The 72,089-nt window shown below is 40.1% G+C and overlaps 3 protein-coding genes across 8 annotated transcripts; all 3 read left to right on the top strand.

Moving 5' to 3' along the window:
• Positions 1–1,930: 1,930 nt before the first annotated feature.
• LOC311267843 (uncharacterized protein) lies at positions 1,931–6,639 on the top strand. Its single transcript, XM_084371086.1, has 3 exons — positions 1,931–5,039; positions 5,155–5,274; positions 6,078–6,639. The coding sequence occupies exons 1-3, from the start codon at positions 3,681–3,683 to the stop codon at positions 6,345–6,347; spliced, it is 1,749 nt and encodes a 582-aa protein (XP_084227212.1). The 5' UTR covers positions 1,931–3,680; the 3' UTR covers positions 6,348–6,639.
• A 4,722-nt stretch (positions 6,640–11,361) lies between these two features.
• Positions 11,362–40,758, top strand: LOC311268796 (uncharacterized protein). Of its 6 annotated transcripts, XR_014624012.1 has the most exons (12): positions 11,362–11,416; positions 12,612–12,988; positions 13,119–13,217; positions 13,418–13,481; positions 13,667–13,770; positions 13,904–14,022; positions 14,198–14,291; positions 14,415–14,482; positions 14,617–15,067; positions 15,162–15,239; positions 15,323–15,683; positions 15,988–16,897. XR_014624012.1 is itself a non-coding variant. In XM_084372655.1 (11 exons), the coding sequence occupies exons 6-10, from the start codon at positions 13,987–13,989 to the stop codon at positions 15,194–15,196; spliced, it is 684 nt and encodes a 227-aa protein (XP_084228781.1). In that variant the 5' UTR covers positions 11,362–11,416; positions 12,612–12,988; positions 13,119–13,217; positions 13,418–13,481; positions 13,667–13,770; positions 13,904–13,986; the 3' UTR covers positions 15,197–15,239; positions 15,323–16,897. The 6 variants fall into 6 exon arrangements, 3 of the variants coding, with proteins under 3 accessions (XP_084228781.1, XP_084228783.1, XP_084228782.1); XM_084372655.1 differs by having other exon boundaries at positions 15,323–16,897; XM_084372657.1 differs by lacking the exons at positions 15,323–15,683; positions 15,988–16,897 and having other exon boundaries at positions 14,617–14,838; positions 14,961–15,067; positions 15,162–15,241.
• A 6,706-nt stretch (positions 40,759–47,464) lies between these two features.
• LOC311267524 (uncharacterized protein) lies at positions 47,465–49,736 on the top strand. Its single transcript, XM_084370618.1, has 2 exons — positions 47,465–48,673; positions 49,677–49,736. Exon 1 carries the CDS (start codon positions 47,468–47,470, stop codon positions 48,662–48,664), a length of 1,197 nt encoding a protein of 398 aa, XP_084226744.1. The 5' UTR covers positions 47,465–47,467; the 3' UTR covers positions 48,665–48,673; positions 49,677–49,736.
• Positions 49,737–72,089: the final 22,353 nt, after the last annotated feature.

Genomic DNA, 72,089 nt, shown 5'->3' with positions numbered 1-72,089 from the left:
ATGTACAATTTCAAAACAATGCAGCAGCCAGTAGCAATCCCTCCCTCTCTGTGGTTGTACAGCGGGACTATCAGGACACCTAGGGAGTTGTGACACGGGAGGACAGTCGAGAACAGGCGCTTGGTTGTGGGTCCCACCGATATCCCTCCCCCTCTTGTTGTCCAGCAGAGGAACAGGGCCACAAATATCTATCATAACTGATATGTTATTTCCTAACTGTACGTTCAGTGGTTGTCCGGTGTAAATGGGTTGACATTGTGTTATTCTTGCTGTTGGTTTGTAAAAACATGCAGCCAGCGGCTGAACTGATGCAGCAGACTGTGAGCTGTAGTTTCCCTGCCGGCAAACACACCATCACTTTGGCTGCCGCGGCTGTAGTGTCTCTGGGCTTGTTAGGTGAAACCGGCAGGTCGGTGGCGGAGCAATGGTAGGGCAGCCCTCCCTGTGGACAGCTAGCCTCTTTAAGCCACCTAATGAGCCTAGAGAAACCTGCAGCAAGGAGAGGCTCCAGAGGATGAGTGACCGCAACAGGAGCAGCAGAAGACCAGAAGAAGTCAGTGTGAGGAATTGTGTTACTGTAGCTCAAACACCACCGTAACCAGACATTACCAGAGCTACTGTGTGAGCTAGCAGTTTGGGTGAGGCCTACAGAACCAAAGAAACAAAGCCAACCAATCAGAGGCGTAGTAGGTTGGGGCTTATTAGAACTCACGCGTCCTTCTACAATATCGTGTGATTTTTTTTTCTATAACTATATTGTGAAATTCAGTATCATTTCATCCCAAGTAAACAATAATACAGTACTGTTCATTACTGTAAAATATATTTAAGTACTGCATAATGTGGTCTTTACTGTAAAACACTGCTAGAAGCTAATGATTTTTAAAAAAATGACATTTTTGTAAAATCAAATCCAAAAAACTTGACCTAGTCCATGTATCCCCAATTCAGTTTCCTTTTTTCTTGAACTATGACAAGAGGTGACCATGATATAACATTACATTTATTAAAGCCACATCAAACACATTCAGTAACTAATACATTTCAAGCAATGATATAAGTCAAACAGGTACGCAAGATGTGTACGCTGTCTTCAATATCAGTGTTTAATGAGTTGTGATCTTGCAGTAGAGAGCGAGTGAAAGAACAAACCTGGAACGGCACATTTGAGACAACTGGAATGAAATACACTGAACATAACACAATGCTGAGGCTTGTTAAATTAAAATGACAACATGATCATCTAGTTGCAGTGTGGACTGTTCCTCTGTGAAAGTGAGGCCCTGTGATGTATTTTGGCCCCCACATAGAACCCCACTCAAAGTCTGTGAGGTTTTCTATCAGGGTAGCCACGTGGAGATTCACAGTCCCTTGTGTATTTTTTTTTAAATAAATCAATGGTGGATTACATCTTGCCTCAGACAGATTGCAAATTAACATCAGTTAGCAAACCTAACTTTGCTGATTTGATTGCTTAGAAATGTAATCCTGTGGCCATGAAATCAAATAAATTGGCACAAGTGGTTTAACGGAAAGATATAAAATTGTGTCGACTCAGCAGCTACAAGCGAGTATGTTACTCAACTATTACTTGCATGCATGCCTGCAACATGCAGCTAACACCAAGTAACATCAAGCAGTAATTTTACATTTGTCAATGCTGACACAGCATTCACACTATTGTTCTTCTGGAATTTATTATTATTATTATTATTAGTGTGAATGCTGACACAGCATTCACACTATTGTTCTTCTGGAATTTATTAGTGTGAATGCTCCAAAGCATTCACACTATTGTTCTTCTGGAATTTATTATTAGTGTGAATGCTTCAAAGCATGCTTCAAAGCATTCACACTATTGTTCTTCTGGAATTTATTATTATTATTAGTGTGAATGCTTCAAAGCATTCACACTATTGTTCTTCCGGAATTTATTATTATTATTATTAGTGTGAATGCTTCAAAGCATTCACACTATTGTTCTTCTGGAATTTCTTTTTAGTGGGCTGTGCTCGCAAGCCCACTATGGACACCTCTATTGTTCTTCCCCGGGCCTCTTTTTAGTGGGCTGTGCTCGCAAGCCCACTATGGACACCTCTATATTGTTCTTCCCCGGGCCTCTTTTTAGTGGGCTGTGCTCGCAAGCCCACTATGGACACCTCTATAGCAAAGCTATAGGTGTCCATAGTTCAGATTTCCAGAATATTAATTTTTCGCGTCGTAAGACGCGAAAAACTGCGAAAAATTTCCCATAAGAATGAATGGGACGAGGAAAAAAAACCTCGCAAATCTTCAACGTTTTTCAAACATCTCCTGCTCTGGCCTACGTTCACCTAGAAACACCATTCAAACTTTAAAACGTAGGCACGGGTCTTGTCTAACTGAGTTGTATTTGAACATTTTTCGTACGATGTTCCGTTTTTGACCTCTGACCCCTTAACGACGGTGAGTGATTTTGGAAAAATTCAGGATTTATAATGGGTGTGTATTGCGGAATGTTCGTGCAGAGCCAACTGACAGAGTGGGATAGACTCAAAAAAAACTCTCAGACATTTTGTCTTTCCACGACGACCCCAGCCACAAATTACACAATAGAAGAGTGATTTTTTCACCAAGTTGTAGCCACACTTGTCCTCTTTCTCCCAATGTGTCTACTTTACTGGTAGGATTTACGGTGTTGTAGCCACACTTGTCCTCTTTCTCCCAATGTGTCTACTTTACTGGTAGGATTTACGGTTTTTGATTTATCTGCCTCCAACCGACAAGAGTAGCTCTCAACTGCCCCATTTACTCCAATGTTAATCAGGAGGAGGATTTCTCGAGGATTTTCCAAACTGCCCCTGTTTTTAACTCGCTCCTATGACCACATTTCAGAAGCTAGGACCACAAAAAGTAATGTCTGTGTTCTTTAAAAGGAACCCCGGCTATGAAGACTTGTAGGCCCTAATACGCCACAATTGTTCTCTTGTACTAAAATATGTTGTTAGAAGCACATAAAATATTGCCATTGCTTTAAAAATATATAATATTTAGTACATATTTTGACCTACGTAGGACGCCATGCTTTCCGCGCGCAATGCACTCTGGGGGCGATGACGTAGAATGGTTGCACTTGGTAGAATAGCTATTGACGCTAGTGTTTGTTTACGTGCCCAAAGTTAAAATTTCAAGTAAAATGCCACATTGTGCTGCCTTTGGATGCGATTACCAGTCAAAAGGCCACAAGGGGAGTGATGTGAGTTTACACTGCTTTCCTACTGACAAGAAGAGGAGAAAGGAGTGGGAAGATGCCTGTGGACGGACACAACTTCCCAAAGATCCGCGGCTGTGTTCTCGACATTTTTCTCCAGATGCATTTGAGGCTTTTAGTCGACCACAACTGCTGAAAGAGCTCACCGGAGCGGCTGGGTATAAACGGAGACTAAAATCAAATGCTTGTCCGACAATTTTCCCACATAAGGAGCCCAAACGCCCTCGGGGAGCGAGTGAAATGCGCGTTAAAAAGCGCCAAAGACAAGAGACGCTGGATGCTCTCCTGAGCAGACAACCCGCTACTGCAGTTGCCGCTTCTGTAACATTAGGCGAACCATTGGACACGCCACTGGTCACAGAGGAAGCTGATAATTCACCTCTTCAGTCAGTTAAGCAATCAGTAAGTGTAACGTTAGTGTTCTCCAAATATGACCGATGCTGCCACTCAGACAGATTCAGACACGTCAGATGCAGCGGTACAGTGGCCAGCTGATGTGCACCAAGTTGTTACCATGGACCACGCTTACACAGATGAACGTGAGTTGGATAAACAAGAAGAGGAGGACACTCGGTCCCTGGATCTGTTCCCGTCAGACGATGAATTTAGCGAGGACAGTCAGCCACGGCACAAAAATCCTGATCCTGAATACAATGTAAGTTCATCTGAGTCCTCTCAAAGCACCCAGGGATCACATGCTTCAACTGCTACTCATAAAGAAGACAGAGTTTTTCTAGTTTTTGAGGAACAGTTAAAACAACTACTTCAGCATTGTTTAAAGTGTGGTTCCCTGATTGCTCAGGAAGATGTGAAAGAGCTGCAAAATGAAGGATCACAGTTGACATTAGAGCTCACATGTGCAAATGGCTGTAGCTACAGATGGCAGTCTCAGCCTACTCTGAGCGGGACCAAGGGGAAAGGAAACCTGCTTTTGGCAGCATCAGTTTTCTTCAGTGGCATCCATTTTGCTAAGTTTAAACATTTTTGTAATAACATGAACCTCCAAACAATATGTGAAGACACATACACAAGACTGAGGAAGACATTTGTGTTTCCTGTTGTTGAAAAAACATGGGCAAAAGAGCAGAGTGCAGTCTTAACTAACATGAAATCACGAGAAGAAGAAGTTGTACTCTGTGGAGATGGCCGCTGCGACTCACCTGGCCACTCAGCCAAGTACTGCACATACACTTTTTTAGATGTGCAGAGTCAAAAGGTTGTGGACTTCAAGGTAGTAAGCTGCACCCAGGTTTCAAGCTCCAATACCATGGAGATTAGAGGCTTTAAGGAAGCTCTTACAACCATCGAAGGAAATGGAGTGAAGGTGTCAACAATCTCCACTGACAGACATCCACAAATTGTGAAGGAAATGAGGGTCTCCAATCCAGAAAAATGCCACGAATTTGATCCCTGGCATGTAGCAAAGGGAGTGTCAAAAAAGTTGGCTGCTGCAGCTAAAAGAAGCGAATGTGAAGGCCTAGGAGAGTGGATCCCATCCATCATAAACCATTTCTGGTGGAGTGCACAAACCTGTGGGGGTGATGCCGAGGTCTTGAAAGAGAAGTGGGTGTCAGTGATACACCATGTTACCAACAGACACGACTGGCCAGGGAACAGACACTATCACCGCTGTGCTCACGAGCCCCTTGATGAGACAAGCCAGAGAAGCAAGCTATGGTTACAGCCAGGATCTGAAGGCCACCAAGCACTTGTGAAGACTGTTAAAGACAAGCGGCTTTTGAAAGATCTGGGTCATCTGACAAAGTGCATCCACACAACATCACTAGAGGTATGTTCAAATACAGAAATGTTGCAAAAGGTTTCACCTTAATGTAATGTAATGTATTTTTAAGGCAGGATGTGACTCACTTTTATCTACTTTTGTTTATTCAAATTTGTTTCAGGTATACCACTCCATGTACCTCAAATACCTTCCAAAGAGAACACATTTCGGATATGACGTGATGATCCATGCCTCCATGCTTGCTGCTCTGGATCATAACAACAATGCAAACAGGGAACAGGTGGGTGAACTATCATTATTTCTCTCCTTTGTGTCCCTGGATATTATGTAAAATATTGGATCTCACTACCTGATCACTTGAAACTTATTGCAATCTTTACCACATCTAAGAAAGCAACTAAATCCTGGTTAATTCAGCAACAAACCAGGGTGGTATTCTAGAAAGTAGGTTGAACACACTCTTGAGTCTAAATAAAGCAACAGGTAAATAAAAGGCAGAGCCACCATTTTAATCCAGTGGAGTAATTTATGTGCGCAGACGGTGCACGGGCTGAGTCAGAGCAGAGAAACACATCACTAAGTTAACAATTGTTATTCAGTGTTGTCCATTAATTCATTTACCAGACTAACATTATTTAGGCTAATAGATTATAAAGTGGTGGAATCGGACTGTGATTGCATTACATTTTAAATATATTTGTTAAGCTTTAATCTGATGGGGACACATCCCTGTAGTCACGTTTAATTTTCTGTGGTTATGTTACAATATGTGTGTTTTATTGTAGTGTATCTTTTTGCCAAGTTCATCCTTCTTTTTATCTCTCACTTTTTAATCTTTTATTATTATTATTATTTTACAAAAGCCCCTCTAGGGACAGGTGTTGCAATTTAGCATAAATACAATGATACTTGTATGGGATAGCTGTTTTCAGTTTGTCTGTGTTTTGTATCTGTCCCTGTCAAATAAACCATACAACTAAAACCAATCTCAGTGTCAGAAATCAAGGGCAAAATGCCACAAGAAATCTCATAATGCTCCTATATACATTTTTAACCTATTTCCATGTTTCTGTTTTTGAACAGGCTGTTTACCAAGATGGGGAGAGTGTCGGTGAACCCAAGTTCAAAATCTCATGGAGCAAAGTCCACAAGAGATTCAGAGCAAGACCAGTGGCTGTTCAGAAGGACTATGGATACATGAAGGCTATGGTGGCAGATGTTCTCTCCTCAGTGTCAGATTCAAACCAGGGCATGGACATGAGAGAGACTCAAACTCATATCATGGCTCCACAAGACAGACTGCCCAGATCACAGATCATTGTTCAAACACAGCAGTTCTCACGTTTCAAGTAGTTCAAGCATCATTACAAACATATGATGTGCACACCAGCATTTTTTACATCCACATTGACTTTAATTTTACATTCTAGTCAAGGGGTCTGTATTCAACGACATATGTCAAACAGCATAAAACAGATTGACTGTCAAAAAAATTCACAGTAGTGTAGGCTACATATTGTCAAAACATTTTCTTTTAAACCATTAACATGTTTGTATTATACCCGATTTTGCTGAACCCTGCATAACTGAAACAGAAAAGTTGTTTAAACATTGCAAGATATTAAAGTGCTCCTGATGAAATGCATTCAAATGTTCAACTGTTTAAAAGTTATTGAAATCTCTCCATGATTCATCTACTTCTGTATCATCAATATCTACATCCTTAAACCCTGTATAGATTCCACTTGGTTCTGGGTAGACATTTCTTATTTTGTTAACTGCACATGCAGGAATGACTCTGCGGATTCTTCTCCCCAGTCTGCCATGCATCCACCATGTAAACTGACGGTATGAGGCATATCTGTAAGACCTGCAACCAGAGCATTCATTTAAAAAATGTTACTATTAATTTATGAAATAATGCTACAAGCTGTTTGCCTTAAACTGTAAAAATGTCATTGTGCAGTATAGCCTACTGTGTGCACAGGTAAACTAACACAACCCTCAGTCCACTGTATTAAATTACAAACATGGCCTGAAGTAGGACAGTAAAGTTCCAAATTCAGATTCATTCTAACAGTAACTTTTATGTGTTTTCATCTGAGGACTTTACTGATTGAAGCTAATAGATAGATAGATAGATAGATAGATAGATAGATAGATAGATAGATAGATTGATTGATAGATAGATAAACAACAAACATACTATTGATATAAAAAAAATAACATGGTCCTCCTATAGATATGTCAATCAGATGTATGTGCAAAATAAGGGCGTTATTTGGTCTAATTTCATACATTATAATCTGTTGGGCAGAAAAGGATACAAATGGCCAGCAATCAAACTCAGTTTAATACATGATACTGTTTATTCAACACATCTTTAATATAAGGCGGGACCACTAAGCACTCTGGACAGCTCCGTAGCTGCTCCTAGCTGACCGGCAGGAGGATCAGCAACCTGGACAGCGCCGCGGCAGAGTCCCGACAGTTTTACATTACAGTGATGTTTAGAGGCTACCTATTGGTGACCCGGTTCCGATTGGGTAGGGCAGCACTCTCCCGGTCGTGGAGGCTGACGAGGGCAGCCCATAAGACGTCTCGGTTGAGGCAAACTGCATCAAAGTTTTCGTGTGCTGTGATGCACGGGATATCTGCAAAAATGACCAAAGTCGTGCGTTTCACCTGTATATCCTAATTATCTATGAAGCACACGACAGCTCTGGATACAGCTCTCTCAATCTCCAAAATTATTGATATTGGAATAAGTTTGATCAACAATAGCTTACCGTGAACATCTGCTAACAAAAACTGGAGCTCTTGACAACAAACACTCTCCCTCTCAGTTACCATGGAGACGCAGTTGCCGCACATACACCACCGGTTTTGTCCCACTCTCGCCTCATCCCGTCTTTCTTGCTCTTCATTTTGATGCTCGTTTTGTGAAACATTGTCAGTGCTGTCCTCCTCATTAATGTTTCGCTCGGGTTCAAATTGAAAAGGCTGAACTGATGACATGTTTATGTCGCTGAACAGTCACAACAGGGTCCCAAAGCCGGTCAGTGCAACCATATGACGTCACTACCCAGAGTGCATTGCGACGTTAACAACAATGGCGACCTACGAGTTAAACTATTTTTACAAATTTTATAAAAACGAAGTAATCAAGAAGGTTTTTTCTATCACTTTATTATAACTGATACTAACATTTATCTTTTAAGAACTACAAGTCTTCATAGCCGGGGTTCCTTTTAAGGCCTCCCTGGCTTGATGGTGAAGAAAATTTTCCAATATCATGTTTGGTTTTGAAGATATAGCACTAGTTTGAGGTCCTAAATGTGAGGCAGAAGTCACTCTCAAATCAGCTGTCCCAGGTGGTTGCTAGGGGTTAACGACAACCATCAAGGACAGAGACAGACAGACACACACATCGCGTCGTAAGACGCGAAAAGCTTTCCATAATTCACAGACACACAGAGACACACACACACAGACACACACACACACACACACACACACACACACACACACACACAGACACACACTTCCCAAACTTCCCATAATTTACACACACACACACACACACACACACACACACACAGACAGACAGACAGACAGACAGACAGACACACACAGTATATTTCTCAACATTTCAACTATATTTAACGATTATCTTTTCATTCATTCAAGCCAGGAACTCCATTCCTGGGATGCCCTCTTGACCCAGTGCAGGTGGTGGGAGAGAGCAGGATGATGGACAAACTGTCATCGCTGCTGGTGAAGGAGTCCCACCCCCTGCAGGTCACTATCACCACACTGGTCAGCTTCTTCAGCGACAGACTGATACACCCCAAGTCTGTAAAGGAGAGGTATCGCAGGTCCTTCCTTCCTGCTGCTGTCAGTCTACAATCAGCACTGCTCCCAGTAGACCTCACATGTGCACTGTGCAATACAAAACTCTACACATACCCACACACTTTTTGGTTTGCACTAGTTGGACAATTTTTAATACTCATATTTGTTATTTATTGTTTGTAAATAAAAAATAGCAAACTGTTCATACTTACACTGTTCATATTATAAATACTAAGTTATATTGTAAATACTAAGTTCATATTGTAAATACTATGTATATATGAGTTAATTCTATTTCTTATCTTCTTATTATATTGTTTATTTTTTTACTTTGTATTATTGTTTAGTGTGACACTGTCCTTTGGCTGCTGTGACTAAGAAATTTCCCCATTTGCTGGACAAATAAAGGAATTCTGATTCTGATTCAAATATTTAAATGTTTTCAATCATCAATATATTGAGATTTATTGAATTTCTCAGTCTGATTCAGAGTATTTGACTCATTCTCACTGTTATATCTCTTCATACTCCATCAGCTGATATAATATAAATTGTTTTATGTTCTGTATTTAATGATATATAATATAATAATTCAATATTAATCAATCAATATTACTATTAATTAAGTTTTCTAATTAACATTGATGTTTTTTTAATGTATTACATACATAAAAATAAATATTAATCATGAACTGCAGCAGAGTCTGGAGTCTGTCTCAAGTGCTCAGATATCAGCCATCTCATTTGACAAATCACCTCGGATACAGATGACAGATAACACGGGAGGACTCTGATTGGACAGTTGTGTGGCGTGATTTTGGCCTTGATATAACCCTGGTCCGGCTCTGCTCGTCCCCTTTGACCTACTTGTAGGTAAGTACCAGTCATGTTTGACATGAGCACACTGAAATCGTTCATAAAAGTGGATTTTATTGAAGCTAGACATTACTATCTCTCCTATGATCACGATAACTCATGATTTCGGAAAAATGAATGTAATTGTTTATGGTCTGTCTGTTTCATCAATATTAATCCGCTGTTGGCCCGGAGCTACTGGGCTGTTATAGCAATAACGCTAGCTCGAGCGGCCGAGCTCTCGGCTAGTCGGAGCCCAGTAGCTCTGGGCCAACAGCGGTTAGCAAAGCTACAGGGGTCCATAAGTACAGAATGTGTCTGTGTAGCTAACAGTAATGGGCCTCCGTCAGTCTGTTTCAATACAACACTATTAAGACGAGCTAACGGCGCTACTAGGCTCTGGTACATAAACCAGTAGGCCGCAGTCGAAGCCAACAGCGGTGATTTGCTTTTTCTATGAAGAAAAGCTAACCGGAGCGAAAAGCTAACTGTGTGAATGTGTCTGTGTAGCTAACAGTAATGGGCCTCCGTCAGTCTGTTTCAATACAACACTATTAAGACGAGCTAACGGCGCTACTAGGCTCTGGTACATAAACCAGTAGGCCGCAGTCGAAGCCAACAGCGGTGATTTGCTTTTTCTATGAAGAAAAGCTAACTGTGCTAACATCCGTACATGTTTAACAAAAGGGAGCTTATTGAAGCTAGACATTACTGTCTCGTGATTTTGGTTAGACTGATGTTTATAGCCGACCTGTTTCTATATAAGAACACTGAGCTAAAAGCTAAAACATAAGGCCGAGCTAGATGCTAACAGCGTGAACTCTGGCCTTTGGTCTCTGGTGGCGCGAGCGGCCATCTTTCTCTGTCGGTGTGAACTGTACTGTCTCATGCATAGACCCTTAACACAGGTCAGATTTTTAATAGATGTTACTCATAACATCCGTACATGTTTAACAAACGTGAGCTTATTGAAGCTAGACATTACTGTCTCGTGATTTTGGTTAGACTGATGTTTATGGCCGATCTGTTTCTATATAAGAACACTGAGCTAAAAGCTAAAGCATAAGGCCGAGCTAGATGCTAAGGGCGTGAACTCTGGCCTTTGTTCTCTGGTGGCGCGAACGGCCATCTTCTCTTCCGGTGTGAACTGGACTGTCATGCATAGATCATTAGCACAGGTCAGATATTACACTCATGATTTTGGGATTTTAATAAAAAAGGGTTTTATTTAGGTATTCTGTTTTTATACAAGAACACTAAAGGTTGAATATGTAGAATTTTTATTAAAAGCAATATTTTAAAAAAAATAATACATCCACGGGGCGTTTTGAGGGGTACAGAATGAAAGTATTGCTTTTCCATAAAACATTTTTTTTTAGTCTAAATTAATATTTTTAAAATTTTTGACGGGCTCGACAATGACTTTCTGTCACGTTCTGTTTACATTTTACCAGCCAATAGTGGCTGTAAATTGCGGGTTGCCAGTTGCTCCGGCGCAGCTACTGTAGGCTGGCACTGGGTGAGATGGAGTTTGCTAATGTAGCTGTTTGGGAGCCTCAGAGAAGACGGGGTTATTTATCTCAGCAGCTGAGTGACCAGAGAAGGACAAAGTCGAGGGTCAACATAGGCCAAGCATGGAGTCAATGGACTGCAATGAAGGAGTTTAACGGCTTCAAAACCCACTCCGAAATGGCTACGTTTCTCCTCGACCGGTAAGCTAACTTTCATGTTTACTTAGCTGTAACGGCCAACGCTAACGGCTAACGCTAACGGTACCTGTCAGTCAAACTGTCAGTCAAACAGGCTCGAACAGACTCCGGTCTCCTGTAGGCTACTGGGCCGGGTCTGTTCGAGCCTGTTTGAACTCATCCCCTCCGGCAAATCGCACCATATTGCAGAGCAGTTTGACTGACAGTTACCGTTAGCGTTAGCCGTTACAGCTAAGTAAACATGAAAGTTAGCTTACCGGTCGAGGAGAAACGTAGCCATTTCGGCGTGCGTTTTGAAGCCGTTAAACTCCTTCATTGCATCCCACGATCGCCCGTTTAAACAGTTTCCAAGCTGCTTCATTGGTGTCAGAGTAAAGACCCGACCCGGTCCGATCCGCGTATTAAACTTGTAAATGAATGTTGCTCTGTTCTGGCTGCAGAGGTGGGTAGTAACGAGCTACATTTACTCCATTTGTTTATGTTTTGATGGAGACCCTTCCAACACAGGCTCTGTCACATGACTGTGTTTCACCAATCACGAACCTGGCAACCCGACTGCTGGAATTATTTTTTGTTGTTGCGACTACGACCTCGAGACACTAGATGGCGGTGTTCTGCTCATTCTCCATATTACACCTTTAATACAAGCTGAAAGCTGTATTTTTTTTTTTTATCTACTTGTTTAGTTTGACTAGTATTTAATACTCCCTTCTGTCCACCGAAAAACACATTTTCTCCATGTTTGTTTGATTGTCTGTGATATAATGTGATTAAATGTTTTTTGATGTAGTTAGAAAAGTATCATACTTAAATGTATTATACACTTTTACAACCTGCCTTGATTAAATAGAATAGGAAGCATTTTCATACGTGACTATTTTTGCTTTTGGGAATAAATGTGCATTCAGATGTTGATAAAATCTTGTACAGTTGATGAAGTTAATGTTGTTTTTACTTGTGTAGTATATTCATTGTCTCATAGTAATTCTTTATTTTGAGAATACTGTGTAGTATAAAATCATTTATATCATTGATAGTAATTATAATATAGAATTATTAAAAAAAAATACGGTGCCCAAAAACACACACATTATGACAAGTACAGATGTCTAATGTGTGTCTGTTATGCTATTAGCTTGTTGCTAATACTGACTCGTAACATTTGAGACACTTCTTTTTATTGCATTTTCTCTTTAAGATTAAAGGGTTCCTGTGCTACAGCTGAGAGTGACCATCATCTTGGATTCGTTGCCCTCAACCTGCAGAGCAGTATCACCGCATCACCCACCCACCCACACACACACACACACACACAATCACCATCTTCATCCACTAAAATTTAATTTTATATATATAAGAAATATTAGCTTGTCTTGAATTACACTGCTTTACATTAGGTTGTTTAGGTTTAGGTCAGTGAACCTACTAACATTTTGAGAAGCATTTCTCTTGTTTTTTTTCGTCTTTGACTCCTGTCAGCAGGATGCCCAGGAAGTCCAGACGGTCCGTGGCGGCGAAGCAGCGCTGGAGTAGGCTCGACCTGGAGGAGCCGAGGTCTCCCCCTCCCCCCTGGAGGTACTTACACAGTAGATAAGCTTCTGTGTCGCAGTGACAACTGTCTGCATGAAAATGGAAATGTTACACCTATTGCTTTCTCCTTTTTAATGCTGAGTTCTGTATCTCTTCGATGTTAATGTTTCATCAGACGGTGTCCCCCCCGGCCGGAGAGGAGCCTTCCAGAGGGTCAAGGACCAAGAGGACCAGGAAGACCCACCCCCTCTGCTCCCGCGCTCCAGTTGGCAACGTATGCTCCCACCTCTCCCTCACACACACACACACACACACACACACATGCACAGACATTGTCTGAGGTTAAATGTGTTTGTAATGTTTGTATTGCTTTAAATGTTTTATTATATTTTGTTTTAACTTGTTTGTCTTTATCTTATGCTTGTTGTTGTTATGATTTATTATTATTATGTTTATTTTTTTATCTGTCATCAGGTGGTTGGCTCTTCACCCCCAGCCAAGCCTTTCTGGAGCCCCGGTCGTGCCGAAGTTCGTGCACGTAAGTATCCACCTGTTTTATCCCTAAATGAACAATAAATTAATTACTCATCAATATTACACTTTTTAAACTGGTTTTCATGTACTTGTTTTACTGGTATAAACAAGTGATTGTTGATGTTTCCTGGTAGGCTTTCCTTCATTAGTTTTTTTTTTTTTTTATCTGTTTTGTCCTTTACTAAACAGGCCGCGGTACTGGTTACCGCCATCGGGTGCTGAGGTGGCCAACTTCCGAGTTCACTGGACGGAGCCACAAGTTGGTCATCCCACCGGAGTGTCCTGACAAGAAGGTGCTATTATTGTCCAGTTTATGAAGGAAGTAATTGATCTTGAGAGGGATTAATGATTTTCATGCTAAAGAAATTGTCTTTGTTGTTGTTTTTTTGGAATAGACACCTTTTTTTTAAAATTTTTTTTATTTAGACAAACTGCATTTTGAAATGGGAAAGAGAGGGGGTGTGACATGCAGCAAAGGGATTTGAAACAGAGTCCGCTGCGTATGTGGCATGAGCTCTAACCACTCGACTACCTCCACGCCCATGGTAAGCTTTTATTTCATGTCTCCCTTGTCCTGCATTCTTAGTATTTTAACAACAATAGAAGTACATTGACTACTCTAATTGTATGAGCTTTTAAATAATAATGTGTACTTAATGTGGTGTGTGCTTTTTGAATGAAACTGTCAGTTGGTGTTTTCTAAAATTTTGTTCTCTACAGGTCTTTGTGCTGGACTTTCCCCCCCGCCTGACTGAGGATGAGGAGCACCAGCGGGCCCTCCGCCAAGAGTTCCACCGCGTGGCAGCTCGTATGGGTATGTAAAACGATATCTTGTCAAGAAAAAATCTACTTTAAAATGTCTGTGATGAACATAAAGTCATGATACTACATGTGTGGATGTTGTAATGACTCACTTTTTTTCTTTTTTACATTTTAGGTGTGAGGTACTTCTCTGCCGAGGAGTACTTCCCCCGTACGCGCCTGGAGCTGTGGAGCAGAGACGGCGTAAGTAGAATATCTGATAGATAGAAAAAGTCTAATTGTCTATAATTTCTTGTGTGTTAATATGAAACGGTCAACACGAGCTACGTTTTTTTAGAGTTGAACTTTGTCTGTAAATGGATTTGTCATGTCTGCAGGTTCACCTGAGCGACCGTGAGGGGATGGGCATCCTCGCCGAGCTGCTGTGGACCTCCACGGAGCAGTTCCTCGAGACACCACCACCTCCTCCTCCCCCGGTGTCTCCTGCCCCTTCACAGCCGCTTAGGAAGGTTTCTCCTAAGCTGGTTGTGAAGGGCGAGGTACGTGCTCCTCTGTCTCCTGACCCCTTCCAATGGAAGGTCGTTGGTCAGAGCCCAAAGGTTAGTACACTTTTTTATTATTACTATATTATCATTTGTGTTTATGTACATTATGGTGAACAGGTTCACAGTCGTAACTTAAGAAGCACCTATTTAATCAAATATGTGTTGTGCTTTCCCAGTCGCAGGTTCCCGGTCAGGCCAGCGTGGCTGGACGACGCCCCCTCCAGCCCCCCCCCCCTCGGTCCAGGACCATGGACAGACCAGCACCCAAACTTCAGTGACCAACGTATGTTACTCTCTGACACAACAGATACAATCTCACACAGAACATACACTTGAGATGTGTGAAGTTCAACATGTTTGTTCTCGTGTCTCAATAGCTGGTTGGATCCCCTCCAGTCAGGTTGTCCTGTAGTTTGGGTGATCCGGCGACCCCCTGCTCTTCACCGGCTGCCAAGGTAAATATTATTCCTATTGAATAAAGTTCATAATGTCATTAAAGTCTTCATTTTACTGAATTATTATTATTATTTGTTCTCAGGTGGCCAGGATGAAGACCCCTTCACCGGCTGGACCGTCCCAGACCATTAAAGCTGCGGCCTGTCACTCTCCTTGCCCAGCTAAGGTATTTACTCCACAACTGACACACACATTTACTGTAAAATCAGCTGTAACTACATTACACTGGTTCATTTAACATGTCTGATACCATATCTTTCTCTGCAGTTCACAAATGTCAGTGAGTAAATACATTTGGAAACTTGCTGCGTTGTGTTGCCTCATGTCTAAATATTAACTGGTGTTATGACTTTTCACAGACCGTCTGGTCACCCTCATCGACCTGCTGGCCCTGGATCATCATCGACGACGGACTCTCCACCTCTCAGTCCCCTTCCAAAAAGGTAAGGACATTTACATTTGGGTTTATCGTGGGCTTATAAAGTGTTTGTTTGAGGGGAAAGTATGGTTTACTTTCAACTGAAATGCCAAAACTGTTAAGGAAATGAAGGAGAGAATTAATATATTTATACAATTATTGTTAACAATAATAAAAGTAACTAGAAAAATTGTATTTCCTGCGAAAATACAGTGTGAATGCTGATTGCTGAAGTGATTTTGCAAAATCTGCTGAATGTGCTGGAAAACACTTGCCTAATCCACAAAACATGCATAAAACTATGAGAATGAATAGTCAAGAATTTGCAGGAACAATCTGTGCCCGACATGGCCTCATCCAGTTTAAGGTACTGCATCGCCTTCACTTTTCCAAGGTTAGACTCTCGAGAATGTTCCCAAATGTGGACCCATTGTGTGATAGATGTGGGCTCTCACCAGGCTCTCTGGCACACTCTTTCTGGCTCTGTCCTCATTTACACACCTATTGGAGCTCGATTTTCAACACCCTATCAGAAGTTTTCAAAATGGTGGTTCAACCAGATCCTGTATTAGCCATTTTTGGAGTAGTGAGAGAGAACAATAAAAATCTTTCTGGAACCAAATTGAAAATTACAAAATTTGTCACGTTGTTGGCGCGGAAACTGATCCTTCTTAATTGGAAAAATCCTCAGCCACCGAGCTGGACTCAGTGGCTGAGGGAAATCATACAGCTCCTTAAACTTGAAAAGTTGAGGTACACAGTAAGTGGCTCCTCGGATAACTTTGAGAACATTTGGAAGCCATTCATGGACTACATTAGAAATAAGCTTTAATTCTCCTCTTTTCTTAATGCACCCTAGATGTAATGGACCTCTACTACTTAACATCATGTATACATTTGCCACATGGCCCATCATAATGTACTAATCTTTTTCATTTTACGCAACTGCAATATGTAAATGTTTGTCCGTTTTCTTTTTGTTTTGTTTGTTTTTGTTTTGTTGTTGTTTCTTTTATTGTTACCATGTCTATTTTTTTTTCTCTTTGTGCTGTTAAACTTTTTTTGAAAAAACCAATAAAAAATATTATAAAAAAAAAAAAGAATTTGCAGGAAAAGCTGATTTTTTCAAAAGCTGAAAAGGCAGAAAAGCTGAACATTTTGATAGCTGAACAGTTTCTCTAGCTGAACATGAAGCTGAATACTTGAAAAAGCTGAAAAGGCAGAAAGCTGAATATTTGAAAAGGATGAAAAAGTTGAAAAGCTGAACAGTTTGACAGCCAAACAGTTTCTGTAGCTGCACAGATGCTGGAGCAGTAGCAGAACCAAAGTTGAAAATGTCCCCATAAGAATGAATGGGAAAACACCTCCCGAACAGCTACAGGTTTAGGAAAAAGTGTAATGGTTATGGCCAAAATATGTATACAGTGAGTAACAGGAGACATTGCTGAACCATGTGATGTGTTTTTTATTTCAGTAGAGTGAAAAATGAGGGCACAAGAGCGAGAGACAAAACCGGTACCGTCTGCTCCACTCCAGAAATTTAGGCTCAAAATTAACATTGCGCCTTATGGGGGAGTTGCTGGAGTGCTTGTCGCTCGAGGGCTTCTACAGCCAAAAGTTTAAGTCGCACATCTGAAATAAGATGATCATATGAAAGCCAACAAGATTTCCTACATTTCTATGTATATATTGTCTATGTGAAGTAAAAGCTGTGGGACCCAAATCAAGCTGAAGAGAGTTTTTTCTAAAGTTTTTGCAGCTGCTCTGCACTCTAGCGATGATGTCACCCACTCTAGCTCACGCAATACACACCCATTATAAACCCAGAAGAGGAGCTAAAACTCCTTCAAACTAAAACTGTGATAATTTCAAAACCATAAAAGATTTTAAAATTTTGAAAAACAAGTTCAATAGTTCAAGGTCTTGTGACTATTTTAAAGTTGGAATGGTGTCTCTAGCTCAAAGTATGAGGGAGCAGAAGAGGTTGAAAGTCCATGAGTTTTGAGGAGGATTTGAAGATTTTCCCATTTGCTTCCATATTAAATTTTTTTTTGAAAAAGCTGAATATTTGAAAAGGTTGAAAAGTTAAAAAGCTGAAAAGTACAAGGCTGAAAGAGCTTAAAAAGCTGAACATTTTGATAGTTGAACGGTTTCTATAGCTGAACGTATGCTGAAGCAGTAGCAGAATGAAATGTGAGAAAATCCCCATAAGGATGAATGGGAAAAAATTTTGGTTTTAGTTTTGAAAAAGCTGAATATTTGAAAAAGTTGAAAAGCTAAAAAGCTGAAAAGCACAAGGCTGAAAGAGCATAAATAGCTGAACATTTTGATAGTTGAACGGTTTCTATAGCTGAAAGTATGCTGAAGTAGTAGCAGAGCGAAATTTGAGAAATTCCCCATAAGGATGAATAGGGAGAATTTTGCAGAAAAAGCTGAATATTTCCAAAAGTATAAAATATAGAGAAAAGAAAAATACACGCCATCATGTCCTTAACGAGCTGCACATTTTGATAGTTGAATGGTTTGTGTAGCTCAAAATTTGTAGGAGGAGAAGCGAGCCAAAAAACGTACGGAATCAGGAATAATAATAATTATAATAACTTTAATAAATTCCAGAAGAACAATAGTGTGAATGCTGTGTCAGCATTCACACTAATAATGGTAATAATAAAATTATGAACAATAACTGAACAACTAGTTTGACACGATTTTATCAATTGTTTAAAGATACACAAGTAACGGAACAGAGGTTTTCTGAATTATTATCTTGGTCAGTTAACATCTTGAAGGGTCAATCTGGTGAGTTTAAAATTTCTGTCCTGTTTTTTTTTAACCATTTTAATGGTTAAAAAAAAAAGACCCATCCCAAAACCAACCTTTTTGTGCAATTGACTCCCATGTAAGCGATATGTTTTAATACACTGCCATTGTAGTATAAATTTAAATATTTATCAATGTTTTCATGTGTAATAGGTGTGACACAAGTACTAGGGATGTATGAGAGTTGATAGTTATTAATTTAATTAAAGCTGCAGTAGGTAAAATGTTTTTAGTCACATTTCCTTAACCTGTCACTATGCTATGACTGTAGTATATGAAACGGTTAATTACTACAACTAATATTAATATTAAACTAGGCTTATGATTATGCTAATAAGTAATACTTTATGATAATGACTATAATTTATCTTATATTTCAGGTGCTTATAAGATGCCGCGTTCCGCACTAGACAAAAGAAATGCATTACAGATCGTTACAAGTTAGATACAGCGTTTCGGAGCAGACACAAATTTGGCATGTCTCAGAGATACAACACAGATCAAAGCTATAGCCACAGGCAAAAGCAAAATTTCCATATTCGATATCACAATGATCCGGAATTTCGACGTCGTAATCAACGAAGCGAGCAGCATAGAAAAAACAAATTTGCCACAAATGCTGCCTTTAGTATATTTTACAAGATGCAGAGAGCGCTTAAAATTAAGAGAAAATACAGGCAAATTGTGCACCAGCGCCCCCAGCCCCTGATTGATCCGGTGATGGCAGTAGCCATAGCCGTCTTTCGCGAGTCCATTAGCCATGGACCCACATACATTTGTACTGTGTGTCACAGAGCAATGTTTCCTAATCAGGTCAAACAATGCAAAAGACAAAAATATAGTGAGCACGCAAAAGTGGCGGCAGCATGCTTGACGCGAAAGTATGTTCACTTTTGTGACCGCGAGTGCTCTACCCCTTGCTCTGTGCCACAAGAGACTCCATGAGTGGATATGCGACACCTGCGACGGCCACCTTTACAGAGGACGCATTCCACCCATGGCAGTCGAAAATAATTTGGAGTTAGCGCCAATCCCCGCAGAATTGGCTACGCTAAATATGCTCGAGAGGCAGCTGATTGCAAACATCCTTCCGTTTGCCAAAATTGTTGCTCTGCCAAAAGGCCAACAGAGGGCAGTTCACGGAGCTGTTGTGTGCGTTCCATCAGAGGTGCAATCGGTCGTCAACAGTCTCCCAAGGCCCAGAGCAGAAGCGCAGCTGCTTCAAGTTAAATTGAAGAGACACGTTAAATACAAAGGTTACCAGCACTTCTACACCATTAGTATGAAGAATGTGCTGGCTGGCCTCGCGAAATTGAGAGACGCATTCGGAGTATAAAGATGTGTTTATCGACGAGACTGCCACTTTTGAAGGTCTGCTCGACGACTCGGACGCCATCCCAGAAGAGGAGCTCATCCCGGAGGAAGATATGGACATAGATTTTTTCGAGCCAAAATGAACCGGGACATTTAGAGGCCGCTGAGGAAGAAGAGGAGGAGCTGAGACCAGGCCTCTCCCTGGACACTTGCATGCAGCCCCCCGACATTGCACAGGAAATCCTTTCATATGGCGACGGCGTATTTAGTGTTGCCCCCGCGCAAGGCAACAAACCGGTTGGTTTTTTCAGCGTACCCAAGTTAGAGGCCATGGCTTTTCCTGTGCAATTTCCGACATGAGAGAACACGTTGGACGAAGATAGAAGCGTCTCCCTGTCCCCGAGCCTTTACTTTAATTGTAGGCTCTTTGCTGCAGATACGCGTTTTGCAAGTGACCAGAGTTATCTTTTCTTTGCGCAGTTTGTTACAGAGACTCACCTCGCGACCAATACCGTGTCTATACAAATGCGCAAAGGAAAGTCCAAAACCAGAGACGGCCGTAGGATCAACAACGTCATGCTCCAGGATAAGGACGATGAGGACGGCTCATTATGAACCAAGACGCGACCAGGTTCATGCAGCCTCTTAGAGGCACCCCAGCCTATTGGAATAAAACCCTTAAAGACGTGCACGCGATGGTTCGTCAAATTGGAAAACCGACATTTTTTGCGACGTTCTCTGCTGCTGAGATGAGATGGCCTGAGTTCATAGAGGCCATCAAAGCTCAGCAGGGTGAACAAAAACAACCGTTTTCAGATTTGGATTGGAAAACAAAATGCGACATTCTGAGAAGTAACCCCGTCACAGTAATGCGCATGTTTGAAAAGAGAGTGGAAGCTCTCATGACAAACCTCATCCTCTCTCCCGCGCAACCGCTCGGCGAAGTAGATGATTATTTTTATCGCGTCGAGTTCCAAGCCAGGGGAAGCCCGCACCTCCACATGCTGATTTGGATAAAAGATTCGCCTAAATTCGAAGACGCCTCCGATAGAGAAATCAGGGAATTTATAGATTGTTACATTAGTTGCAAAATGCCCGACCCTGACGCAGATCCGGAACTCCACAAAACAGTGTCAGAGGTTCAGGTGCACAGCAGGAAACATTCAAAGTCCTGTAAGAAGGGTAATGTAGCCTGCAGGTTTGGCTTTCCAAAACTACCGATGGATAAAACGTTCATCACCAGGCCCCCCACTATTAATTGCCACCAAAAAGAAGATCAAGACGATGCAGACTTCGAAGCGCAAATAGCGGAGCAGAAAAAGGCCCTCGCCGACGAGCAAAAATTGGCTAAACAAACGCTCCAACCACTTAGAGATCTGCTTATGGATCCGGGCGCTTCGTTCAGCAGTTTGACAGACTTGCTTTGCCGGTGCAACTTGACTCACGAAGAATACGTCAACGCCGCAGAGTGCCTGGCAAACAGTCACGTCGTGATGCTGAGGCGCCATCCAAATGATTGTTGGGTTAATGCCTACAATCCCGATTTGCTTAGGGCGTGGAACGCAAATATGGACGTCCAGTACGTCATAGACGATTATAGCTGCATCATGTACATGATGTCGTACGTAACAAAACCGGAGCACGAGATGACGGAATTCCTTAAGAACGTCATCAAAGACGTCAAGCAATCCGACGTTAACATAGCGACGAAATGAAACAAATTATGCAGGCCTACTCTAAACACAGAGAGGTCAGCGCTCAAGAGACCGTAGCCCGTACCTGCAGCTTACGCCTCAAGAAGTGCTCCCGATCGGTGGCCTTCATTCGGACCAACGAGGACCGCGTTAGAATGAGTCACCCCATGGGTAGACTGGAGAAAATGGACCCGGAATCGGAGGACGTATGGATGTCGGGGTTGCCTGAGAAATACATCAACAGACCTCGCGATCGAGAATTTGAAGGCATGTGCCTGGCCGAGTTTGTGTCGGAGTACAGGGTAGTACTCTACGGCCATCAAAAGGAAAGCCCGAACGCCATTTTACTGTTAAACGATCAGGGATATATCCAAAAGAGAACTGTGGGAAAACCGGCGATCATTAGATTCACGCGCTTCTCTGAGGAAAAAAATCCAGAAAAGTTTTACAGACGACTGCTGAAACTTTATCTGCCACATCGATCCGACGCCGATCTGACAGATAACGCGTACCCCACTTACGAACAGTTTTACAAGTGTGGCGAGAAGTGGGGTATGACAGTAGAGCAAATTGTGGGGCGCAACAAAAAACGCTACGAGGGCCAGGGAAAAAGCATGGACGCTGCGTTTGAACAGCTTGAGGTGTGCGGTCCTCTCGTGAATGCGTGGAACTCTTTTGCGCCCGAAGTCGAAGTAGACAGGCTGGAGTGCATGGCGGAACTTGAACCTCGCGATCAGGACGAAAACGGCGAAGACGTCCCGGAATTCGGCACTAGAAAGGATAAGGGGAGCTCTATGCCTAGAATAGATGCTCCAGAGTTGAGTCCAGACTTTGTTAGGAAAATGTACCAAAGTCTGAACGAAACTCAGGCTTCTGTTTTCTACAGCGTTCGACAGTGGTGCTTTGACCTAGTCTGGGGCCACAATCCAGAACCGTTTTATTACTTCCTATCGGGAGGGGCTGGATGTGGCAAATCGCATGCGATCAAGTGCATTCACCACGAGGCAACGAGAGTTCTGCGTGAGCTCCCGAGATTTCGGGACGACGCAGACATGTCCCAACCGGCAGTGCTGCTGACCGCATTTACGGGTACAGCGGCATTTAACATATCAGGCAACACGTTGCACTCGATTCTCAAATTGCCGAGGTCCTTGAAGCCACCTTATCAAGGTCTTGGAAATGCACTGGACGAGGTCAGAGCAACGCTGGCGAACGCTGAGATTCTCATCATCGACGAGATATCCATGGTCTCTAAAGAGCTATTTGCCTACGTGCATTGGCGATTTCAGCAGATCAGGGGTAATCGGAAGCCGTTCGGAGGCATGTCTGTCCTGGCCGTATGTGACTTTTATCAACTGCCGCCCCTTGGTAAAGCCAAGCCGCTGTGTGTGTGTACGAGGAGACCGAGTTTGATCTCTGGAAGGATCACTTCAAAATGGTCACCCTGACAGAGATCATGCGACAGAAAGACGATCAAGCTTTTGCTGAACTCTTGAACCGTCTCAGGGTGAAGCAAAAGCAAGATCCTTTGTTAGATGAAGACAGGCTCTTGCTTACACAGGCGGTGGCTGATAGTCAGCATTGCACAGCACAGGGTCTACACATCTACGCCACAAACAAAGAAGTAGACCGTCACAACGCCGACATTGTAAACGCCTCCTACGAGAACGCGACTGCCATTGCAGCTCGTGATTTTCGAAAAGACCCCAGAACTGGCTGCATGACGTTTGTGTCTGGGCAAATTAAAGGACACAGGCGAGACTTGCCCGACAACATAATGGCTGCTCAAGGAGTACGCGTTATGTTGATCCGAAATTTAGTGGAGGACGGCCTCGTGAACGGTACATTTGGAACCATTTCGAACATTGTATTCGAAGAACCACAAGGCGTGAAGATGATTGGACTCCTGCTGGACAATCCTACAGCAGGACAGAGATTCCGCAAAAAAATGTTAGGTCCCTCAGATAACTCGGTGTACATAGAAAGATCTGAGGAGCACCTAAGTAATAGAAAGGGGGTTGTTCATCGCCAGTTCCCCCTCAAATTAGCTTTTGCGTGTACGGCCCACAAAGTTCAAGGAATGACCATGCCGGCGGCGGTTGTGTGTCTGAAGCGCGTTTTTGAGCCTGGTATGGCATACGTCGCGCTCAGCCGCACAACCTCGCTGCAAGGTCTCACCATCCTTGACTTTAATGAGAAAAAAATTTACGCTGACCCCAAGATCAAGTCAGCTCTGGAAAGCATGCCTCAAGCATCTTTCCAAAGCTGTCGACCATTGTTGACGCTGTACAAATCTGTAAAACAAACTCCAAAGGTTTTGACAATCGTCCACCACAACACGCAGGGTCTGCCATGTCACATGGTGGACCTGAAATCGCATCACGAGCTCCGACAAGCAGATGTGCTTTGCCTAACAGAGACACACTTGTCGGGCTCCTCTGTCGCTGAAATTTTTCATTTGGAGGGGCACACCATGTTCACACGTAGCAGACAGCTGTCTCACAACAGCTGTGTGAACATGGCCAAAAAAGAGGGAGGTGGAGTTGGGATGTACTGTAGAGACACTGTTCAAGCAGAGCCTCGCAGGTACATGCAAAACGTCACTGATTTGGAGTTTGTCGTCGTCAAAATTGAGGCTCCAGTCAAAGCGCTAATAGCGACTGTGTACAAACCGCCAAGTTTTCAACTGGGAATCTTTCTCCAAAACTTGAAAAACCTCTTGGACTCATTGGACATGTCAAATCAACATCCCATCATTGTTTGTGGCGATTTTAATGAGGACCTCCTTTCAAAAGGGAAAAAAAGTATCAAAGATTTGTTTCAGTCCAGAGGTTACACTCAATTAGTAGCAAATTCGACAACCGAAAAGAACACACTGATTGACCACATTTATATTTCACATCCCGATAAATGTCTTCAATCAGGTGTTCTCCAAACGTATTACAGTTACCACAGTCCAGTTTATTGTGTTTTGACTGACTAATAGCCTCTCCAGCTGTTCTGTCCAAGACCTGTCGTGCCACGTTTTACGATGTAAAAATCTGTCTGTGCTCACGAGTGATTTATTGAGCTAATTATCATTGTTAAATCATGCTGTAATTTAGTCTTTAGTCTTTCAGTGCATTTTGTCTCATGTAATTGTTTTTCATATGTATGTTGTTACAGTGGCATGTCTTGGCTGGAAATAGTTTAATCTTATTGTGTAAATGTATTTATATCTATTTATATATTTGTGTATTTATTCATTTTAGAATGGGGTCAGCAAATTCTTCTCATGAGGTCACAAAAGTTATCATGTAATTATGTATTTTTAATCATGCATGTATCATGTAATGTAATTGTGTTTTTATTGTTTTTTTTTAACTGTATTTTATTTTTTTTAAATTTCTCTGCTGGGTTGTTGTCACTATTCATCGTTGCAGGGAGGAAGCCGAACATCCAGCTGAGATGCAGACCAAGCTGCATGTCAAACCAGGTCCATCACAAGGCAAGTGTCTCTTTTTTTTTTTTTTTTTTTGAGTGATTCACTTGCATTGAGTGATTTAACTCAATGATGATGTCATTGTCTTTCTAGGATGAGCCAGTGAGAAAGACCCCCAGAGGACTTCAGCAGATCTCTCTCCAGCGACGACAACAACCCAGGAGAAAATAAGGGAAGTAAGATTTAGTTAAATTCTCATCTTTCACTTTAGTCTTTGAAATTTGTAACCAATTTATGTCTTTTAAATCTGACAACATTTATACAGACAGCAGGAAGAAGACCTTCAGAAGACTGCAGCACCAATAAGGGAAGTAAGATTTCGTTAAATTCTCAACTTTCACTTCAGTTTTTTGAAATCTGTAAGTAATTTGTCTTTTAAATCTGACATTTATACAGACAGCAGGAAGAAGACCTCCAGAAGACTGCAGCAACAATAAGGGAAGTAAGATTTCATTAAATTCTCAACTTTCACGTCACTCTTTTGAAACCTGTAACTAATTTATGTTTTTAAATCTGGCAACATTTATACAGACAGCAGGAAGAAGACCTCCAGAGGACTGCAGCACCAATAAGGGAAGTAAGATTTCATTAAATTCTCAACTTTCACGTCACTCTTTAGAAACCTGTAACTAATTTATGTCTTTTTAAATCTGACATGTATACAGACAGCAGGAAGAAGACCTCTAGAAGACTGCAGCAACAATAAGGGAAGTAAGATTTCATTAAATTCTCAACTTTCACGTCACTCTTTAGAAACCTGCAACTAATTTATGTCTTTTAAATCTGACAACATTCATACAGACTGCAGGAAGACCTCCAGAAGACTGCAGCAACAATAAGGGAAGTAAGATTTCATTAAATTCTCAACTTTCACTTCACTCTTTTGAAACCTGTAACTAATTTGTTTTTTAAATCTGGCAACATTTATACAGACTGCAGATTGAAGAGCTCCAGAGGACTGCAGCCAGGGCTCGAAATTAACTTTTTTCCTCAGTGTCCCACAACTGTCCCGAATTCTACTTTGTAGTGTCCCGGATATAACCAACAGTGTCCCAAATTTAAATTATTGTCGTCGCCCCCCCAATTATGCAGAATACATATAATTTGATCCTTTTTTGTCACTTAACCATCACACTTAACCATCACACCACCATTTATGTGGTCCACCATATAAGTTTAAAATACTTATTTTATTAAACATATGAATATCAGTCTGATCTGTTGCCTCTCCTAGACTAGAAGGGAAAGGAGTTGTTTTAAGACATGTTTTCTATTGTTTCTCAATATCCAGACTAATTTATCATTATGTCAACATTAAAGAATTCTGATAGTTGTTTTTTTTTAATTCAATATGTTATGGCTGTATGGTCTCTGTGTTCCATAATACAGTTTAATAAATGTATCTTTTTTCAGTTGTAATTAGTGTGAATGCTTCAAAGCATTCACACTATTGTTCTTCCGGAATTTATTAAAGTTATTATTAGTGTGAATGCTGACACAGCATTCACACTATTGTTCTTCTGGAATTTATTAAAGTTATTATTAGTGTGAATGCTGACACAGCATTCACACTATTGTTCTTCTGGAATTTATTAAAGTTATTATTATTCCTGATTCCGTACGTTTTTTGGCTCGCTTCTCCTCCTACAAATTTTGAGCTACAGAAACCATTCAACTATCAAAATGTGCAGCTCGTTAAGGACATGATGGCGTGTATTTTTCTTTTCTCTATCTTTTATACTTTTGGAAATATTCAGCTTTTTCTGCAAAATTTGCCCCATTCATCCTTATGGGGATTTTTTCAAATTTCATTCTGCTACTACTTCAGCATACGTTCAGCTATAGAAACCGTTTAACTATCAAAATGTTCAGCTATTTATGCTCTTTCAGCCTTGTACTTTTCAGCTTTTTAGCTTTTCAACTTTTTCAAATATTCAGCTTTTTCAAAACTAAAACCAAAATTTTTGCCCATTCATCCTTATGGGGATTTTCTCACATTTCATTCTGCTACTGCTTCAGCATACGTTCAGCTATAGAAACCGTTCAACTATCAAAATGTTCAGCTTTTTAAGCTCTTTCAGCCTTGTACTTTTCAAATATTCAGCTTTTTGAAAAAAAATTTAATATGGAAGCAAATGGGAAAATCTTCAAATCCTCCTCAAAACTCATCCACTTTGAACCTCTTCTGCTCCCTCATACTTTGAGCCAGAGACACCATTCCAACTTTCTTCAAGTCACAAAACCTTGATCTATGTAACCTGTATTTCAAAATTTTAAAATCTTTTATGGTTTTGAAATTATCACAGTTTTAGTTTGAAGGATTTTTAGCTCGTCTTCTGGGTTTATAATGGGTGTGTATTGCGTGAGCTAGAGTGGGTGACATCATCGCTAGAGTGGAGAGCAGCTGCAAAAACTTTAGAAAAAACTCTCTTCAGCTTGATTTGGGTCCCACAGCTTTTACTTCACATAGACAATATATACATAGAAATGTAGGAAATCTTGTTGGCTTTCATATGATCATCTTATTTCAGATGTGCGACTTAAACTTTTGGCTGTGGAAGCCCTAGAGTGACAAGAACTCCAGCAACTCCGCCATAAGCCGCAGTGTTAACTTTGAGCCTAAATCTCTGGAGTGGAGCAGACGGTACCGGTTTTGTTTCTCGCTCTTGTGCCCTCATTTTTCACTCTACAGAAATAAAAAATACATCACATGGTTCAGCAATGTCTCCTGTTACTCACTGTATACATATTTTGGCCATAACCATTACACTTTATTCTAAACCTGCAGGTGTTTGGGAGGTGTTTTCCCATTCATTCTTATGGGGACTTTTTCAACTTTGGTTCTGCTACTGCTCCAGCATCTGTGCAGCTACAGAAACTGTCTGGCTGTCAGACTGTTCAGCTTTTCAACCTTTTCAGCTTTATGTTCAGCTATGGAAACCATTCAACTATCAAAATCTTCAGCTTTTTAAGCTCTTTCAACCTATTACTTTTCAGCCTTTCTGCCTTTTCAGCTTTTGAAAAAATCAGCTTTTTCTGCAAATTCTTGACCATTCATTCTCATAGTTTCATGCATTTTTTATGCATTAGGCAAGTGTTTTCCAGCACATTCAGCAGATTTTGCGAAATCACTTCAGCTTTCAGCATTCACACTGTATTTTCGCAGGAAATACAATTTTTCTAGTTATAATTAGTGTGAATGCTTCAAAGCATTCACACTATTGTTCTTCCGGAATTTATTAAAGTTATTATTATTCCTGATTCCGTACGTTTTTTGGCTCGCTTCTCCTCCTACAAATGTTGAGCTACAGAAACCATTCAACTATCAAAACGTGCAGCTCGTTAAGGACATGATGGCGTGTATTTTTCTTTTCTCTATCTTTTATACTTTTGGAAATATTCAGCTTTTTCTGCAAAATTTTCCCCATTCATCCTTATGGGGATTTTTTCAAATTTCATTCTGCTACTACTTCAGCATACGTTCAGCTATAGAAACCGTTCAACTATCAAAATGTTCAGCTATTTATGCTCTTTCAGCCTTGTACTTTTCAGCTTTTTAGCTTTTCAACTTTTTCAAATATTCAGCTTTTTCAAAAAAAAAATTAATATGGAAGCAAATGGGAAAATCTTCAAATCCTCTTCAAAACTCATCCACTTTGAACCTCTTCTGCTCCCTAATACTTTGAGCTAGAGAGACCATTCCAACTTTAAACTATTCACAAGACCTTGAACTATTGAACTTGTTTTTCAAAGTTTTAAAATCTTTTATGGTTTTGAAATTATCACAGTTTTAGTTTGAAGGATTTTTAGCTCGTCTTCTGGGTTTATAATGTGTGTATTGCGTGAGCTAGAGTGGGTGACATCATCGCTAGAGTGGAGAGCAGCTGCAAAAACTTTAGAAAAAACTCTCTTCAGCTTGATTTGGTTCCCACATCTTTTACTTCACATAGACAATATATACATAGAAATGTAGGAAATCTTGTTGGCTTTCATATGATCATCTTATTTCAGATGTGCGACTTAAACTTTTGGCTGTAGAAGCCCTCGAGCGACAAGCACTCCAGCAACTCCCCCATAAGGCGCAATGTTAATTTTGAGCCTAAGTTTCTGGAGTGGACCAGACGGTACCGGTTTTGTCTCTCGCTGTTGTGCCCTCATTTTTCACTCTACAGAAATAAAAAAGACATCACATGGTTCAGCAATGTCTCCTGTTATTCACTGTATACATATTTTGGCCGTAACCATCACACTTTTTTCTAAACCTGCAGGTGTTTGGGAGGTGTTTTCCCATTCATTCTTATGGGAACATCTTCAGCTTTGGTTCTGCTACTGCTCCAGCATATGTGCTGCTACAGAAACTGTTTGGCTGTCAGACTGTTCAGCTTTTTAAGCTTTTTCAGCCTATTACTTTCAGCTTTTCATCCTTTTCAGCTTTTTCAACCTTTTCAGCTTTTTCAAATATTCAGCTTTATGTTCAGCTATAGAAACCATTCAACTATCAAAATCTTCAGCTTTTTAAGCTCTTTCAACCTTGTACTTTTCAGCTTTTCAACCTTTTCAAATATTCAGCTTTCTGCCTTTTCAGCTTTTTCAAGTATTCAGCTTCATGTTCAGCTAGAGAAACTGTTCAGCTATCAAAATGTTCAGCTTTTCTGCCTTTTCAGCTTTTGAAAAAATCAGCTTTTCCTGCAAATTCTTGACTATTCATTCTCATAGTTTTATGCATGTTTTGTGGATTAGGCAAGTGTTTTCCAGCACATTCAGCAGATTTTGCAAAATCACTTCAGCAATCAGCATTCACACTGTATTTTCGCAGGAAATACAATTTTTCTAGTTAGTGTGAATGCTTCAAAGCATTCACACTATTGTTCTTCTGGAATTTATTAGTGTGAATGCTCCAAAGCATTCACACTATTGTTCTTCCGGAATTTATTAAAGTTATTATTAGTGTGAATGCTTCAAAGCATTCACACTATTGTTCTTCTGGAATTTATTAAACTTTTTATTCTTCTTCCGTACGTTTTTTGGCTCGCTACTACTCCTACAAATTTTGTGCTACAGAAACCATTCAACTATCAAAATGTTCAGCTTTTTAAGGACAGTCTTGCTTCCATTTTTCTTTTTTCTATCTTTCATACTTTTGGAAATATTCAGCTTTTTCTGCCAAATGTTCCCCATTCATCCTTATGGGGATTTTTTCAAATTTCGCTCTGCTACTACTTCAGCATACGTTCAGCTATAGAAACCGTTCAACTATCAAAATGTTCAGCTCTTTATGCTCTTTCAGCCTTGTGCTTTTCAGCTTTTCAGCTTTTCAACTTTTTCAAATATTCAGCTTTTTCAAAACTAAAACCAAAATTTTTTCCCATTCATCCTTATGAGGATTTTTTCAAATTTCATTCTACTACTACTTCAGCGTACGTTCAGCTATAGAAACCGTTCAACTATCAAAATGTTCAGCTTTTTAAGCTCTTTCAGCCTTGTGCTTTTCAGCTTTTTAGCTTTTCAACTTTTTCAAATATTCAGCTTTTTCAAAAACAAATTTAACATGGAAACAAATGGGAAAATCCTCAAATCCTCCTCAAAACTCATCCACTTTCAACCTCTTCTGCTCCCTCATACTTTGAGCTAGAGACACCATTCCAACTTTAAACTATTCACAAGACCTTGAACTATTGAACTTGTTTTTCAGTTTTTGAAAATCTTTTACGGTTTTGAAATGATCACAGTTTTAGTTTTAAGGATTTTTAGCTCCTCTTCTGGGTTTATAATGGGTGTGTATTGCGTGAGCTAGAGTGCGGAACATCACCGCTAGAGTGGAGAGCAGCTGGAAAGACTTGAGAAAAAATTGTCTTCAGCTTGATTTGGGTCCCACAGCTTTTACTTCACATAGACAATATATACATAGAAATGTAGGAAATCTTGTTGGCTTTCAGATGATGTTCTTATTTCAGATGTAGGACTTAAACTTTTGGTTGTAGAAGCCCTTGAGCGACAAGCACTCCAGCAACTCCCCCATAAGCCGCAATGTTAACTTTGAGCCTAAATTTCTGGAGTGGAGCAGACGGTACCGGTTTTGTCTCTCGCTCTTGTGCCCTCATTTTTCACTCTACAGAAATAAAAAATACATCACATGGTTCAGCAATGTCTCCTGTTACTCACTGTATACATATTTTGGCCATAACCATTACACTTTTTTCTAAACCTGCAGCTGTTTGGGAGGTGTTTTCCCATTCATTCTTATGGGGACATTTTCAAATTTCATTCTGCTACTGCTCCAGCATATGTGCTGCTACAGAAACTGTTTGGCTGTCAAACTGTTCAGCTTTTCAACCTTTTCAGCTTTTTCAAATATTCAGCTTTATGTTCAGCCATAGAAACCATTCAACTATCAAAATCTTAAGCTTTTTAAGCTCTTTCAACCTTGTACTTTTCAGCTTTTCAACTTTTTAAGCTCTCAAATATTCAGCTTTCTGCCTCTACAGCTTTTTCAAGTATTCAGCTTCATGTTCAGCTATAGAAACCGTTCAACTATCAAACTGTTCAGCTTTTTAAGCTTTTTCAGCCTATTACTTTTCAGCCTTTCTGCCTTTTCAGCTTTTTCAAGTATTCCGCTTTTTTAAATATTCAGCTTTCTGTATTTCAGCTTTTTCAAGTATTCAGCTTCATATTCAGCTATAGAAACCGTTCAACTATCAAACTGTTCAGCTTTTTAAGCTCTTTCAGCCTTGTACTTTTCAGCTTTTTCAAATATTCAGCTTCATGTACAGCTAGAGAAACTGTTCAACTATCAAAATATTCAGCTTCATGTACAGCTAGAGAAACTGTTCAACTATCAAAATGTTCAGCTTTTTAAGCTCTTTCAACCTATTACTTTTCAGCCTTTCTGCCTTTTCAACTTTTGAAAAAATCAGCTTTTTCTGCAAGTTCTTGACCATTCATTCTCATAGTTTCATGCATTTTTTATGCATTAGGCAAGTGTTTTCCAGCACATTCAGCAGATTTTGCAAAATCACTTCAGCAATCAGCATTCACACTGTATTTTCGCAGGAAATACAATTTTTCTAGTTATTATTCTTCTTCCGTACGTTTTTCAGCACCTATCTTCTCCTACAAATTTTGAGCTATAGAAACCATTCAACTATCAAAATGTTCAGCTTTTTAAGGACACTCTTGCTTCCATTTTTCTTTTTTCTATCTTTCATACTTTTGGAAATATTCAGCTTTTTCTGCAAAATTTTCCCCATTCATCCTTATGGGGATTTTTTCAAATTTCGCTATGCTACTACTTCAGCATACGTTCAGCTATAGAAACCGTTCAACTATCAAAATGTTCAGCTCTTTATGCTCTTTCAGCCTTGTGCTTTTAAGCTTTTCAGCTTTTCAACTTTTTCAAATATTCAGCTTTTTCAAAACTAAAACCAAAATTTTTTCCCATTCATCCTTATGGGGATTTTTTCAAATTTCATTCTGCTACTACTTCAGCATACGTTCAGCTATAGAAACCGTTCAACTATCAAAATGTTCAGCTTTTTAAGCTCTTTCAGCCTTGTTCTTTTCAGATTTTTAGCTTTTCAACTTTTTCAAATATTCAGCTTTTTCAAAAAAAAATTTAACATGGAAACAAATGGGAAAATCCTCAAATCCTCCTCAAAACTCATCCACTTTCAACCTCTTCTTCTCCCTCATACTTTGAGCTAGAGACACCATTCCAACTTTAAACTATCCACAAGACCTTGAACTATTGAACTTGATCTTTTACGGTTTTGAAATTATCACAGTTTTAGTTTTAAGGATTTTTAGCTCATCTTCTGGGTTTATAATGGGTGTGTATTGCGTGAGCTAGAGTGCGGAACATCATCGCTAGAGTGGAGAGCAGCTGCAAAAACTTTAGAAAAAACTCTCTTCAGCTTGATTTGGGTCCCACAGCTTTTACTTCACATAGACAATATATACATAGAAATGTAGGAAATCTTGTTGGCTTTCATATGATCATCTTATTTCAGATGTGCGACTTAAACTTTTGGCTGTAGAAGCCCTCGAGCGACAAGCACTCCAGCAACTCCCCCATAAGCCGCAATGTTAACTTTGAGCCTAAATTTCTGGAGTGGAGCAGACGGTACCGGTTTTGTCTCTCGCTCTTGTGCCCTCATTTTTCACTCTTCAGAAATAAAAAATACATCACATGGTTCAGAAATGTCTCCTGTTACTCACTGTATACATATTTTGGCCATAACCATTACACTTTTTCCTAAACCTGTAGCTGTTCGGGAGGTGTTTTCCCATTCATTCTTATGGGGACATTTTCAACTTTGGTTCTGCTACTGCTCCAGCATATGTGCAGCTACAGAAACTGTTTGTCTGTCAAACTGTTCAGCTTTTTCAAATATTCAGCTTTCTGCCTTTTCAGCTTTTTCAAGTATGCAGCTTTATGTTCAGCTATAGATACCGTTCAGCTATTAAAATCTTCAGCTTCATGTTCAGCTAGATAAATTGTTCAGCTATCAAAATGTTCAGCTTTTTAAGCTCCTTCAACCTATTCAAATATTCAGCTTTATGTTCAGCTAGAGGAACTGTTAAACTATCAAAATATTCAGCTTTCTGTTCAGCTAGAGAAGCTTTTCAACTGTCAAAATATTCAGCATTTTTATCCCATTCAGCATATTATTTTTCAGCTTTTCAGCTTTTGAAAAATTCAGCCTTTCCTGTAAAATCTTGACCATTCATTCTCATTGGGAAATTTAAAATTTCCTTCTGCTACTGCTTATGTTCAGCTAGAGAAACTGTTTGGTTTTCCAAATCTTCAGCTTTTTAAGACCATTCAACCTTGTACTTTTTAGCTTTTCAGCCAGCTTTTTCTGCTAAATTGATTCTCATGGAAACATGTTCAACTTTTGTTCTGCTACTGCTTTAGCATACGTTCAGCTAGTAGTTCTTTTACTATTACTACTTCAACTGCTACTTGTACTACTACTACTTGTACTACTTCTACTTCAACTACTACTTGTACTACTACCACCACAACTAATGCTGCTACTTGTACTACTACTACTTGTCTTACAACTACTTCTACTACTACTACTACTACTACTACTTCTACTACCACCACTACTAGAAGTTGGCTGTGTGTGTGTGTGGCATGGATATGGACTACATAATGAAGTGATGAAAATCACTAGTAACGGCAATATCCCAGACTCCCTTACAAATCGAGTGATTTTAAGAGTTGTTGCATCATGAGGAGAAGCTTAATCAACTTTTGGGAACACCTATGACACATTTACAGTCATTGGTGCCTTCTTTCAAATTCGGCATTAAGAACAATACATTACGATTTGTCTTTCATTGTGAAAAGTGTCAGTTTCTTCGCGGCATCGCTGTATAAGCCTGTTACTTCGTCGCCGGACTCCCTTAAAAAAACAACAACTTTTAAACTTGTTGCGTTAGGAGACACTGTAAAAACGTTGTGAAACGCAGTGTACAACGTATTCTTAACAATTTGGGCACAGTTGTTCATTCGGCAAAGGTTATACATGAAGAAATGTTTTCTTTGCGTAAGAAACATATCCGTTTGTTCCAATGACGTCGGCGTAGCCCTGTATTTTCAAATCTAGCGGGGCACGACGCATTTAATGTCGGACATTGTATGCGCTGTTATCTACGTTATCTATTTCCGTCTTAACGTTGGTTAGGGTTACTCATACAAGAGATCCCCACAAAGCTCACAATGTCACACGAGTCCTGACTTCTTTTACCACGGGCTCTATGAGATATTGCAGGATTTGGGGATCGCTTTCAGAGGTTTTTGTGTTTAATGCCAGAATTTCCGAGTGTCACCTGAACGCCTCAATCAAACGTTGACGTGCCAGCCGGATCTTTCGTCAGTCGCTGTATGCTGTTTGACAGGTAAGTCTGCTTCACACGGCCGGCAGTTATGAACGGTCCAAATACAGGTTTATTGTTTCAGAAGTACATTGAGACTGGTGTTTAATTCAAACGGGAGTAAAGATGAATTTATGGGCGCAGAGTTTTTCTTGTTCGGCAAAGCCTATATTGTTGGCTACTCGATGGTAACGTTGCTAGCATAACCGCTAACGCTAACCAACTTAACTGACAAGCGCGTGAAGCAGTTATGAACGGAGAGCCGACCCAGAGGCCCAGTGTATTTGGCTAGAACAACCACCATACAAATACAGGTTTATTGTTTCAGAAGTGGTGTTTAATTCATACTGGAGTGAACATGAATTAATGGGCGCAGAGTTTTTCTTGTTCGGCAAAGCCTTTATTGTTGGCTACCCGATGGTAACGTTGCTAGCATAACCGCTAACGCTAACCAAGTTAACTGACGAGCGCGTGAAGGAGTTATGAAAGGAGAGCCGACGTCAGTTAGCTGCAGTTAATATCAGAGGCCCAGTTTATTTGGCAAAGGCAACCAACAGCCAACGTACTAACAGCAGTTTTCAGTTCAGAGCATTGTCCCATTTATTTTAATCATGTATTTTTTTCAGTTTACAGATAACTTTTCATTTAGTTTTAAATGTGTTTCTATGTGGCTGGCTAATTTGTTGTCGGTTGTGCAAGTTATAAACCAAAGGCTACAGCTTTTTGTCACAAGCGAACTTAATTTGAGTGACAAAAAACTAGGATAATAATATACTGTATTACAGTATTACTATTACTACTATTATATCATACTATTATAGGTAGCTGCCTCTCTGCAGACACTACTCTGATGCCCAACCACTATTTGATTGGTTACATAACTAATGACAATAAATTCAAATGAGCTGTGACACTGGTTTTTTGAAGTTAACTGAAACTCTCATCTTCTTTCTCTCCCCCCCAAACCACTGACCCTCCTCATGTTCCTGCTGATGTCCTGTGCTGTCTCTGCAGTGTGAGTACAAATACACACACACACACACACTATGTTTGTTAAGACTGTCACCAAACTGATATGCGAGTCGTTTAGTAGTTTGGACTGACTCCCCATCCATATAATCTTTGTTGACAGGAATTACATCCATACATTGAACATTCAGTACCCAGAAAATAATAATCTAACAATGTGATCTCAATTGAAATAAGATGAGACCTGCTGGTTTTCTGAGAACAAAAAAGTAGGATAATAATTGAAAATGTATTTACAGTTTACACTATGATATGTAGCTGCCTCTCTGCAGACACTACTGCGAAGCCTTGCTCACTCTCCCATCCACAACCATTATCTGATAGGTTACATGTGTAATGGCCTATTAACACTGGAGGCTACTGTGTCACATCAATTAATCCCATTATCAATTCAATTGAGCTGAGGAATGTTGCTAGCATAACCGCTAACACTAACCAAGTTAACTGATATGAAGGAGTTATGAAAGGAGAGCCGATGTCAGTTAGCTGCAGTTAATAGCAGAGGCCCAGTGTATTTGGCTAAGGCAACCAACAGCCAACGTACTAACAGCAGTTTTCAGTTCAGAGCATTGTCCCATTTTATTTTAATCATGTATTTTTTTCAGTTTACAGATAACTTTTCATTTAGTTTTAAACCTGTTTCTATGTGGCTGGCTAATTTGTTGTCGGTTGTGCAAGTTATAAACCAAAGGCTACAGCTTTTTGTCACAAGTAACCTTAATTTGAGTGACAAAAAGTAGGATAATAATATACTGTATAACAGTATTACTATAATTACTATGATATCATACTATGATATGTAGCTTCCTCTCTGCATATACTACTGATTGCTTACATGAGTAATGGCCTATCAACACTTATCAATTCAAATGAGCTGTGACAGTGGTCAGGGGTAGACAAAAGGGGAAGGGCCAGTGGCTTTTGAAGATCACCGGCCCCACCATTGTAACCACTGGCCCAGGAATCGATCCCCATAATAACGAAAAAGAACAATTTGATTTAATAACATTTATTTTAATACTGCAGTACTGAGTACTCTCTGACTTCGTCCTCTTCAGGCAGACCTGATGTGAAGTGCTTTTTTCATGAGGGTCAAAGCCACTAGCCCCTTCTGCCACATGGCCCTTGTAGAGTGGAGAATTCCTCATATGAACAAGAAAAGAAAAAAATCACAACTCACATCTCCTGCCTGTAGTCATCATAAATATAAAAGCGTTCTGGTGGCCCTGACGGTTTTAAAAGTATGTCCGGGACACCGGGCCATTTATATTGTCGAGCCCTGCTGGTTTTCTGCAATTAACTGAAACTCTCAACTTCTCTCTCCCCCCACCCCACCCCCTAAACTGCTGACCCTCCTCGTGTTCCTGCTGATGTCCTGTGCTGACCCTGCAGTGTGAGTACAAACACACACACATATTGTTTGTTATGACTGTCACCAAACTAATATGTGAGTCGTTTTGTAGTTTGGAATGACTTCCCATCCATATAATCTTTGTTGACAGGAATTACATCCATACATTGAAAATTCAACACCCAGAAAATAATAATCAAACAATGTGATCTCAATTGAAATAAGACCTGGTGGTTTTCTGAGAACAAACTGAACATCTGTCTGTCTTCCACACTCTTTCTGGCGGCCCAACCACACTGTAGTCTTGCTCAATGTCCTGTCCAAGTTGCAATAAACATGATAATCATATGACACCAAGCACATCCAGTTTTGCCACAAAATCGTGTGTGTGCGCTGCTTCTCCAACTAACAGAATGGAGAAGCAGCGTGACGTTAATACCAACAAAATGATAATTTCAAGTATACACAGAGCTGAGATGGAGAAGTATTTAGTCGTGATTTGTAGTTAAACTAATATATGTTTCCTTTCTTAGATATAGAGGACATTGACCGACGCCTGCGTTTTTGCCTGGTAAGTATGGAAGCTGCAACAGCCTACATAAATTGACAGTAACGCAGTTTAGTATCTCAAACTGTTTAATCTTGTTTGGATTCACACGATTTATATATTTTGTGATTTCTTTATTTTTACATGTCTCAAAATAAAAAAAATTGGGCAAGTTACTTTAAATTAATAGTTACAGTTGCTTCTCTTAAAAGTAATTGAATTACTTTAGCAATTGCTGCATATAAGAATAATTAGTTACTCATAAAACAAACAGTTCTGTCTCTCACATACACACACAGCTCAGCACTGTATCGAAGGGCTGATTTTGTGGTAATGTCATTCATGGCACAGACTGATTTTGGTGAAGCACAGGCAACATACACTGTGTAGAGTGTACCCAGCTCACTGTACAGAGAGCTGAGATGGAGCAGTATTAAGGCCCTTAATTGAAATTAGTTGGGAGGTTGGTTTTCTTCAGTGAATTGAAAATCTCAATTTCTCTCTCCCTCACTCAACTGAACTTCGTTGGATTCCTGCCAGCCTGTGACTCCTGCAAACTCTGAAGCGTAAGAGCACACGGAGACATTATGATTGTTTTGAACTGATATTTCATGGGTTTACAATTTAGGATGAGTCCCCATTCAAATAAACTTAGTCGATGGGAATCACGTACACACTTTATATAATCAATAATAAATTAAACACCCTGAAAAACAATTTGATCCGGGTACATTTGAGATGTGACCCCCTGATTTTTTGAGAAGAAAGTAAACATCATATCTTTCTGTCTCCATACTTCTGGCTGTCTCTAGCTGTATACTAAGGCTCGGCATTATGGACCAAAATTCCTGTCATGGTATTTTCAGGCTGATTGTCAACACAAGCTAGATATATCTCCGCATTTTCTACACAGAAGGCTTTTATATGTCACAAGAACTTTTATTTAAACAGACTGTGACAAATCTTCATAACATGTAAATTCAAATCTATAAATTAATTAAAAAAACTAGCAGGCCTGTAGGTTAAGGTTTGTTTTTTCACTGGTGCTACGTGCTGATCTGATTAGAGTTTTGCAGCACAAGACACAAAACCATATGTTAATAATTGTGTAATTGTATGAAGTCCATGATAGTTTGATCCATAACATTCTGTGTTGAGGGAGTTTATGTTATTTTGAAAAGAAAAAAATAGTATAGAAAAATACAAACATTCTTTTAAATGTATTTAGTGATGAATGATTATTCATGGACATAGCATGGAAAGAGAGAGAGAGACTTGATCAGCGTTTTTGTGAAATGCTTGTATTGTCTTTGCACTGCATTTTTATAAACACATTTGTAGCTTGCGTCCAGGCACTGTCTCTCTGTCACCCTCACTCACAAACAAGCACACAGACACTCACCTGACTCAGACAAACAGTTGCGTCTCTCACGCACACACAGCTCAGCACTGTATGGCTGGGCTGCTACTGCAGTAATGTCATTCATGGCTCAGATTTTGACATACACTATATCAGGATTGGCACTCTGTAGTGATTTGACCATAAGCACACACTTTCTAAAGCTATTGGCTACAGCAGCTGCTTCAACACACTGTTGTGAAATTGTAGTGGAAAAGAAACCTCAAGACAAGCCCTAATGAACTGATGCATTTCATGACTACTGGTTTTCACATTTCAAATGAATTTATTGGAATCCCTGCTGGCCGATAATTTATCAGCATAATTTATTATGTGCATCCCTAATGTTTTTACATCATGTTCATGTTTAGCTCAGGGTAGAAGCTACTTGAGTTTTTTGTTCCTTATATTCCAACAGCAGTCTAATTGATCTTTCCCATTTTGTCTTACAGGTGCCTTGCTGATTTTCTATCTGTTGGCTGAAAACCTGAGAGCTCTCTCAGACTCTCACGCTCTCTCTCCCTTTCTGTCCAATCAGACTTCAGTCCCTGATTGTTGTTATCAAGCCTCTATCTTTGACTGAAAACCTGAGAGCTCTCTCAGACTCTCACGCTCTCTCTCCCTTTCTGTACCAATCAGACTTCAGTCCCTGATTGTTGTTATCAAGCCTCTTATCTTTGACTGAAAACCTGAGAGCTCTCTGACTCTCACGCTCTCTCTCCCTTTCTGTACCAATCAGACTTCAGTCCCTGATTGTTATCAAGCCTCTATCTTTGACTGAAAACCTGAGAGCTCTCTCAGACTCTCACGCTCTCTCTCCCTTTCTGTACCAATCAGATATCAGATTTCAGATTTTGGCTTGAGATTTCAGATTTTGGCTTGAGATTTTCTATCTGTCAAATCTGAGAGTTCCTACACTCTCGCGCTCTCTCTCCCTTTCTGACCTATCGGGCGACTGAACCTGATAGTGATAAGACGATATCAGCTCAGACAATATGAACAGACTTTGAGATCATATCAGCACTTTGAGATCAAATCAGCACTTTGAGATCATATCAGCACTTTGAGATCATATCAGCACTTTGAGATCAAATCAGCACTTTGAGATCATCACAGTTTTTGGACTTTGTTGAGAACAATTGAGCTGCCCTTTGTGATCGAGTTTGACCAGCACATTACCTTGAGAAAACATTACAAGCACTGTTGACTCTGCTGTTACCACTAACTTATTGACTTGACTTGATTTGACAAGCATTTACTAGCATTTGATTTTTGAATTGCTAACATTAATTCTAATTAACTTAATTATTAAGTAAAGTTTTGAAATAATTGATTTGAACATTGATAAATTGTCAGAAGATATTGGATAATTTAACATTGGACTGAGATTTTTCATTTTTCAAACGTTTGAGTTTACAATTAGTGGGAAAGTGTAAAGGTAAAACCATATTTTACAGTGCATTAGTTGTCTGTGACTTGCATCTGATTCTACTTCATCTTGTAGTCCTGCTCACATTACTTAAATCAATAAGTGTTTTATTGTTGTTTGAACCTGTTGTAATAAAAAACCTTTATTGCTGTTGTCTTTTTGTTGTTGTTTGAAGAAGCTGTTTGATTCTGACATTTAAATATAAATCTGAATACATTTCTTTAGTCTTATACATTAAGTTTGTTAAGGAATAAGATTTGGATTGTTGTCACTGGAAGGCATAGTACTAGCCTACAGCTATTCTCACTTGAATATCACATTTGAGCATTAGTACATATCTCTTGATAGTGCCTTAAAGCATTGAATAAACAGCTAAAAAATAAAATAAACTTCAGTTTTACCTGAGCATACGTTAAGCCCATTTCTGCAGGCTAAAAAAAGGTTTTCTGAAAAAAATAAATTGGTTTGAATCTACAACAATGCCTAGGAGAAGTAAGAAGTCTCAAGCTGTACGCATGCGCTGGCAGAGATCAGGTGAGATGCACGGTGCTACAACAGCTGAACAGGAAGCATGTGTTGGTCCCCAGAGCAGTGGAGAGGTCATGACGTCTGCAGCATCTCATGTACCAAGTGTCAACCAGGCAGGTCAACATGATGCATTGTGCTCACCAGGCATTTCTTATGCTGACGTAAAGAGGACACTTCACAGTAATGACCCAAGTGCATCAGCTACTTCAAATGCTAACCAGGTAAACCATTCAGGTGATGTGCCTTCGCCAAAAGTCTCTTATGCTGACATGGTAAAGAGGGGACGTCACAGTAATGATCCCATAGAAAAAGTTAGCTCCCATGCTGTAAGCTATTCGGGTGATGTGCACAAGATCTCACATTCTGACATTGTAGAGGCAGATCTCAGTGTAGCAGGGCCATCCAATGCAGACTATGTGGACCTCACAGAGCAGCCTTCTGAAAAACACGTCTGTGCATCACGCAGCCAGGCCTCTCTCAAATATGGCAAATTCAGGAACCAGCAGTGTACCTGTAACTCATTAACCTTTCTTGCATTTCTCTATGAGAACGAAAACATCACCAGAGCAGACCTTGACCTTGTTTTGGATAAAGGTAATGTGTTATATAAACAAGCCAGGAAAAGGGTCCCTAATCACAGCCATTTGACTACTGATGAGCTACCTCATAAGGTTCGTACACGCAGACACAGACTTCATGCAGACATGAAAATACTGTCAAGATACGGGACGTTTGGCGAACCTTTACCTGGAGCTGTAGATGACTATCTGGACCTGGAGGCAGGACTGAGCTGTTTGTTATCAGAGGTCCAATATGCACTGCTGCTGATGAGATCGTTGTGTATCGCAGTATTCAGAACCAGGTCAGGCAGATACGGTTTCTTTGATCCACACCCCAGAACAGCCAAAGGTTTGCCTTTACCCCTGGGTTCGGTCATGGCTGGTACAGCTGTCATGCTGACATTCCCTAAACTCAGTGACATGATTGACAGGCTCATGAAGCAACACAAGATGATGGACATACATTCCTCCTGTACCTATGAGTTGAAGCCTGTGGAGTTTTACAATGTGAACACAGCAAACCTGAATAGAGCCATGCCAGACACACACAGTCCACCTACCACTCAGACTGCTGCTCTATCAACTGCTGTGCTGGATGATGCACTTCAGAAAGAGGCAAGCCTGAGTGCTCCAAGGTTAACCAATGTTGTTACTGATGTCTGCAATAACACTGTACATGAAGCATGCACTGACATGGAAACTGAACCAGAGCCATTGAGCCAATTCACTTTGAATTCAGACACATCACATGATGCTCCTCAAAATGAATCAAACTCTTCTGCTCCAATAATTGATACAATGGTGAGTGATAGTGCCTTACGTGACATCTCCCATAAACTATCGAAAATTAATAAAGAGGCAAGAAGGAAATATAAGAAGAGACTTTTGTGCTCTGGAAAGGTATCTCAAAGAAAGGAGAATCAAAAGAGGAAAGAAAAGGAAAAGTATGCTTCTGACAAAACATTCAGAGCAAAGAAAAAATCTTCTGCAAAACGGCAATATTCTGATGAAGAACTCAGGCAAAGAAAACAAGCAAATTTCAGAAACTTTTATCGAAAAAAACCTGAATTACGCCTAAAGAAGAGAAATGATATAACAACTGCATATAGAGAAAATCCTGAATTCAGACAGAAACAAAAAGACTACATAACAAACCAGTACAGAAACAATCCTAAATTCAGAGAAAAACAAAAAGGGTACATAACAAAACGGTACAGAAACAATCCTGAATTCAGAGAAAAACAAAAAGGGTACATAACAAAACAGTACAGAAACAATCCTGAATTCAGAGACAAACAAAAAGGGTACAGAATGAACCAATACAGACACAATCCTGATTTCAGAGAAAAACAAAACCAGTACTTTATGAATCGATACAGAAATGATGTTGGATTCAATAGGAGACAGCGATTTTACTTTGCACAGCGTTGTATACATGACCAAGCCCTCAGGGTAAAACACAGACAACTAATGAGACAACGAATGCATGAGAGGCGTAACAGCAATCTTGCATTCAGGAGTATGCATAAGATAAGATGTGCAATGAGAATAACAAGGAAATACAGACAAATACAAAGACAAGCACATGAGAGTGACAGAGAGGCTGAAAACCCCTTGATCAATGAGGCCATATCTGTTTTCAGATCACAAATAAAGGCTGGTCCCACATTTTGTTGCACAGTGTGTCATAAGGCTTCATTTCCAAATCAAGTTCAACGCTGCACAAGGTCAAAGTATGTAACAAATCCAGATGTGGTTGAAGCATGCCTGACTGGAAAGTATGTTCATATTTGTGATGAAGGCTGCAGAAATGAACAGTGCAAAGTTCCTGATGAGAGAAAGACAGAGTGGATTTGTCATACCTGCCATAGTCACCTTAAAAAAGGAGCCATGCCCAGCCTTGCTATAGCCAACAACTTGGAGCTTACTGACATTCCACCTGAACTGTGTGATCTCAACATATTGGAAAGACATCTAATCGCCAAGTGCATAGCATTTGCAAAAATTATTCCTCTTCCTAAAGGACGACAGCAATGTATTCGAGGGAATGTTGTCTGTGTTCCATCTCAGATTGAGGAAACTGTTAACGCTCTGCCAAGACTGAGAAGTGAGTCACAAGTACTGAGAGTAAAGCTAAAGAGGCGGTTGTGTTACAGAGGTCATCAGGTGTTCCAGACTGTTACCTGGTCTAAACTGGTGCAAGCACTGAATAAACTCAAGCACATTCACCCACAGTATAAGGACATTACTATCAGAGATGAGGCTGAGCTGTGTGACCCAACGCTTCCCGATGAGGAAGATGATGATGATTGTGATGATGTTAATGCGACCATGGACGATGTTGATTATGATGAAGATGATTTAATGGAAATTGACATGTGTGAGAGAAATGCACTGTGTGAGGCAGAAAATGGTCATGAAAATGAAGTGGACAACAATGAAATGGTCATTTGTGATGACAGCCAACCAGAGGAGCAGAATGATGATCCAGAACAAGAAGGTGACATGCCAAATGGTGGTCTTGCTCTAGAGTCATGCCTTCAGCCACGCGATGTTTCAGAGGAAATATTGTGCTTTAGTGAAGGAATCTACTCTGTTGCCCCTGCAGAAGGAAACAGTCCAGTCAGCTTTTTCAAAACACCTAAACTTGAGGCCATGGCTTTCCCTGTTCAGTTCCCCACTGGTCAAAATACACTAGATGAACAGAGACTGATCAAAATAACACCCAGTGGTTATTTCAAAAGCAGGCTTTTAGGTGTTGATGATCGCTTTGCCAGAGACACAAACTATTTGTTCTTTGCACAGTTTGTGAGTGAAATACACTTGGCCACATCTAGCATGACAATTCAATTACGTAAGGGAAAACCTTTCACCAGAGATGGACGCAAAATAACGTCAGGAATGTTGCAAGACAAACGAGAGGTTGAACGATTGGTGAGACATAAAGATGCAGTCAGATTCATGCAGCCGCTGAGAGGGACACCAGCCTATTGGGAGAAGACAACAAGAGATCTGTTTGCCATGATAAGACAGCTCGGAACTCCTACTTTCTTTTGTACGTTTTCTGCAGCAGAAATGCGTTGGCCCGAGGTGATTGAAGCAATAAAACGTCAGCAGGGTGAGGAAGTTGATTTCGATGAACTCGACTGGTCCACAAAGTGTGACATATTGCGAAGCAATCCTGTGACTACAATGCGCATGTTTGATAAGCGTGTTGAGGCCTTATACAGAGATTTGATCTTGTCGCCTGCACAACCCCTTGGCAAAGTTGTTGATTTCTTTTACCGAGTTGAGTTTCAGCACAGAGGAAGCCCGCACATACATTGCCTGCTATGGGTAGAAGGAGCTCCTGTTTTTGAGGAAGACAGTGATCAAACTATCTGTGACTTTGTGAACAAATATATCACTGCACAGCTACCTGACCCAGTTACACAACCTGACCTGTACCAGAAAGTCACAGAAGTGCAGATGCACAGCAAAAACCACACACGGACATGTTTCAAAAGTGCTAGCTCTGGATGTCGTTTTGGTTTTCCCCAACCACCTTCCAGAGATACAATGATAACAAGACCTGGAGATAAAGATGATCCAGAAAAACTGGCAGAAGCAAAAGAAAAGCTCAGACCGCTGAACTTGCTGCTGAATGAACCTGAAACTGCCTCCCTGAGTTTGAACCAGCTCCTGGATCGATGTGATTTAACACTCAGCGAGTATGAGAATTGTCTGCACCTGATGAAACGATCAAATGCGGTGATACTAAGGCGTGACCCAAAAGACTGCTGGGTAAATCCATATAACGCAGCTCTACTTTCTGCCTGGGATGCAAATATTGATGTTCAGTTCATACTGAATTATTACAGTTTGATCAACTACATCTGCACATATATTTGCAAAAGTGAAAACTCTGTCAGTGAGTATCTCAAAACGCTAATTGAAAACTCCAACAGAGAAAATGTCAATGAGTGTGATGAAATGAGGGAAATCATGCAGGCATATTCCAAAAAGAGAGAGGTCAGTGCCCAGGAGTGTGTCACCCGTGCATGTGGTATCAAAATGAAAAAGTGTTCACGTGGTGTCGTATTCATACCGACAGATGACAACCCAGTGAAAATGAGTCGCCCCATGTCAGACCTGCAAAACACAACATCAGAATGTGTAAATGTGTGGATGACATCTTTGACAGACAAGTACAAAGCCAGGCCTGAAACACTAGAGTTTGAGGAGATGTGTATGGCAGACTTTGCCTCAACTTGCAGACTTGTGTATGGCCAACAGACCAAAGGTAAAAAGGTTTTTCCTCTGCTGAATGAGATGGGATATGTTCAAAAGAGAGAAAACGATAAGCCCGCTGTCATCAGATTTCACCGCACATCACAGGAAAAATATCCCGAGCAGTTTTATGGCACATTACTGAAACTGTATGTTCCTTACCGATCAGACGATGAACTGAAACCTTCTTTTTTACCCACATATGAGTCATTCTACAACCGTGGCCGTGTTGAACTACCAGGTGCTAACCGTCCAGAGTCCGTCAAACGCATTGTCAAACGAAACAGAGAAAAATATGAAAAAAACAGTGAAGAAATTGAGAGTGCAATTGAGGAGTTTGAAGAGAACAGAGGTGTGATTGATGAATGGTGTAATCTGGCACCTGAATCTGAACTAGTGAGGTTGGAGTGCATTGAAGAACTGGAAGCAAGAGCGCCAGATCATGAAAATGTACAGGATGATGTCCCAGAATATGCAAAGCAGGCTAACGCTGTAACAGAAGCCAGAGCCATCAGAGAACCCCCTGCAGTTGACCCCACACTCTTACGTCAAATGTATCAGAATCTGAACCAGAAACAGACATGTGTGTTCCATGCAGTCAGAGACTGGTGCATAAAGCGTGTCTGTGGCCTTGATCCTGAGCAAATCTTCTTTTACATAAATGGTGGTGCTGGAACAGGAAAGTCACATCTCATCAAATGCATCTACTCAGAAGCATCTAAGATACTGTGCAAACTGCCGAGACGTGCTGAGGAGGCTGACATATCAAACCCCACTGTCCTTTTGACTGCTTTCACTGGAACCGCAGCCTTTAATATATCAGGTTCAACACTGCACTCTCTGCTCAAGCTGCCGAGAAGCCTAAAACCCCCATTTCAAGGACTTGGTAATAAACTGGATGAGGTCAGATCAGATCTGTTAAATGCTGAAATCATCATCATTGATGAAGTGTCCATGGTGTCAAAGCCACTTTTTGCATATGTGGATGCCAGACTGAAACAGATTAAAGGCTGTCAAAAACCATTTGGAGGGATGTCAGTAATCGCTGTTGGAGACTTCTATCAGCTACCACCAGTGAGACACAGTAAACCTCTCTGCGTCCAAGAGCCTTTACAAATAGACCTGTGGGGACATTTTAAGATGGTCACACTGACTGAGATCATGCGGCAGAAAGATGATGTGGTCTTTGCAGAGATGCTGAACAGGATCCGTGTGAAAGACAAGTCAGATGAGTTGTCTGAAGCAGACAGAGCTATGCTGTCACAGACCATCACTGAACCAGCACTTTGTCCGACTGATGCCCTGCACATTTTTGCAACAAACAAACAAGTCAATTCCCACAACTCTGCAACGTTAGCTCTGCTCCATTCTCATATCACTACCATTGATGCAGATGACTATAAAAAGGACCCACACAGTGGCAAAATGGCACGACAAGTCGAACCATTAAAAGGAGGCAAAAATGATTTACCAGATTCACTAAATGTTGCTGAAGGCGCACGTGCCATGCTCACCAGAAACATCGACGTCTCTCAGGGATTAGTGAATGGATCCTTTTGCACACTACAAAGGATAATTACCTCTGAACAAAGTGGTTTTACACACGTCACCATGCTTGGGCTCAAGATGGATGATGAAACAGCTGGAATGCGTTACCGCAATAGAGCACCAGGAGGACCCGATAATCTTGTGTACATTGACAGAGCGGAGGAGGATATGAAACAGAAAGGAGTGGTACGCAGACAGTTTCCCATTAAACTTGCCTTTGCTTGCACAATACATAAGGTTCAAGGTATGACAAAGACATCAGCCGTAGTCTCACTGAAACACATATTTGAACCTGGCATGGCTTATGTGGCTATCAGTAGAGTGACCTCTCTCAGTGGACTGTACATGCTGGATATAGACGAGAAAAAAATCTATGCAAACCAAGACGTCACTGCAGCCTTAGAGACCATGACACATGTCAACTTGGACAACATGATGCCTCTTCTCCATTTCAAGCAAACATTGAGCAGACATGACACTCTGACCATTGTTCACCACAACACAGAAGGACTGCCATCACATGTGAATGACATCAAGAGCCATCATGAACTGTGTCTTGCAGATGTTCTGTGTCTCACGGAAACCCACCTACAAGGCTCCTTTGTTGCACACAGCCTCCATTTAGACGGCTACAATATGTTCAAGCGCAACAGACACATGTCGTACACAAATCTCCCACAAATGGCAAACAGAGGTGGTGGCGGAGTTGCTGTTTTTGTGAAAAACCACTTTCAAGTGCGTGAAAAACAGTATCTACATAATGTGACTGATCTTGAGTTTGTGGCTCTGAAGGTTGAAGCCCCTGTGAGTGCACTGATTGCAGCCGTGTACAGACCTCCAGACTACAGCATTGCATCATTCCTGTCAAACCTGGTAAGCCTTTTGGATTCACTGGAGATCATGGATTGCCATCCCATCATTGTCTGTGGCGATTTCAATGAGAATCTCTTATCCAACGGAAGTATGCCAATACTGGAGCTGTTTCGGTCTAGGGGATATGCCCAACTAATCACTGCTGCAACCACCGAGAAGAACACACTGCTGGACCTCATTTTCATCTCTCAACCACAACGCTGTCTCAATTCTGGTGTCTTGAAAACGTACTACAGTTATCACAACCCTGTGTACTGTGTAATCTCCTGCAGCAGTTCATAAAGAAATCCGGTGAGTGACATTGAAAAGTACTAGGACTAGGGATTTGTTTGTTTTCGTGGATTAAGGGATTAAGAAAATTGTTTAATACCATTTTGTATGAAAAAGTATAATATGTTTTGCACATTTTGATTTAAAATACACAAAACTTAAACTGACAATGGTAAAATCTATCTAAGCTATATCACAATGATCATCGTTTACTGAAAATGCAATGTACGGTATTTGACAGACCATCTAGTTATACAGACTTGCAAAGCAAATAGTCAACAATTACTCAGAGTTGGGGTATCCTCTTTGCAGCCTGGCTTTACAACCTTGCCGGCTGCCTCAGTCTCTCTGAGACTGTGTGGGAGGGAGGGTGGACCAAGAGGATACACCGCTCAACACTTGATATGAATGTTGGTTTATTGTGTCTAAGAGAAATTGACCTACAAGGACATTATGTTGCTGAGAGAATTGCACACAGCTAACTCTCCAATCTGGTTCAAAATTAAAACCTTGGCTAATAAAAAATGCTTCAAAGGATGGATAAAAGTAGAACAACATTTAAAAATCTTGACTAATACAAAATGGCTAAAGGTTAAATTGTTTTACAGGCTAAAGGCAAAAAGGCTAAATTGTTTTACAGGTTAAAAGCAAAAAGGCTAAATTGTTTTACAGGTTAAAGGCAAAAAAGCTAAATTGTTTTACAGATAATTATGCGGTAATGGACCATATTCCCAACACATTTTGGCCTGTGCATTTGTCAGGGTGGGTCTGGGTCAGGGTTGATAAATGCGCAGGCCAAAACTATTTTTAGGCAGCTGTATACAGCTGCCAACATTTACCTTAGCAAAAATACATCAGAAAGTATGTGTTTTCAATGTAACACATACTTTCCAATGTACTTACACCTACCAGCTGAAACCCCACATTCCCACCAAATTTGCCACTACCCTCTCTAGCAGGGTGGGTGGCCTTGCCAGATACTCTAAATTATGCAAGTTTGCTGTCCCCCGGTTGGGAGACACAGTGCTCCTCTGTGACGACACCTGCCCACCTTGGTCCTATTTTCTTCAATACTGTGAGGACCAACTCATGACCAGCAACACCATGGTGCCACAAACGAGGCACCTGCACCAGCTTAAGTGTCAGTCGACAATGGAGCCATCACTGCTGGATCACGTGTGACATGTGCTTCCCCTCTCAGTGCAAAGGTTTCTTCATAACTAAGCATAAGGTAGGTCATTAAGGGTTTATTTTTGAACTAATATTCTTGTATGTGCTTTGATAAAATTGTCTGTGTATCAAACAGTTTTTGTAGCTTTTGACTTTAAAGTTACAGTTGGGAGTGTATTTTGAATGAAGTTCTTTCTTCAGGTCTTCCTCCACTGTGGTCCAGCCACTCCACAGCTGAGACCTCCAGACTGCCCAGAGAGTTAACATGCATAAGACATTCAGCCATTCAAAACCTCTCTGTGTGAAGTGGCTCTGGAGGGAAAATGGATTTCTGCCCTGCAGCAGTGTGCAAGGTAATTGATTACTTTGTATGGTGCAACTCTTGTGTATGTTTTGTGTCATGGTCTTCAGATTATAGACTTTCTGTTGTCTTTTCTCAGGGCGAGCTCCATTCCCCTGCCTCTCAGCGCCTGTGTCGGTGACGCTGTCCTCATGCCAAACGTGACCCGATAATAGGGAGCAGCAGTTCTTCCAGCCACTGAACATGTCGAAGGTCATGACTTCACTCATTTACAACTTCACACTGACAGTGTGCTCCATTGACAGTTCGGTTTGTGGCAGCAATGAAAAGATTCAACAAACAGCAGCATGACAGAATCACTACTGAAGATTACACTAGTGACCCATGGACCATATAACCGAATCTGAAGTATAGGACACCAGTTTAGTCTGTTTTGTTAATAATAATATTTATGTTATATGATTCATTGAACGTTTTTTTTATTTTGCATTTCATGAAAATGTATGTTATTTTTACGACACAGATAAAGGTGTAATTCATATCAGTTGCTACATGCATCTGAACTTGCTGTCCTGTAGGGGGGACTATTTTTTTTTTAAAATAGTAATCATTAGTGTGGGGTTTCAGCTGGTAGGTATACTAAAGGTTATTTCACCATTGTATACTTAGCTTTGGGCTAATGTAAACCCTTCTGAAAAGCAGTTATGGATGAGCCCAGTGCTGAGACTGTGCACTCAAAGCTGAGGGTATGGTCTTGAGAATGTCCTAAACACATGGCTTGGATATGAGCCTTGTCACATGATTTGATTGGCAAACAAACCTGGAGACCTGAAGTCACAAAAGTGACGTTAACTCCATGTTTTTTGGAGAAATCTTTAAAAAGTAAAGGTGAACCCAGCTCTGACAGAGATGGACTAACACAATTGAAATCACAGTGTTGGCCCGACTGTCAGTCCAGGGCTACTGGAGCTTGAAGCCATAAACTAATGGGGCTAATTAGCCTAAGTCTAACTATGATGTGAAAAGCTTTTATGGTAGGGCTGAACAAAATTTGAAATCACTGAAATTACAATATCTTCAGGCATGTAAAATGGTGTCATTGCCCAATCCTGTCACCCATCATGTAACTATCACTCTTTTTATCCCTCTTGAAAAAGCAACAAATAAGCACAGAAACAGAGAGGTTGAGTGAACAGTTACCTAACAATGCATCTTGCCTGCACATGCCTGGTCCTACTGATTGTGATAATATATATTTTGTTGAGCCCTGCCTTAGAAAATATTTTGAAACCAACAACTGTTTGCCAGTATGGATTTTGAAAATGACTACTTTCATGTATTTTCTATATATTCTTCTCTTATTTGTGTTTTGGTAATTTGTTTTATTGCATTTTATTTTTATTTTTTTCCCAAAAGAAAACTGAATGATAGTCATATTTTTTATCTAATTTTATCTTAAGTTTTGTTTGTTTCTCTGAACTAAATAGTGGCCAAAGACTGGTCAAACAATTCATAGAGATTAACCCAAAAGTCACCCAATTTACTGTGCCTGGAAACCTTTTCTTTTTAAATAGTCAAAGTTTGCTGAAAGGGTTTTAAAAAATCTCTTCCCTTTGCACATCAGTCGTCAGGGCAATGTTTCGGCACCATGCTGGAAACATTTCCTTGTGGTTGTTCCGAGGCGCAGAGCTTTTAAGAAATTTTTATTTGTTTACTGGTTACGTGCTAGAGGCACAGTGGATTTTGGTTTTGCAAGGCCGGCTTTCGTGTCTTTTCTATTCTCTTATAAACTGTTCATTGGTAGTTATTTAATTCATTTAAATAATCAACCAATCCCACAATTATAGGAAATGTCCTGAAATACACTTAAGGCCCGAATTAATTAGCTGGACTTCATAGGAAACCTTTGTCTCAAGATTCATTTCTTTTTTTTTTCTTTTTTTTTTTATACTTTTTTCTTAATAAGTCAAAGTTGACTGAGGGGCCCTCACAAAATCTCTGCTCTTAGTACATGCATTTGACAGTAGTATTCATACCATATTGCCATAAAATCCTTTAAGGTTCCTTCTGGTTGATCAAAGTGCCCCCATGTTGTGGGATCTTAACTTAATAATGTTCAGTTCCATTAAATTCCTTTCAGGTCACTTGAGTTATGTTCATATAATTTTAACATCATCAAATTCAGTTTAATCTGATTCATTAACTTTTTTATTCTACTAGGGCAATAAAATATGCATAGGCAAACTATTCAATCACATTTTCACAATATATTATAATATATACAAATTAGTTTCAACAACTGAACAACTATCCACTTTTGATGGATGATTTATCATCAAATAATCTGTGTAGTAATTTTTGTGCAATAAAGTCGTACACTCACATGAATAGATTTGAAATGATTTTGTAAATGTTTTTGAAATATGTTTTGATTCCTATTTGTGTGTCTCATCAGGCTTGTTTGTATATTATGCTGTGGATTTCACTTCTACTGCTTTATTACTGTTGATACTTCAATTAAATCTTGGAATGCTCTAATTACTGTGTGAATTACAAACTATTGTCTCCTCATGATTTGGTAGAATAATGAGACAATGTCCACAATGTCTTCCACAACTACAACTGCTACCTCTGCTACTGTTGCTGCTGCTACTACTACTACTACTACTACTACTACTACTACTAATAGCTGTACAACTAGTACAACTACTATTAATAGCTGTACTTTTCAGCCTTATTAGCTTTTGAAACATTCAGCTTTTGAAAAATGTGGCTTTTTCTGCAAAATCTTGACCATTCATTCTTATGGGGACATTTTAAAATTTACTTCTGCTACTACTCCTGCATACATACAGGTAGAGAAACCGTTCAAACTGTTCAGCTTTTTTAGCCCATTCAGCCTATTACTTTTCAGCTTTTTCAAATATTAAGCTTTATGTTCAGCTATAGAAACCATTCAACTATCAAACTGTTCAGCTTTTTAAGCTCTTTCAGCTTTGTACTTTTCAGCTTTTCAACCTTTTCAAATATTCAGCTTTCTGCCTTTTCAACTTTTTCAAATATTCAGCTTCATGTTGAGCTATAGAAACCGTTCAACTATCAAAATGTTCAGCTTTTTAAGCTCTTTCAACCTATTACTTTTCAGCCTTTCTTCCTTTTCAGCTTTTGAAAAAATCTGCTTTTTCTGCAAATTCTTGACCATTCTCATAGTTTCATGCATTTTTTATGCATCAGGCAAGTGTTTTCCAGCACATTCAGCAGATTTTGCAAAATCACTTCAGCCGTCAGCATTCACACTGTATTTTCGCAGGAAATACAATTTTTCTAGTTAAAGTTATTAGTGTGAATGCTTCAAAGCATTCACACTATTGTTCTTCTGGAATTTATTAAACTTTTTATTCTTCTTCCGTACGTTTTTTGGCTCGCTACTACTCCTACAAATTTTGTGCTACAGAAACCATTCAACTATCAAAATGTTCAGCTTTTTAAGGACAGTCTTGCTTCCATTTTTCTTTTTTCTATCTTTCATACTTTTGGAAATATTCAGCTTTTTCTGCCAAATGTTCCCCATTCATCCTTATGGGGATTTTTTCAAATTTCGCTCTGCTACTACTTCAGCATACGTTCAGCTATAGAAACCGTTCAACTATCAAAATGTTCAGCTCTTTATGCTCTTTCAGCCTTGTGCTTTTCAGCTTTTCAGCTTTTCAACTTTTTCAAATATTCAGCTTTTTCAAAACTAAAACCAAAATTTTTTCCCATTCATCCTTATGAGGATTTTTTCAAATTTCATTCTACTACTACTTCAGCGTACGTTCAGCTATAGAAACCGTTCAACTATCAAAATGTTCAGCTTTTTAAGCTCTTTCAGCCTTGTGCTTTTCAGCTTTTTAGCTTTTCAACTTTTTCAAATATTCAGCTTTTTCAAAAACAAATTTAACATGGAAACAAATGGGAAAATCCTCAAATCCTCCTCAAAACTCATCCACTTTCAACCTCTTCTGCTCCCTCATACTTTGAGCTAGAGACACCATTCCAACTTTAAACTATTCACAAGACCTTGAACTATTGAACTTGTTTTTCAGTTTTTGAAAATCTTTTACGGTTTTGAAATGATCACAGTTTTAGTTTTAAGGATTTTTAGCTCCTCTTCTGGGTTTATAATGGGTGTGTATTGCGTGAGCTAGAGTGCGGAACATCACCGCTAGAGTGGAGAGCAGCTGGAAAGACTTGAGAAAAAATTGTCTTCAGCTTGATTTGGGTCCCACAGCTTTTACTTCACATAGACAATATATACATAGAAATGTAGGAAATCTTGTTGGCTTTCAGATGATGTTCTTATTTCAGATGTAGGACTTAAACTTTTGGTTGTAGAAGCCCTTGAGCGACAAGCACTCCAGCAACTCCCCCATAAGCCGCAATGTTAACTTTGAGCCTAAATTTCTGGAGTGGAGCAGACGGTACCGGTTTTGTCTCTCGCTCTTGTGCCCTCATTTTTCACTCTACAGAAATAAAAAATACATCACATGGTTCAGCAATGTCTCCTGTTACTCACTGTATACATATTTTGGCCATAACCATTACACTTTTTTCTAAACCTGCAGCTGTTTGGGAGGTGTTTTCCCATTCATTCTTATGGGGACATTTTCAAATTTCATTCTGCTACTGCTCCAGCATATGTGCTGCTACAGAAACTGTTTGGCTGTCAAACTGTTCAGCTTTTCAACCTTTTCAGCTTTTTCAAATATTCAGCTTTATGTTCAGCCATAGAAACCATTCAACTATCAAAATCTTAAGCTTTTTAAGCTCTTTCAACCTTGTACTTTTCAGCTTTTCAACTTTTTAAGCTCTCAAATATTCAGCTTTCTGCCTCTACAGCTTTTTCAAGTATTCAGCTTCATGTTCAGCTATAGAAACCGTTCAACTATCAAACTGTTCAGCTTTTTAAGCTTTTTCAACCTATTACTTTTCAGCCTTTCTGCCTTTTCAGCTTTTTCAAGTATTCCGCTTTTTTAAATATTCAGCTTTCTGTATTTCAGCTTTTTCAAGTATTCAGCTTCATATTCAGCTATAGAAACCGTTCAACTATCAAACTGTTCAGCTTTTTAAGCTCTTTCAGCCTATTACTTTCAGCTTTTCAACCTTTTCAGCTTCTTCAAATATTCAGCTTTATGTTCAGCTATAGAAACCGTTCAACTATCATAATGTTCAGCTTCATGTACAGCTAGAGAAACTGTTCAACTATCAAAATATTCAGCTTCATGTACAGCTAGAGAAACTGTTCAACTATCAAAATGTTCAGCTTTTTAAGCTCTTTCAACCTATTACTTTTCAGCCTTTCTGCCTTTTCAACTTTTGAAAAAATCAGCTTTTTCTGCAAGTTCTTGACCATTCATTCTCATAGTTTCATGCATTTTTTATGCATTAGGCAAGTGTTTTCCAGCACATTCAGCAGATTTTGCAAAATCACTTCAGCAATCAGCATTCACACTGTATTTTCGCAGGAAATACAATTTTTCTAGTTGGTTGTGAATGCAGGAGGCATTCACAACATATGTTCTTCTACGCACGGAATTCTTTATTTTTATTTTTATTATTATATCTTCCGGGTCAGAAAGTTTGGCCCTTAACTCCTTCAACATTTTTCAACGTATTCACTCCATTCAAAAACCAAAATATTCATCTCAATTGGGAATCGACCGCGTCTATTTTTCTCATTCATATCATTCATAATTTCCGAGATATTCAGCGTTTTCCGGCCATTTTTTCCCATTCAAGCAGATTACGGAATGTTCAAAAAATCTCAAATTTCACACTTTTTCAAGCATTTTCAAAACTCATCTAGTCATTCACACTTCAAGATAGAAACTCCATTCGAACTCTGAAATATTCCACTATTTGTCTACTTTCAATCCTGTATTCATCTTTCTCACAGCATTCATACATTTTGCACAGTCGCAGTTCAAACATCGGTAACGTTTCAGATTTTTGCATTGGTGTGTATTGGGTGGATCACACTTTTTCAAGCATTTTCAAAGCTCAGCTAATCATTTACACTTCCAGATAGAAACTCCATTCAAACTTTGAAATATTCAACTATCTGTCTACATTCAAGCCTGTATTCATCTTTCTCACAGCATTCATACTTTTTGCACAGTCGCAGTTCAAACATCGGTAACTTTTCAGGCACTTTCAGATTTTTGCATTGGTGTGTATGGGGTGGAATGTTGAGAGCCAGAGTGGAGGAGCCAACTGACAGAGTGGTAAGCACCTCAAAAAAATTCAGAAAATCTCGTCTTCAACTCGCGCTTGCATCCACAATTTTCACTCCAGCAGAAAAATAACCACATCAGCTTGTAGGAAAATTTGTGCCGGTCGCTAGAGTGGTTCTCTGGAGCCAATCGGACAAAAACTCTTGGCTCAGTGGGCGTTTAACTGAAAGCAACACCGACCAACTGCCGCATCAAGTCCCATGTAATTGATAGGAAAAAAATCTGGAGGCAGGCAAACACATCCACTTTTCTGAACTGCTCCACAAGACACATTTTTGACCACACACACACAAAAATTTCACAAAATGGTGACAAGACTCTCATAGTTTCGACCATATCATTATTTGAGTGATAGCAGTTACTGTTTTGGAGGGAGAAGCATGTTAATGTGAGGTAAACCTCAGCAGAAATCACTATTAAATCAACTCTCACAGTCCGTTGCCGCGACCACCCTGGTTACCGTCACTGTGGCAACCGAGATAGAGAGACAGATTTATCAATGAGTCAGTTTACTACACACAGTGTATTACAGAGTATATTTCCCAACATTTCAACTATATTTAACTATTATCTTTTCATTCATTCAAGCCAGAATCTCCATCTAAATATTGAAATGTTCCCAATCACTGACACATTGACATTTATTTAACGTTTCAGTCCCATTCAGAGTATTTGATCCATTCTCACTGTAACATCTCTTCATACTCCTGTTTGGCTCACAGCTTATATTCTATTTTTAATCCTTCATTCTCACCCAACTATTAGGAAGCTTCATTGTCTTCAGACGAGACTTCAAATAAATTCAAGCCACCAATTCAGTTTGGCCTTAGCTTTTCAACAAACCCTAAATTATTTCACAGTTTTTAGATATTCTGGACATTATTCAAAGTTTTCAAAGCTGGCAATCCGCATTTGGCGTCAGCTCTTCAAAAACCTTAAAATATTCTGCATATTTCATATATTCTGGACATTATTCAAAGTTTTCAACACCAGCAATCCGCATTTGGCGTTAGCTTCTCAACAGGGTGCATTCACAACCGCAAGTTCTTCAGGACTTGCCTTCTCTAGTTATTAGTGTGAATGCTGACACAGCATTCACACTATTGTTCTTCCGGAATTTATTAAAGTTTTTATTATTATTATTCCTGATTCCGTACGTTTTTTGGCTCGCTTCTCCTCCTACAAATTTTGAGCTACAGAAACCATTCAACTATCAAAATGTGCAGCTCGTTAAGGACATGATGGCGTGTATTTTTCTTTTCTCTATCTTTTATACTTTTGGAAATATTCAGCTTTTTCTGCAAAATTTTCCCCATTCATCCTTATGGGGATTTTGTCAAATTTCATTCTGCTACTACTTCAGCATACGTTCAGCTATAGAAACCGTTCAACTATCAAAATGTTCAGCTATTTATGCTCTTTCAGCCTTGTACTTTTCAGCTTTTTAGCTTTTCAACTTTTTCAAATATTCAGCTTTTTCAAAACTAAAACCAAAATTTTTTCCCATTCATCCTTATGGGGATTTTCTCACATTTCATTCTGCTACTGCTTCAGCATACGTTCAGCTATAGAAACTGTTCAACTATCAAAATGTTCAGCTTTTTAAGCTCTTTCAGCCTTGTTCTTTTCAGCCTTTTAACTTTTCAACCTTTTCAAATATTCAGCTTTTTCAAAAAAAAATTTAATATGGAAGCAAATGGGAAAATCTTCAAATCCTCCTCAAAACTCATCCACTTTGAACCTCTTCTGCTCCCTCATACTTTGAGCTAGAGACACCATTCCAACTTTAAAATAGTCACAAGACCTTGAACTATTAGGCATGTGTTTAGTTTTTGAAAATCTTTTATGGTTTTGAAATTATCACAGTTTTAGTTTGAAGGATTTTTAGCTCGTCTTCTGGGTTTATAATGGGTGTGTATTGCGTGAGCTAGAGTGGGTGACATCATCGCTAGAGTGGAGAGCAGCTGGAAAAACTTGTTAAAAAATTGTCTTCAGCTTGATTTGGGTCCCACAGCTTTTACTTCACATAGACAATATATACATAGAAATGTAGGAAATCTTGTTGGCTTTCAGATGATGGTCTTATTTCAGATGTAGGACTTAAACTTTTGGCTGTAGTAGCCCTTGAGCGGCAAGCACACCAGCAACTCCCCCATAAGCCGCAATGTTAACTTTGAGCCTAAATCTCTGGAGTGGAGCAGACGGTACCGGTTTTGTCTCTCGCTGTTGTGCCCTCATTTTTCATTCTACAGAAATAAAAAACACATCACATGGTTCAGCAATGTCTCCTGTTACTCACTGTATACATATTTTGGCCATAACCATTACACTTTTTTCTAAACCTGCAGGTGTTTGGGAGGTGTTTTCCCATTCATTCTTATGGGGACATTTTCAACTTTGGTTCTGCTACTGCTCCAGCATATGTGCAGCTACAGAAACTGTTTGGCTGTCAAACTGTTCAGCTTTTTAAGCTCTTTCAGCCTATTACTTTCAGCTTTTCACCCTTTTCAGCTTTTTCAAATATTCAGCTTTATGTTCAGCCATAGAAACCATTCAACTATCAAAATCTTAAGCTTTTTAAGCTCTTTCAACCTTGTACTTTTCAGCTTTTCAACTTTTTAAGCTCTCAAATATAATAATATAATATAATATTTGTGCCTCTACAGCTTTTTCAAGTATTCAGCTTCATGTTCAGCTATAGAAACCGTTCAACTATCAAACTGTTCAGCTTTTTAAGCTCTTTCAGTCTATTACTTTTCAGCTTTTCAACTTTTTCAGCTCTCAAATATTCAGCTTCATGTTCAGCTAGAGAAACCGTTCAAGTATCAAAATGTTCAGCTTTTTAAGCTTTTTCAACCTTGTACTTTTCAGCCTTTCTGCCTTTTCAGCTTCTGAAAAAAATCAGCTTTTCCTGCAAATTCTTGACTATTCATTCTCATAGTTTTATGCATGTTTTGTGGATTAGGCAAGTGTTTTCCAGCACATTCAGCAGATTTTGCGAAATCACTTCAGCAATCAGCATTCACACTGTATTTTCGCAGGAAATACAATTTTTCTAGTTATTATTCTTCTTCCGTACGTTTTTCAGCACCTATCTCCTCCTACAAATTTTGAGCTATAGAAACCATTCAACTATCAAAATGTTCAGCTTTTTAAGGACACTCTTGCTTCCATTTTTCTTTTTTCTATCTTTCATACTTTATTTCATTTCATAAATATTCAGCTTTTTCTGCAAAATTTTCCCCATTCATCCTTATGGGGATTTTTTCAAATTTCGCTATGCTACTACTTCAGCATATGTTCAGCTATAGAAACCGTTCAACTATCAAAATGTTCAGCTCTTTATGCTCTTTCAGCCTTGTGCTTTTAAGCTTTTCAGCTTTTCAACTTTTTCAAATATTCAGCTTTTTCAAAACTAAAACCAAAATTTTTTCCCATTCATCCTTATGGGGATTTTTTCAAATTTCATTCTGCTACTACTTCAGCATACGTTCAGCTATAGAAACCGTTCAACTATCAAAATGTTCAGCTTTTTAAGCTCTTTCAGCCTTGTTCTTTTCAGATTTTTAGCTTTTCAACTTTTTCAAATATTCAGCTTTTTCAAAAAAAAATTTAACATGGAAACAAATGGGAAAATCCTCAAATCCTCCTCAAAACTCATCCACTTTCAACCTCTTCTTCTCCCTCATACTTTGAGCTAGAGACACCATTCCAACTTTAAACTATCCACAAGACCTTGAACTATTGAACTTGATTTTCAGTTTTTGAAAATCTTTTACGGTTTTGAAATTATCACAGTTTTAGTTTTAAGGATTTTTAGCTCATCTTCTGGGTTTATAATGGGTGTGTATTGCGTGAGCTAGAGTGCGGAACATCATCGCTAGAGTGGAGAGCAGCTGCAAAAACTTTAGAAAAAACTCTCTTCAGCTTGATTTGGGTCCCACAGCTTTTACTTCACATAGACAATATATACATAGAAATGTAGGAAATCTTGTTGGCTTTCATATGATCATCTTATTTCAGATGTGCGACTTAAACTTTTGGCTGTAGAAGCCCTCGAGCGACAAGCACTCCAGCAACTCCCCCATAAGCCGCAATGTTAACTTTGAGCCTAAATTTCTGGAGTGGAGCAGACGGTACCGGTTTTGTCTCTCGCTCTTGTGCCCTCATTTTTCACTCTTCAGAAATAAAAAATACATCACATGGTTCAGAAATGTCTCCTGTTACTCACTGTATACATATTTTGGCCATAACCATTACACTTTTTCCTAAACCTGTAGCTGTTCGGGAGGTGTTTTCCCATTCATTCTTATGGGGACATTTTCAACTTTGGTTCTGCTACTGCTCCAGCATATGTGCAGCTACAGAAACTGTTTGGCTGTCAGACTGTTCAGCTTTTTAAGCTCTTTCAGCCTATTACTTTCAGCTTTTCAACCTTTTCAGCTTTTCAACCTTTTCAGCCTTTTCAACCTTTTCAGCTTTTTCAAATATTCAGCTTTATGTTCAGCTATAGAAACCATTCAACTATCAAAATATTCAGATTTATGTTCAGCTATAGAAACCATTCAACTATCAAAATATTCAGATTTATGTTCAGCTATAGAAACCATTCAACTATCAAAACATTCAGCTTAATGTTCAGCTATAGAAACCATTCAACTATCAAAATATTCAGCTTTATGTTCAGCTATAGAAACCGTTCAACTATCAAAATATTCAGATTTATGTTCAGCTATAGAAACCGTTCAACTATCAAAACATTCAGCTTTATGTTCAGCTATAGAAACCGTTCAACTATCAAAACATTCAGCTTTATGTTCAGCTATAGAAACCGTTCAACTATCAAAACATTCAGCTTTATGTTCAGCTATAGAAACCGTTCAACTATCAAAACATTCAGCTTTATGTTCAGCTATAGAAACCGTTCAACTATCAAAACATTCAGCTTTATGTTCAGCTAGAGAAACTGTTCAACTATCAAAACATTCAGCTTCATGTCAGCTATAGAAACCATTCAACTATCAAAATATTCAGCTTCATGTTCAGCTATAGCTTGCGTTAGGCAAGTGTTTTCTAGCACATTCAGCAGATTTTGCAAAATCACTTCAGCAATCAGCATTCACACTGTATTTTCGCAGGAAATACAATTTTTCTAGTTATTATTATTATTCCTGCTTCCGTACGTTTTTCAGCTCTCTTCAGCTCCTTCAAATTTTGAGCTACAGAAACCATTCAACTATCAAAATGTGCAGCTCATTAAGGACATTCTTGCTTGTATTTTTGGTATTTCTATCTTTTATACTTTTGGAAATATTCAGCTTTTTCTGCAAAATTTTCCCCATTCATCCTTATGGGGAATTTCTCAAATTTCGCCCTGCTACTACTTCAGCATACGTTCAGCTATAGAAACCGTTCAACTATCAAAATGTTCAGCTTTTTATGCTCTTTCAGCCTTGTCCTTTTCAGCTTTTTAGCTTTTCAACTTTTTCAAATATTCAGCTTTTTCAAAACTAAAGCCAAATTTTTTTCCCATTCATCCTTATGGGGATTTTTTCAAATTTCATTCTGCTACTACTTCAGCATACGTTCAGCTATAGAAACCGTTCAACTATCAAAATGTTCAGCTTTTTAAGCTCTTTCAGCCTTGTACTTTTCAGCTTTTTAGCTTTTCAACTTTTTCAAATATTCAGCTTTTTCAAAAAAAAATTTAACATGGAAACAAATGGGAAAATCTTCAAATCCTCCTCAAAACTCATAGACTTTCAACCTCTTCTGCTCCCTCATACTTTGAGCTAGATACACCATTCCAACTTTAAAATATTCACAAGACCTTGAACTATTGGGCATGTGTTTAGTTTTTGAAAATCTTTTATGGTTTTGAAATGATCACAGTTTTAGTTTGAAGGATTTTTGGCTCGTCTTCTGGGTTTATAATGGGTGTGTATTGCGTGAGCTAGAGTGGGTGACATCATCGCTAGAGTGGAGAGCAGCTGCAAAAACTTTAGAAAAAACTCTCTTCAGCTTGATTTGGGTCCCACAGCTTTTACTTCACATAGACAATATATACATAGAAATGTAGGAAATTTTGTTGGCTTTCATACGATCAACTTATTTCAGATGTGCGACGTAAACTTTTGGCTGTTGAAGCCCTCGAGCGACAAGCACTCCAGCAACTCCCCCATAAGCCGCAGTGTTAACTTTGAGCCTAAATCTCTGGAGTGGAGCAGACGGTACCGGTTTTGTCTCTCGCTCTTGTGCCCTCATTTTTCACTCTACAGAAATAAAAAATACATCACATGGTTCAGCAATGTCTCCTGTTACTCACTGTATACATATTTTGGCCATAACCACCACACTTTTTTCTAAACCTGCAGGTGTTTGGGAGGTGTTTTCCCATTCATTCTTATGGGGACATTTTCAGCTTTGGTTCTGCTACTGCTCCAGCATATGTGCAGCTACAGAAACTGTTTGGCTGTCAAACTGTTCAGCTTTTTAGGCTCTTTCAGCCTATTACTTTCAGATTTTCAACCTTTTCAGCTTTTCAACCTTTTCAGCTTTTCAAATATTCAGCTTTATGTTCAGCTATAGAAACTCTTCAACTATCAAAATGTTCAGCTTTTTAACCTTTTCAGCCTTTTCAAGTATTCAGCTTCATGTTTAGCTAGAGAACCTCTTCAACTATCAAAATGTTCAGCCTTTTAAGCTCTTTCAGCCTATTACTTTCAGCTTTTCAACCTTTTCAGCTTTTTCAACCTTTTCAGCTTTTCAACCTTTTCAGCTTTTTCAACCTTTTCAGCTTTTTCAAATATTCAGCTTTATGTTCAGCTATAGAAACCATTCAACTATCAAAATCTTCAGCTTTTTAAGCTCTTTCAACCTATTACTTTTCAGCCTTTCTGCCTTTTCAGCTTTTGAAAAAATCAGCTTTTTCTGCAAATTCTTGACTATTCATTCTCATAGTTTTATGCATGTTTTGTGGATGAGGCAAGTGTTTTCCAGCACATTCAGCAGATTTTGCAAAATCACTTCAGCAATCAGCATTCACACTGTATTTTCGCAGGAAATACAATTTTTCTAGTTATTATTCTTCTTCCGTACGTTTTTTGGCTCTCTTCTACTCCTTCAAATTTTGTGCTACAGAAACCATTCAACTATCAAAATGTTCAGCTCATTAAGGACATTACTGCTGTCATTTTTCATTTTTCTATCTTTCATACTTTTTGAAATATTCAGCTTTTTCTGCCAAATTTTTCCCATTCATCCTTATGGGGAATTTCTCAAATTTCGCTCTGCTACTACTTCAGCATACGTTCAGCTATAGAAACCGTTCAACTATCAAAATGTTCAGCTATTTATGCTCTTTCAGCTGTGTGCTTTTCAGCTTTTTAACTTTTCAACTTTTTCAAATATTCAGCTTTTTCAAAACTAAAACCAAAATTTTTTCCCATTCATCCTTATGGGGATTTTTTCAAATTTCATTCTGCTACTACTTCAGCATACGTTCAGCTATAGAAACTGTTCAACTATCAAAATGTTCAGCTTTTTAAGCTCTTTCAGCCTTGTGCTTTTCAGCTTTTTAACTTTTCAACTTTTTCAAATATTCAGCTTTTTCAAAAAAAAATTTAACATTGAAACAAATGGGAAAATCTTCAAATCCTCTTCAAAAACTCATCCACTTTCAACCTCTTCTGCTCCCTCATACTTTGAGCTAGAGACACCATTCCAACTTTAAACTATCCACAAGACCTTGAACTATTGAACTTGATTTTCAGTTTTTGAAAATCTTTTACGGTTTTGAAATGATCACAGTTTTAGTTTTAAGGATTTTTAGCTCCTCTTCTGGGTTTATAATGGGTGTGTATTGCGTGAGCTAGAGTGGGTGACATCATCGCTAGAGTGGAGAGCAGCTGCAAAAACTTTAGAAAAAACTCTCTTCAGCTTGATTTGGGTCCCACATCTTTTACTTCACATAGACAATATATACATAGAAATGTAGGAAATCTTGTTGGCTTTCAGATGATGTTCTTATTTCAGATGTAGGACTTAAACTTTTGGCTGTAGAAGCCCTTGAGCGACAAGCACTCCAGCAACTCCCCCATAAGCCGCAATGTTAACTTTGAGCCTAAATTTCTGGAGTGGAGCAGACGGTGCCGGTTTTGTCTCTCGCTCTTGTGCCCTCATTTTTCATTCTACAGAAATAAAAAATACATCACATGGTTCAGCAATGTCTCCTGTTACTCACTGTATACATATTTTGGCCATAACCATTACACTTTTTTCTAAACCTGCAGGTGTTTGGGAGGTGTTTTCCCATTCATTCTTATGGGGACATTTTCAACTTTGGTTCTGCTACTGCTCCAGCATATGTGCAGCTACAGAAACTGTTTGGCTGTCAAACTGTTCAGCTTTTCAACCTTTTCAGCTTTTTCAAGTATTCAGCTTCATGTTCAGCTATAGAAACCGTTCAACTATCAAACTGTTCAGCTTTTTAAGCTTTTTCAACCTATTACTTTTCAGCCTTTCTGCCTTTTCAGCTTTTTCAAGTATTCAGCTTTATGTTCAGCTATAGAAACCGTTCAGCTATCAAAATGTTCAGTTTCATGTCCAGCTAGAGAAACTGTTAAAATATCAAAATATTCAGCTTTATGTTCAGCTAGAGAAACTGTTCAACTTTTAAAATATTCAGCTTTATGTTCAGCTAGAGAAACTGTTCAACTTTTAAAATATTCAGCTTTATGTTCAGCTAGAGAAACTGTTCAACTTTTAAAATATTCAGCTTTATGTTCAGCTAGAGAAACTGTTCAACTTTTTAAATATTCAGCTTTATGTTCAGCTAGAGAAACTGTTCAGCTTTTAAAATATTCAGCTTTTTAAGCTCTTTCAACCTATTACTTTTCAGCTTTTCAACCTTTTCAGCTTTTGGCTTTTCAGCTTCTTCAAATATTCAGCTTTATATTCAGCTATAGAAACCATTCAACTATCAAAATATTCAGCTTCATGTTCAGCTAGAGAAACTGTTCAACTATCAAAACATTCAGCTTCATGTTCAGCTATAGAAACCATTCAACTATTGTGGAAATATACTATTGCTAATGATACAAATATGCTGCAGCCAGAATTGTGCTTCATCTCAGCTAAACATGCAGCTCATAATTCAGTGTGCAAGAACAGGAAGTGCTCAAGTCAAGGCCACACACACACTCTCCTATATTATGCTAAGCAGGAAAGAGGTGACAGACAGTTACTGTTTTAATCTCGAGCCAGACATGGGGTGAGGGGAGGTGTGATTTGACCGTTAACAGAATGTTGGTGTGTTATTAGCAGAAGTTTCTCTGATCAGGGCATGAAGGAAATAAGCTAAACAGATGTATGTATCCTTATATGTGTTGTTCTGCAAACACTCCTTCCTGTGTACGTGTGAGTTAAATGTACAAATAAGATTATTATAATTAATAGTTAGGAAGTGACTTCACAGGAGGAGGTGACGACATAGTCTGCGGTTAAGATCTTGCCATACAAGGAGTTGTCATTAATGTTGTGCCAAAATATGAACGGCCATTGTCCAAAGGTAATAAAAATGCCTGGAAACACGGAAGGTCAGATTTTCTGTGACAGGAGCGAGTGTGGACTCGTGTTGTGCAGGATCTCCCTCTTTGCAAACAGGCGATAACACTCATACTTGGTTTCAGTGTGTTCATTGTCAAACTCTCTCTCTGCACGGTGTCCTGCTGCGGTAAACTCGGGCGCAACAATTTTGGGGGCTCGTCCGGGATCGACGACACAGTCGAGACTGAACAAGAGAAAGCAGACATCATTGGACGACAGACCAGGTACGAACGGATGAGGGACACGGGTCGACCACAAAAAGGGTAAGCAGAAATTTGCTCTGCATTGGATATTACTAAATTTTAGCGTGTCCTGAATCCTAGTAGTAACTTGTCAAAATTTGTAAAGAGAGAGTTGGCTGAACCGCTGTGGGGTTCGTAGTATATTTAAAGGTGATAAATATTTTTGAAAAGTGTGTGTTAAAATAAGTAAAGGAAGATCCTGAGTGTGACAACTCCAACTTGGGTCTGACGAGACCCTTGTATAGCGACTGTGAATTGTCCAAAATACACCGGAGTAACGAGACCAGATAAGACTGTGAGTTATTCAGAAACGGTGGGACAGTAAGACCAGCGCGTTGGGTTTGAGGCCCTGGGATTGAGGACCCCTAAATATCTAAAAGAGGATAGAATAAGACCAGGCAATACACATGTGAATGACTGTTGAGTGACCGGGCACAGAGGCACGATTGTCCTGATAGGAGGATCGTTGCGTTATGGTAACGGGAGCTCAAATTACAGATGTATGAAATTCTGGTGTCAAGCAGCGAAGCTAGTTTCACTGCTCTAAGCTGAGTACTCGGGACACAGCGTGCCATAGATCTCAGCGGGCCAGAATTTAGATAAAGCTAGCGACACATAAAGCTAGAAAATAACTGTGAGTCAACGGCAGAGACCAGAACGGCCTGTGAGCGACTGAAGTAAAGTTGCAAGATCAGGAAAGAACTGTGAGCCGTTTGACAAGAACAGAATCATAACTGTGAGTCAACGGCAGAGACCAGAACTGCCTGTGAGCGACTGAAGTAAAGTTGCAAGATCAGGAAAGAACTGTGAGCCGTTTGACAAGAACAGAATCATAACTGTGAGTCAACAGCAGAGACCAGAACGGCCTGTGAGCGACTGAAGTAAAGTTGCAAGATCAGGAAAGAACTGTGAGCTGTTTGACAAGAACAGAGATAGAAAGTCCTGTGAATTCATCACTCCATACATGAGAAGAAATAAAACACACATAAGGGTAATGAATGAATGAAATTGTGTATGATTGCCAGAGAGCGGAAATGCACCGAAGCAGCAGCACAGCCTGAAACCTAACGGTGTTAACAAAAGCTGTGGCCTGTTGAAGTAGGTAGCGAAAACTCTGGATTAAGGCATTTTTGTGCAATGTTGGAAATTTGCTATGTGTTGAAAATCGCAGTGTTGTAAAATTACAGCACCGTGTCTGTGGCAATTTGATATACATTTGAAAATACAGAGTTTTGTACAAAAACCTAGTTTTGTAACGTTTAATTGGGCTTGTAGTGCACATGACCGCAGTGTTATAAAATTACAACACCGGGTCTGTGGCAGTTTGATAAAGAAAAACCCATAATTTTGTATAAAACGCAGTGTTGTGAGAGTTGCAGTGTTGTGAAATTTTTGTATAAAACGCAGTGTTGTGGCAGTTTTGATAAAGGAAACACACAGTTTTGTATAAAAAAAAAAAAAAACTTAAGTTTGTAACGCATAAGAAGGATTGTAGTACACACAACAGACCCTAGACAAACGACTCTGAACGGACATAACATGGACGGAGAATTTGACAGAGAGACAGATGACGACGGGTGGGGACCGATAACAGACTTTAAAACAATAGCTGAACAGCTGACAGTGTTAAATGGGGTGGCAGAACGCACACAGGGCAAGAAGTCGGCTGCAGAGGAAATGAAACTCATGCAGGCAGAGACAGAGAGGATTTTATTAGAGAAAGGGAGGGGTATGAAAGACAGAGGGAGTATGTTGAAGGAGTTTTGGAGGAGCTTAGGAGACATTTTGAGGAGAAGAGAGGACAGGAAGACAGGGGCAGAGACAGGCGAGGGAGAGTGGACATGCAGGTTGAAGGGATGTGGACTGATGGAGCACATGAGGGACGTAGATCAGAAGGGGCGGGGTCAATGGCAGGCAAGTGGGAACGAGAAAAGACAGAGGAAGATTGGCAGAGAGAAAGGGAGGATCACGAGCGTGCATCAGCCCTTCAATGGCTTGATGAGAGACAGCAGATGCAGTGCGACGAAGTCATGAGGTTGTTAGATCGAGATAATGTCCAGGAACGTATAGAGAGGGGATTACAACAAAGGGTGCTAGTACGATCTGAACAGCCTCTAGAGGGAGGGATCCACACTAGAACTAGGTCACGTAAACAGCAGCTTAACACACCTGGTAATTTCCCCCTGATACAATCCGGTAGCAACATGAAATATCGACCATTCCCACTAGGAGACATACAAACGCTCGTCGATAAACTGCCCCCGATTTCGGAGGGCGGAAGCCGGTGGTTGGATCAGCTAGATAAATTGACGGCTGGACAGCAGCTTGCGCTCGGGGATTGGCGCGCTGTGGCCAGTAGGGTATTGAGTACTAGTGACTTAAATCAGGTAGAAGAAGAAGCAGGGATTAGACTATTACCTGACAGTATCCCTTTCACGCGTTGGTCGACAGAAATCGGTGAAGGTTTGCGAGAAAAGTACCCATTACCAAATTCCGCCGCAGTTCCCAAACTTACCTGGGATCCAAAACAAAGTCCTAGAGACTTCTTAGACAAAAGTAAAGAGACGTGGATCAGAAACACGGGGTGTCATCCGGGTAATAAGGGGATACAGAGCATCTGGTACAGATTAGCCGTACTAAAAGGAGTCCCCACTGAAGTAAAGTCCGCCATGGACAGTAACTCGGACATGGACGGCTGCGACTCCACTGCCTGGGAGAAACACTTAATACACCACCTGACTAGAGTTAAGGATGGTCTCGACGGTAAAGACGACGAGGTAAAAGAGCTGCAGGCACAATTACTAAAAATGCAATTAGCTGAAGCTAGACAGAATGTAAATGATAAAAAGAAAAAAGAGACTAAAGTAATGGTTGCCGGACAGGCTCAGTCAGGACCAGACTTATACCCAACACCTCCCTGGGTGCCACAACCGCAAAACCCTGAGGGGGCACAGCCATACAGGTCATCTGGGGGGTTCGGTAGAGGCAGGGGCACGTGGAGAGGCGGTAGAGGTCGTGGGGGACCACAAAGGTGGCAGGGGGGAGGCCGCTGCTATTATTGTAAGGAACGGGGCCATTGGGTGCGTGACTGCCCCGCCCTAATTGCAGCAGAAGGCCGAGGTCACCAAGGACGACAGGGTCAGAACGACAGAGGAGCCCCAGGAGGAGCGGGTCCGTCGCGAGGCCAGCAGGCAGGTCAATACCCTGTTACCGGATGGGAACAGTGGGAGGGAGAGTACCAAGATTGATACACCCCACAGAGAGGCTCTGACAACATTAACATGGCAGACCCAATGTTGTCAATGACAGTCGATTCAGAAACACTGCCCTTCCTGGTGGATACCGGGGCGACCTGTTCTACTTTGATTCGTGCACCATCTTGTAAACTTTCGGACCAATCTATGACAGTAGTGGGCTTCTCTGGGGAAAAACAGACTTTGCCAATCACCACTCCTCTGATCACGCAGATCGGAGGGCAGACTGTTACACATTGTTTTGTTTGCTCCCCCACAGTGCCCGTAAATCTACTGGGGCGTGACCTACTGATTAAGCTGGGAGCATCCATCCTCTGCAGTCCAGACGGCCTAAAAGTGACTCTTCCCGACGGCAGGCATTTTGACTGTTTTGCATCTCACTCCGGAGGTCAATATCTTATGACCCCGGTGGAAGAGGCATGTGCCGACATATATTGGGGAATGTTACAACCTGAAACACCACAGGCAGCGGGTATCCTCTCAGCTTACCTGAACTGGAAACCCTGGATCTCTCAGATTGAACCATATGTCTCACCTCCCGACCCACCTCACGTGACCTTGTTTTATGACAGGCTGCAGACCAATTGGTACCAGGATGAATTTAATGAGAAATTGGAAGGTAAATTGTGGGAAATCAGAACGCAAAACATCTATGTGGCACCAGAAGGGGTGGCAGCGGGGGTAATTCTGACACCTGAACAATTGCAGTGGTATATGATGGAAGACGAGGCGTTTCCACACATATCACTGGCCATCCACCCCCAGCACAAGGCCAAAGAACTGGGCGGGGTGGTTAAACGCTCTTGCATGATTACTGATTGGGCAGATACTCAAATACCTGGGGTTCAGTATTCAACCTCTGCCAAAACTTATAAAATCGAGGTGTCTCGCACAGATTGCGCTCTGTTAGAACACGAACAGATTTCTAGGGATCATGGCAGGGAAAAAACAGATCACCCCTTAGCGTCAGACATCATCGCAGCTCTGCCTGAACATTTGTGGGCAGAAGGGCCTACAGATGTGGGTCTCACCCACTGCCCCCCAGTAACGTTCCAAATTAACACAGAATCCCCTTTGTGGATCAGACAGTACCCCCATAAAGCTCAGGCGGAGGCCGGTATAGCAGACACGATAGAAGGTTTGTTAGAGCATGGGGTATTGGAAGACTCTTACTCGGCTTGGAACACACCCATTTTACCAGTAGAGAAGAAAGGTACAGGTAAATACCGCATGGCTCACGACCTACGAGCCATTAACGATATATTGACGACTCCCACTGTGCCAGTGCCTAATCCCTACGTTGCCCTGGCGAACCTTGACCCGTCCCAGGGATGGTTCACATGTATTGATTTGGCTAACGCTTTTTTCTGCTTACCTTTGGCAGAAGACTGTAGGGATATCTTTTCGTTCACCTTTCAAGGTAGACAGCTGCGTTACACAAGGTTACCTCAAGGGTTTGCGCTCTCGCCGGGACTGTTTAACCAGGTGCTGAAAGAGGTTCTCAGCACCTGCAAACTCCCCGGCGAGACTACACTAATCCAGTATGTGGATGATTTGCTGATCGCTGCGCCGTCAGCCTCCACATGCCTAGAAGCGACAAAATCGGTTCTTGAACACCTGGCAACCTCAGGTTTTAAAGTCAGTAAAGCGAAACTACAATTGGCAAGAAAACAGGTTTCTTTCCTCGGACGCACGATCTCTCAAAAGGGGGTGAGCATGTCGGCTTCTCATAAATCCACCATACTGCACCACCCTAAACCTGTAAAAGTAAAAGATATGTTGTCTTTTCTCGGTTTGACAGGCTACAGTAGGACATACATAGCCAACTACACAGGACTGACCCAACCACTGCGCGAACTCATTAAGGAGCAGGGCATGCGTAATCTATCGGCCACTTTAAACTGGACACAGGAGGCAGAAATTGCGTTTATTACATTGAAACAAAGCCTAGCCACAGCCGCCGAATTAGCAACCCCAGACTACAGACTTTCATTCTCTCTCGATGTCTCTGGAACAGATAATTGTGTCAATGGCATTCTGTTCCAGAGAAAAGGGGGAGAGAGAGTAATATTGATGTACGTAAGTGTTATGCTAGATAACATGGAGAAACGACACCCACAGTGCACACAACATGCAGCAGGAATAGCTAAGCTGATTCAAAAAACTGCACACGTCGTTATGGGACATCAATTGACCATATTAACAACACACAGCGTGGTGGCATATGTAAACTCAGAAACATTTACACTCACCACACTGCGTCAAAGGCGAATGAGCAAACTGCTAGAAGCGCCAAACATCACGTTCTCCCATGAGGGCATCAACATGGCAGACCAGATAGGATCAGGAGAACCACACGCATGCTCAGATAGAGTAGCAAAAGAAGAGAAAGTCAGGATAGACTTACAAGCAACACCCATAGCAGAGGCTAGGGACCTATTCACGGACGGCTGTTGCTTCAGACATGAGACAGAGGGGCTCAAGGCAGCCTACGCAGTAGTAGAAGAAGTAGAGGGAAAACTGGTAACCAAGAAAGCAGAAAAACTGTCAGGAGCGCAATCCGCCCAGAGGGCTGAGGTAGTGGCAGTAATT

This window comes from Pagrus pagrus (assembly GCF_965226575.1).
Source record: "Pagrus pagrus genome assembly, chromosome: 13".
Taxonomy (NCBI): domain Eukaryota; kingdom Metazoa; phylum Chordata; class Actinopteri; order Spariformes; family Sparidae; genus Pagrus; species Pagrus pagrus.
The sequence above is the reverse complement of the archived record's forward strand: the minus strand, read 5'-3'. Positions and strand labels throughout refer to the sequence as shown.

What these genes read in the sequence shown, in the direction of transcription:
- LOC311267843 (XM_084371086.1), top strand. Translation starts at nt 3,681, where the DNA reads ATGACCGATGCTGCCACTCAGACAGATTCAGACACGTCAGATGCAGCG. An exon ending in TCCACACAACATCACTAGAG is followed by an intron (nt 5,040 to 5,154) that starts GTATGTTCAAAT and finishes AATTTGTTTCAG; the next exon opens with GTATACCACTCCATGTACCT. An exon ending in ACAATGCAAACAGGGAACAG is followed by an intron (nt 5,275 to 6,077) that starts GTGGGTGAACTA and finishes GTTTTTGAACAG; the next exon opens with GCTGTTTACCAAGATGGGGA.
- LOC311268796 (XM_084372655.1), top strand. Translation starts at nt 13,987, where the DNA reads ATGAGCTCTAACCACTCGACTACCTCCACGCCCATG. An exon ending in CGACTACCTCCACGCCCATG is followed by an intron (nt 14,023 to 14,197) that starts GTAAGCTTTTAT and finishes TGTTCTCTACAG; the next exon opens with GTCTTTGTGCTGGACTTTCC. An exon ending in AGCTGTGGAGCAGAGACGGC is followed by an intron (nt 14,483 to 14,616) that starts GTAAGTAGAATA and finishes TCATGTCTGCAG; the next exon opens with GTTCACCTGAGCGACCGTGA.
- LOC311267524 (XM_084370618.1), top strand. Translation starts at nt 47,468, where the DNA reads ATGCTCACCAGAAACATCGACGTCTCTCAGGGATTAGTGAATGGATCC.